The 72,089-nt window shown below is 46.5% G+C and overlaps 1 protein-coding gene across 2 annotated transcripts; it reads right to left on the bottom strand.

Moving 5' to 3' along the window:
* Positions 1–28,659: 28,659 nt before the first annotated feature.
* Positions 28,660–62,763, bottom strand: LOC129851343 (extracellular matrix protein 2-like). 2 transcript variants are annotated; one of them, XM_055917811.1, is made up of 11 exons: positions 62,271–62,763; positions 50,260–50,662; positions 41,158–41,346; positions 39,156–39,839; positions 35,523–35,638; positions 32,577–32,712; positions 32,185–32,342; positions 31,176–31,315; positions 30,885–30,997; positions 30,575–30,788; positions 28,660–29,809 (listed from the first exon to the last, which is right to left on the bottom strand). In XM_055917811.1, exons 2-11 carry the CDS (start codon positions 50,633–50,635, stop codon positions 29,641–29,643), a joined length of 2,295 nt encoding a protein of 764 aa, XP_055773786.1. In that variant the 5' UTR covers positions 50,636–50,662; positions 62,271–62,763; the 3' UTR covers positions 28,660–29,640. The 2 variants fall into 2 exon arrangements, with proteins under 2 accessions (XP_055773786.1, XP_055773785.1); XM_055917810.1 differs by lacking the exons at positions 32,185–32,342; positions 32,577–32,712 and having other exon boundaries at positions 62,271–62,762.
* Positions 62,764–72,089: the final 9,326 nt, after the last annotated feature.

The raw sequence follows: 72,089 nt of genomic DNA, 5'->3' as shown, positions 1-72,089 counted from the left end.
CAAGCCATGAGGTCGAAGGAATTGTCCATAGAGCTCTGAGACAGGATTGTGTCGAGGTACAGATCTGGGGAAGGGTACCAAAAAATGTCTGTAGCGTTGAAGGTCCCCAAGAACACAGTGGTCTCCATCATTCTTAAATGGAAGAAGTTTGGAACCACCAAGACTCTTCCTAGAGCTGGCTGCCCGGCCAAACTGAGCAGTCGAGGGAGAAGGGCCGTGCTTCTACACCTGCATTGCTTGCTGTTTGGGGTTTTAGGCTGGGTTTCTGTACAGCACTTCGAGATATTAGCTGATGTACGAAGGGCTATATAAAACAAACTTGATTTGATTTGATTTGATTTGGTCAGGGAGGTGACCAAGAACCCGATGGTCACTCTGACAGAGCCTTAGAGTTATTCTGTGGATATAGGAGAACCTTCCAGAAGGACAACCATCTCTGCAGCACTCCACCACCAATCAGGCCTTTATGGTAGAGTGGCCAGACGGAAGCCACTCCTCAGTAAAAAGCACATGACAGCCCGCTTGGACTTTGCCAAAAGGCACCTAAAGACTCTCAGATCATGAGAAACAAGATTCTCTGGTCAGATGAAACCAGGATGGAACTCTTTGGCCTGAATGCCAAGCATCACGTCTGGAGGAAACCAGGCACTGCTCATCAACTGGCCAATACCATCACTACGGTGAAGCATGGTGGTGGCAGCATCATGCTGTGGGGATGTTTTTCAGCAGCAGGGACTGGGAGACTAGTCAGGATCGAGGGAAATATGAACTTAGCAATGTACAAAGAGATCTTGATGAAGAACTGCTCCAGGGTGCAAAGGACCTCAGACTGGGGCGAAGGTTCACCGGACAATGACCCTAAACACACAGCCAAGACAATGCAGGAGTGGCTTTGGGACAAGTCTCTGAATGTCCATGAGTGGCCCAGCCAGAGTCCAGACTTGAACCTGATTGAACATCTCTGTAGAGACCTGAAAATAGCTGTGAAGCGACGCTTCCCATCCAACCTGACAGAGCTTGAGAGGATCTGCAGAGAAGAATGGGAGAAACTCCCCAAATACACGTGTGCCAAGCTTGTAGCGTCACACCCAAGAACACTCGAGGCTGTAATCGGTTAAATCTCATTATCTGGTGTAACAATCTACAGCGAAGAGAACTGGTGATCAGCAGATGATGTGAGAGGTGGTCATGATGAAACTGTCATTCCAAAGAAACATACAGAAAGTTCAGGGAATACTTGTAAAGCTGTGGGAGGAGTGTGCTCATGACCAAACTGCCATTCAGCTCCTCGTGAGTCATCAGCTTGAAATTCAGCATAATATCTAATCCCTCAAGAGGGATATAGATCACGGGATACAGTTCTGCTGCAACGACACACGCAGGCAAGTTAATGATGTTTCTCTCCATATAGAATCGTCTCCAGGAAGAAGCCCAGGCACCACACGTTATTGTCTGTAAGACAATTTCTTTTTTACACTCTATTGTACAGTTTGAACAACAGTTGAACCATGCCAGCATAACATCAACATTAGGGTAGACTAGTTCAAATCAAATCACATTTTTATGTTCATATACACATTTTTAGCAGATGTTATTGCGGGTGTAGCGAAATGCATGAACATGCGTATATGTGCACAAGTAGGCAGACAGTATCTAGCTACAGCATGCTTAGGCAAATACCTTTTGTGTCAAACCAGCTTCAGTTTTAGAGATTTAAAACATTAAATTGTTGTATTGTTTTTTCTCCTCACTGTTTTCTAGTAAACTTAGCTAGCTAGCTTGCTGGATATGCAACACTTGTTATTTACGTCTGTTTGGAATCCTATCTTGTGTCATGCATATTATATTGTGAGATTAAAATGCATCCACGGTCATAATCATAACCAATGTGAACCCTACAAAGCTAGCTAGTAAAATGATTTACAGTTGCTTATGTTACATAGCTAGCTAGTAAAATTATTTACAGTTGCTGATGTTACATAGCTGGCTAATAAAATTATTTACAGTCATTTGTTACACATTTGCAAACAAGTTACAAATGTGAGGTGTGGTGCATAACAAGTTAGCAGGTGCCAGGCTAACTAGCTAGCCAACTCCAGTCATGTGCTAATGTTGGCTGGTAAACCTAGCGTTAGGTGGCTGGTTGTACGTTGTAGCTTGCTGTTTAGTAGTCATATCTACGACTAAAAAGAGAAGAGCTTTTACAATCGAGATACAAAAGATCTGATTGTACAACATCTTCTATTTTTAGTCATAGATATGGCTACTAGTAGTTGTTTAGCTAGCTACCTACCTAGCTAGCTACCTACCTAGCTAGCTACCTACCTAGCTAGCTGCATAGTTAGCAAACAGAAAAATGATTGATTACCCCCCACTGTAGTATGTTAGCCACCAATACACAATATGTTTTCAGTAGATAAACTAAAGTTGCCCTCTTGGTGCATCGGCTTTAGCGGAGCTTCTAACGTTAGCTAAATCCAACTCTTTGTTTCAAATCCTCTTCACTATATTCAGGTTTAATGTCACGGTGTAGCTAATAGATGCTCCATCGTCAATGTTGATGAGAGGAATCACTTGAAGCCATTGCGTCTGATCAGTGCTTTCAGTTTTGTCCTCCACCTTCATCCTCTTAAGGATTAGCCCCTTTTTTTTTTCAATTTTCTCCTAAAATGCCATACCCAAATCTAACAGCCTGTAACTCAGGCCCTGAAGCAAGGATATACATACTCTTGGTACCATTTGAAAGGAAACACTTTGAAGTTTATGGAAATGTGAAAGGAATGTAGTAGAATATGACACAATAGATCTGGTAAAAGATAATACAAAGAAGAAGAAACAAAAACATTATTTTGTATGTTTTTTGCACCACCATCTTTGAAATGCAAGAGAAAGGACGTAATGTATTATTCCATCCCAGCTGCAATTTAGATTTTTGGCCACTAGATGGCATCAGTGTATGTGAAAAGTTTTAGACTGATCCAATGAACCATTGCATTTCTGTTCAAAATGTTGTATCAAGACTGCCCAAATGTGCCTAATTTGTTTATTAATAACTTTTCATGTTCAAAACTGTGCACTCTCCTCAAACAATAGTATGGTATTCTTTCACTGTAATAGCTACTGTACATTAGACAGTACAGTTAAGATTAAGAATAATTTAAGATTTCTGCCAATATCAGATATGTCTATGTCCTGGGAAATGTTCTTGTTACTTACAACCTCATGCTAATCGCATTAGCCTATGTTAGCTCAACCGTGGAAGGAACACCGATCCCGAAGTAGATTTATATATAAAACGTCGGACTTTGGGGAGGGGCCGGAGCATGAAGCACCGCCCAACACAAGTTGTAGTCTTTCAGAGAATGGAAAAAAATGTGTCTGCTTGTACATTTAGCAATGAATCCGCCGATAGGATCATCGCTGAAAGACATCCAATGGCTCTATGAAGCAAGGACAACCATATCTCACTCACAAAAACGCAGTGGTATAAAGTACTTAAGTAAAAATACTTGAAAGTACAACCAGTTGTTGAAAAAGTACTAAAATCTCATACTTGAGTAAAAGTAAAGGTACCTTAATTAATAGAAAATGCCTCAAGTAAAAATGAAAGTCACCCAGTAAAATACTACTTGAGTAAAAGTCTAAAAGTAGTTTGTTTTAAATATACTTAATTATCAAAAGTAAATGTAGTTACTAAAATATACTCAAGTATCAAAAGTAAAAGTACGAATAATAAAAAATTCCTTATTAAGTAAACCAGACGGCACAATATTCTTGTTTTTGTTTATTTACAAGAGAGAGAGAGAGAGAGAGAGAGAGAGAGAGAGAGAGAGAGAGAGAGAGAGAGAGAGAGAGAGAGAGAGAGAGAGAGAGAGAGAGAGAGAGAGAGAGAGAGAGAGAGAGAGAGAGAGAGAGAGAGAGAGAGAGAGAGAGAGAGAGAGAGAGAGAGAGAGAGAGAGAGAGAGAGAGAGAGAGAGAGATGTGAGGAGAGAGGGGGAAGGAGAAATGTGAGGAGACTGATGTATTGTTCCCACTCTCCAACTATGCCCCGACTTTTGCCAGAAAGCTTCTCAAGTCATTCTTCAGAGCTTCTCTGTGACAAACTGGCACGTCTCCCTGGTCTCTGGTGACCAGAATGTTCTACAGCTGTATTTCTCCTTTATGTATTGTACTTTTTGTCTATTACTCAAGACAAGTACCCGGCACTTTTGACCGAGGAGGACTCGTTGTTCTTCCTAGATACTTTTTGGCCGATCTGTAAGGTGCTTTTAAGTTAACAAGTCCTAGACACACCAGTTAAATCCTGGTCTATACCACCCAGTGTCATCAGTAGTCCGATGTTTTCAGCCCGTCAGGCCTTTCTTCTACTTAGGAGGTTATATTTTCACCAGATCAACAGGTCAATGTGATTTTTATTTTACAGGAGAGGTTTGTGTGAGATTAAATCTAATGTTATTAGTCACATGCTTTGTAAACAACAGGTGTAGACTAACAGTGAAATTCTTCAAATGTTATTTGCAGTCCATGTGGTTTAAATAGAGAGGTTTGGAATGCGAGGAATGCCTTCATTCCCGTAAAACCCAAACGACTGACTGTTGAGTAAAACCATTACTCTCTCTCCTTTCCCTGTCAGCTGTGTCATTCAGCTCACCTGAGGGACGGGCCCTGAGGGACAGGCCCTGAGAGACGGGCCCTGAGGGACGGGCTGGGGAACACTTCAACGTTCCCCAAGTGTCCACAGTTGTGGCTGTGCTATCTGCAATCGATTAAGTTTTAACACACAGTACTGGATACTGGATGAGTAGTAATTACAAGTAGTAAGTAGTAATTACATGCCAACATGGATTGTTCCAGCCAGCATTAGTCCACATGCAAGTAAAGTAGAGATTATCTGTTTGGGGACGGGAGTGCATTATTCAGGCGAGACAAAGTACCACAGAAATCTGGACAACATGACAAATTATTATTTTGTAGACACACACACAGACACACGCGCAGACCCACACAAATGGCACCCTATTTCCTCCCAAATGGCACCCTATTCCCTACCAAATGGTACCTTATTCCCTACCAAATGACACCCTATTCCCTACCAAATGGCACCCTATTCCCTACCAAATGGTACCCTATTCCCTACCAAATGGCACCCTATTCCCTACCAAATGGTACCCTATTCCCTACCAAATGGCACCCTATTCCCTACCAAATGGCACCCTATTTCCTCCCAAATGGCACCCTATTCCCTACCAAATGGCACCCTATTTCCTACCAAATGGCACCCTATTCCCTACCAAGTGGCACCCTATTCCCTACCAAATGACACCCTATTCCCTACCAAATGGCACCCTATTCCCTACCAAATGGTACCCTATTCCCTACCAAGTGGCACCCTATTCCCTACCAAATGGCACCCTATTCCCTACCAAATGGCACCCTATTTCCTCCCAAATGGCACCCTATTCCCTACATAATGCACCCTATTCCCTACCAAATGGCACCCTATTCCCTACAAAGTGGCACCCTATTCCCTACCAAATGGCACCCTATTCCCTACCAAATGGCACCCTATTCCCTACCAAGTGGCACCCTATTCCCTACCAAATGGCACCCTATTTCCTCCCAAATGGCACCCTATTCCCTACCAAATGGCACCCTATTCCCTACCAAGTGGCACCCTATTCCCTACCAAATGGCACCCTATTCCCTCCCAAGTGGCACCCTATTCCCTACCAAATGGTACCCTATTCCCTACCAAATGACACCCTATTCCCTACCAAATGGCACCCTATTTCCTACCAAATGGTACCCTATTCCCTACCAAATGACACCCTATTCCCTACCAAATGGCACCCTATTTCCTCCCAAATGGCACCCTATTCCCTACCAAGTGGCACCCTATTCCCTACCAAATGGCACCCTATTTCCTCCCAAATGGCACCCTATTCCCTACCAAATGGCACCCTATTCCCTACCAAATGGCACCCTATTCCCTACCAAATGGCACCCTATTCCCTACCAAATGGCACCCTATTTCCTCCCAAATGGCACCCTATTCCCTACCAAATGGCATCCTATTCCCTACCAAATGGCACCCTATTCCCTACCAAATGGCACCCTATTCCCTACCAAATGGCACCATATTCCCTACCAAATGGCACCCTATTCCCTACCAAATGGCACCCTATTTCCTACCAAATGGCACTGGTCAAAAATAGTGTCATAGTCGTATTGCCTGGCGACCCAAACTACTTGCTCCAGCCAAGTACTACTCTTCTCCGCAATGAGTACCTCCCCTATGATCTGAGTACCTCCCCTATGATTTCTAGAATGGAAACACATTCTAGACCGTCTGATTGGTCCCAGAAACCAAGGTGTTGAGCCAGAGCATAGGTAAATAAAGTTTAGAAAATGTGTCATTGGCTTCGTTACTCTGATTGGTTAGAGATGATCCAATCACTAATCACTTTTGTTTTGTACAACAACCCTCTTTATGACGTCACCACAAACGACTTCTACGATGTCAGTCTCAGACAGAAGAACGTAGCGAACGTAGAGCAGAGAGGATGAATTCAGTTCGAGTCGTCAATCAAACAGTCGTAACCCCCCTCAGAATCTCCTGGGGGAGTCCTGCTAGTCTCGGAATCTCCTGGGGGAGTCCTGCTAGTCTCGGAATCTCCTGGGGGAGTCCTGCTAGTCTCGGAATCTCCTGGGGGAGTCCTGCTAGTCTCAGAATCTCCTGGGGGAGTCCTGCTAGTCTCAGAATCTCCAGGGGGAGTCCTGCTAGTCTCAGAATCTCCTGGGGGAGTCCTGCTAGTCTCAGAATCTCCAGGGGGAGTCCTGCTAGTCTCAGAATCTCCAGGGGGAGTCCTGCTAGTCTCAGAATCTCCTGGGGGAGTCCTGCTAGTCTGGAAATCTCCTGGGGGAGTCCTGCTAGTCTCAGAATCTCCTGGGGGAGTCCTGCTAGTCTCAGAATCTCCAGGGGGAGTCCTGCTAGTCTCAGAATCTCCTGGGGGAGTCCTGCTAGTCTCAGAATCTCCAGGGGGAGTCCTGCTAGTCTCAGAATCTCCTGGGGGAGTCCTGCTAGTCTCAGAATCTCCAGGGGGAGTCCTGCTAGTCTCAGAATCTCCAGGGGGAGTCCTGCTAGTCTCAGAATCTCCTGGGGGAGTCCTGCTAGTCTCAGAATCTCCTGGGGGAGTCCTGCTAGTCTCAGAATCTCCTGGGGGAGTCCTGCTAGTCTCAGAATCTCCTGGGGGAGTCCTGCTAGTCTCAGAATCTCCAGGGGGAGTCCTGCTAGTCTCAGAATCTCCAGGGGGAGTCCTGCTAGTCTCAGAATCTCCTGGGGGAGTCCTGCTAGTCTCAGAATCTCCTGGGGAAGTCCTGCTAGTCTCAGAATCTCCAGGGGGAGTCCTGCTAGTCTCAGAATCTCCTGGGGGAGTCCTGCTAGTCCCACCGCAGGATGAAAAACACCAGGGATAATAATAACATGACTGCCTGGTTTTCCAGATGAACTTCTAGGAAGTAATACCGGACTATTAACCCTTTCATAATATTTAGAGGGAAGAGCCTAGCGAGGGAAGTAACATGTCATTAGAAGGGCTTTACTCCTGACTGGCGTGTTAAAGACATCCAGTAAGTTTTACCAGGAGGTTTTACCAGGAGGTTTGTGGCTTTGAAATGTGGAGGTTGAGGGGCAGGTCTACTCGTGACTCCTCAGGTGCAGGGCTGGGGGCGCTGGGAATGAACTCTGGGGTTGGGCCGGACTGAACTGGGCTGAGCTGGGGCTGCTGGGGGCGCTGGGAATGAACTCTGGGGTTGGGCCGGACTGAACTGGGCTGAGCTGGGGCTGCTGGGGGCGCTGGGAATGAGCTCTGGGGTTGGGCTGGACTGAACTGGGCTGAGCTGGGGCTGCTGGGGGGCGCTGGGAATGAACTCTGGGGTTGGGCTGGACTGAACTGGGCTGAGCTGGGGCTGCTGGGGGCGCTGGGAATGAACTCTGGGGTTGGGCTGGACTGAACTGGGCTGAGCTGGGGCTGCTGGGGGCGCTGGGAATGAACTCTGGGGTTGGGCTGGACTGAACTGGGCTGAGCTGGGGCTGCTGGGGGCGCTGGGAATGAACTCTGGGGTTGGGCTGGACTGAACTGGGCTGAGCTGGGGCTGCTGGGGGTGCTGGGATTGAGCTCTGGGGTTGGGCCGGACTGAACTGGGCTGAGCTGGGGCTGCTGGGGGTGCTGGGACTGAGCTCTGGGGTTGGGCCGGACTGAACTGGGCTGTCCTCTCCCTAGGTGTCAGGCTGTGTTGGGTCCTAACCCATACTCAGTGTTTAAAGCTGCACTGCGGAGTGTCTGAGCGGTATGTGAGACGTGGCGGAGCTGTGGAGGCCTGGCCAACCGGTAGATCTGCTCCATATGTTTGTCGAGCTCCACTCTCTGATCAAACACACTGAGACTCAATGTTCCCTATGTTTGTCGAGCTCCACTCTCTGTTCAGACACACTGAGACTCAATGTTCCATATGTTTCTAGAGCTCTCCAATCTCTGCAGAGCAGACAGATCTGAGACCCAAATGGCACCTTATTCCCTATATAGTGCACTACTTTCGACCCTATTCCCTATATAGTGCACTACTTTCGACCCTATTCCCTATATAGTGCACTACTTTCGACCCTATTCCCTATATAGTGCACTACTTTAGACTATAGTGCACTACTTATGGGCACCTGGTCAAAAGTGGTGCACTACATCAAGAATATAGGGTGCCATTTGGGATGCAGCCCGTCTCTCCTCGATCTCCCCTTGGCCTCACACAACCTGCCCCCCTGATCAACAGAAAACAACTTGCAACTTTTCTTTTTTGAGGGAGAAAAAAAAGAACAAAGCATTCACATGCTAAGACTGTGGAAACATGGCTTTAACAAAGCATTCACATGCTAAGACTGTGGAAACATGGCTTTAACAAAGCATTCACATGCTAAGACTGTGGAAACATGGCTTTAACAAAGCATTCACATGCTAAGACTGTGGAAACATGGCTTTAACAAAGCATTCACATGCTAAGACTGTGGAAACATGGCTTTAACAAAGCATTCACATGCTAAGACTGTGGAAACATGGCTTTAACAAAGCATTCACATGCTAAGACTGTGGAAACATGGCTTTAACAAAGCATTCACATGCTAAGACAGTGGAAACATGGCTTTAACAAAGCATTCACATGCTAAGACTGTGGACATATGGCTTTAACAAAGCATTCACATGCTAAGACAGTGGAAACATGGCTTTAACAAAGCATTCACATGCTAAGACAGTGGAAACATGGCTTTAACAAAGCATTCACATGCTAAGACAGTGGAAACATGGCTTTAACAAAGCATTCACATGCTAAGACTGTGGACATATGGCTTTAACAAAGCATTCACATGCTAAGACAGTGGAAACATGGCTTTAACAAAGCATTCACATGCTAAGACAGTGGAAACATGGCTTTAACAAAGCATTCACATGCTAAGACAGTGGAAACATGGCTTTAACAAAGCATTCACATGCTAAGACAGTGGAAACATGGCTTTAACAAAGCATTCACATGCTAAGACAGTGGAAACATGGCTTTAACAAAGCATTCACATGCTAAGACAGTGGACACATGGCTTTAACAAAACATTCACATGCTAAGACAGTGGAAACATGGCTTTAACAAAGCATTCACATGCTAAGACAGTGGAAACATGGCTTTAACAAAGCATTCACATGCTAAGACAGTGGAAACATGGCTTTAACAAAGCATTCACATGCTAAGACAGTGGAAACATGGCTTTAACAAAGCATTCACATGCTAAGACAGTGGACATATGGCTTTAACAAAGCATTCACATGCTAAGACAGTGGACACATGGCTTTAACAAAGCATTCACATGCTAAGACTGTATAAACATGGCTTTAACAAAGGATTCACATGCTAAGACTGAACACATGGCTTTAACAAAGCATTCACATGCTAAGACAGTGGAAACATGGCTTTAACAAAGCATTCACATGCTAAGACAGTGGAAACATGGCTTTAACAAAGCATTCACATGCTAAGACAGTGGAAACATGGCTTTAACAAAGCATTCACATGCTAAGACAGTGGAAACATGGCTTTAACAAAGCATTCACATGCTTTGACAGTGGAAACATGGCTTTAACAAAACATTCACATGCTAAGACAGTGGAAACATGGCTTTAACAAAGCATTCACATGCTAAGACAGTGGACACATGGCTTAAAACAAAGCATTCACATGCTAAGACTGTATAAACATGGCTTTAACAAAGCATTCACATGCTAAGACTGAACACATTGCTTTAACAAAGCATTCACATGCTAAGACAGTGGACATATGGCTTTAACAAAGCATTCACATGCTAAGACAGTGGACATATGGCTTTAACCGAGTATAGCCCACAAAGATCTACGCCACGGCACAACCCAAGGGGGGGCGCCAACCCAGACAGGAAGACCACGTAAGTGACTCAACCCACTCAAGTGACGCACGCCTCCTAGGGACGGCATGGAAGATCACCAGTAAGCCAGTGACTCAGCCCCTGTAATAGGGTTAGAGGCAGAGAATCCCAGTGGAGAGAGGGGAACCAACCAGGCAGAGACAGCAAGGGCGGTTCGTTGCTCCAGAGCCTTTCCGTTCACCTTCACACTCCTGGGCCAGACTACACTCAATCATAGGACCTACTGAAGAGATGAGTCTTCAGTAAAGACTTAAAGGTTGAGACCGAGTCTGCATCTCTCACATGGGTAGGCAGACCATTCCATAAAAATTTAGCTCTATTGGAGAAAGCCCTGCCTCCAGCTGTTCGCTTAGAAATTCTAGGGACAATTAGGAGGCCTGCGTCTTGTGACCGTAGTGTACGTGTAGGTATGTACGGCAGGACCAAATCGGAAAGATAGGTAGGAGCAAGCCCATGTAACGCTTTATAGGTTAACAGTAAAACCTTGAAATCAGCCCTTGACTCTCCTCAGTTTCATCAACAAAATAAAAACAAACGCTCTGGGGGAAAACAGTGCCGGTGTTTCCCTTTACTCAGATTTGAGCTTTCAGGTGAAGAAGGGCAAAGATGGTGTCGACAGAGATGTTCGCCTCGCTTTGAGTCCTTAGGAAACTATGCAGTATTTTGTTTTTTATGTATTATTTCTTACATTGTTACCCCAGGATATCTTAAGTCTTATTACATACAGCCGGGAAGAACTATTGGATATAAGAGCAACGTCAACTCACCAACATTACGACCAGGAATACAACTTTCCCGAACTGATCCTCTGTTTGGACCACCACCGAGGACAAAGGCTCTAATACCAGAAGCCAACCCAAGACAATGGCGAAGTAGAAGGGGCAGACGGAGCGGCCTCCTGGTCAGGCTTCGTAGATGTGCACATCACCCACTGCTCCCGAGTATACTACTCGCCAATGTCCAGTCTCTTGACATCAAGGTAGACAAAATTCGAGCAAGGGTTGCCTTCCAGAGAGACATCAGAGATTGTAACATTCTTTGTTTCATGGAAACATGGGTCTCTCTGGATATGTTGTCGGAATCGGATCAGACACCGGGCCGACAGAGATGAACACATCTCTGGGAAGAGGAAGGGCAGGGGTGTATACTTCATGATTAATGACTCATGGTGTAACCATAACAACATACAGGAACTCAAGTCCTTCTTCTCACCCGACCTAGAATTCCTCACAATCAAATGCCGGCCATATTACCTGCAAGAAAATTATTGTCAGTTATTGTCACAGCTGTGTACATTCCCCCTTCAAGCAGACACCAAGGTGGCCCTCAAGGAACTTCACTGGACTCTATGTAAACTGGAAACTATATACCCTGAGGCTGCATTTATTGTAGCTGGGGATTTTAACAAAGCACATTTGAGAACAAGGCTACCTAAATTCTATCACCCCCTGTCCACCGGACGTGCTACCTGTCCCAGACCTGCTGTTTTCAACTCTCTAGAGACCGCAGGAGCGGTAGAGATACTCTTAATGATCGGCTATGAAAAGCCAACTGACATTTACTCCTGATTATTATTTGACCATGCTGGTCATTTATGAACATTTGAACATCTTGGCCATGTTCTGTTATAATCTCCACCCGGCACAGCCAGAAGAGGACTGGCCACCCCTCATAGCCTGGTTCCTCTCTAGGTTTCTTCCTAGGTTTTGGCCTTTCTAGGGAGTTTTTCCTAGCCGCCGTGCTTCTACACCTGCATTGCTTGCTGTTTGGGGTTTTAGGCTGGGTTTCTGTACAGCACTTTGAGATATTAGCTGATGTACGAAGGGCTATATAAAATAAACTTGATTTGATATCAGCATATTGATTACACTACGCATGGGGGTAATACACTCGACCACTGCTACTCTTACTTCAGCGATGCATACAAGGCCCTCCTCTGCCCTCCCTTCGGCAAATCCGACCACGACGCCATTTTGCTCCAACAGTCCTGGCAGAAACTCAAACAGGATGTCACGAATCCCGCTTCCTGAGTCTGTTTTTGCCTGTGTTCTGTCCTGGAGTGTTTTTTCCGGTGTCCTGGAACGCACCCTGTCTGGTTGCCGGGCGACGTAGCTAGTTGGAAGATCTCTGAGTACCCGCACCTGTATCCCATCAGCTATCTGCACACCTGGTCCTGATCATCACCCCTCCACTTCATAAGCGCTGACCTGACATCCATTCACTGCCGGATCGTTAGCCATGAACAGTATGTTGTGCCAGCGTATCAGCCTCCAGTTTGATAGAGTTTGTTTTGTTGTTTTGTACGTCTTGCTTGCCTTGAACTTACCTCCGTTTGTTCTGTCTACAGTCATTCACCAGGAACACTCACCCCATTCCTGCCTGGTCGTCGGTGGCTTCTGTTACTCCCTTGGATCTGCCTATTCACTCCCATCAACTCACCTCCACTGCCCGCTCCGCCACCTGGATCTTTCTACCGCTACGTTTAAACTTGTAAATAAATACTCACCTTCATCCTACTCTCCTTGTCCTAGTCTGCTTCTGGGTTCAATTGTAGAAGAAGCGTGACACAGGATGTACCAGTGACTAGAACCGAACCATTCAATGCTGGTCTGACCGATCAGAATCCAAGCTTCAAGATTGTTTTACCACGCGGACTGGAATATGTTTCGGTCAGCCTCAGAGAATAAAATCGACTTATTTATTTTTACTTTACTTAAACTTTATTTAACTTGGCAAGTCAGTTAAGAACATATTCTTATTCACAATGACGGCCTAGGAACTGCGGGTTTACTGCCTTGTTCAGGGGCAGAACGACAGATTTTTACCTTGTCAGCTCAGGGATTCGATCTAGCAACCTTTCGGTTACTGGCGCAACACTAACCACTAGGCTACCTGCCGCAAAAAACGCTGACTCGGTGAGTGAATTTATAAGTAAGTGCATTGGAGATGTTGTACCCACTGTACCCACTATTAAAACCTACCCTAACCAGAAACCATGGATAGATGGCGTCATTCGCGCAAAACTGAAAGAGTGAACCAACACATTTAACCATGGAAAGATGTCTGGGAATATGGCTGAATATAACCCGTGTAGTTATTCCCTCCAAGGTAATCAAACAGGCGAAATGCCAGTACATTGACAAAGTGGAGTCGCAATTCAACGGCTCAGACACGAGACGTATGTGACAGGGACTACAGGAAATCACGGATTACAAAAAGAAAACCAACCACGTCACGGACACCGACGGCACGCTTCCAGACAAACTAAACAGCTTCTTGCCCGCTTTGAGGATAATACAGTGCCACCCTCACTGCCCACTAACAAGAACTAGCCCCCCCTTCTCCTTCTCCGTGGCCAACGTGAGTAAAACATTTAAACATGCTAACCCTCGCAAGGCTGCTGGCCCAGACGGCATCCCTAGTCGCGTCCTCAAAGCATGCGCAGACCAGCTGGCTGGTGTGTTTACTGACATATTCAATCAATCCTTATCCCAGTCTGTGGTCCCCACATGCTTCAAGATGGCCACCATTTTTCCTGTACCCAAGAAGGCAAAGTTAACCAAACTAAATGACTACCACCACGTAGCACTCACTTCTGTCATCATGAAGTGCTTTGAGAGACTAGTCAAGGATCATATCACCTCCACCTTAGTGGCCACCCTAGACCCACTTCAGTTGGCATACCGCCCCAACAGGTCCACAGACAATGAAATCGCCATCACACTGCCCCATCCCCCATCTAAGAATGCTGTTCATTGACAACAGCTCAGCATTCAACATCATGGTACCCTCCAAGCGCATAATTAAGCTGAAGACCCTGGACCTCAACCACGCCCTGTGCAATTTGGTCCTGGACTTTGATGGGCCGCCCCCCCAGGTGGTGAAGGTAGGAAACAACATCTCCACCTTGCTGACCTTCAACACAAGGGTGTGTGCTCAGTCCCCTCCTGTACTCCCTGTTCACCCACGACTGCGTGGCCATGCACGCCTCCAACTCAATCATCAAGTTTGCAGACACAACAACAGTAGTGGGCCTGATTACCAACAACGACGAGACGGCCTACAGGGAGGAGGTGAGGGCTCTGGGAGTGTGGTGTCAGGAAAACAACTTCTCACTCAACGTCAACAAAACAAAGGAGATGATCGTGCACTTCAGGAAACAGCAGAGGGTGCACCCCCCTATCCACATCGACGGGACCGCAGTGGAGAAGCTTCAAGTTCCTTGGCGTTCACATCACTGACAAACTGAAATGGTCCACCCACACAGACAGTGTGGTGAAGAAGGCGCAACAGCAACAAGAGGCTGAAGAAACTTGGCTTGTCACCCAAAACCCTCACAAACTTTTACAGATCCACAATCGAGAGCATCCTGTCGAGCTGTATCACAGCCTGGTACGGCAACTGCTCCGCCCTCAACCGCAAGGCTCTCCAGAGGGTGGTGCGGTCTACACAAAACATCACCGGGGGCAGACTACCTGCCCTCCATGACACCTACAGCACCCAATGTCACAGGAAGGCCAAAAAGATCATCAAGGACAACAACCACCTGAGCCACTGCCTGTTCACGCCGTTACCATCCAGAAGGCGAGGTCAGTAATGGTGCATCAAAGCTGGGACCGAGAGACTGAAGAACAGCTTCTATCTCAAGGCCATCAGACTGCTGAACAGCCATCACTAACTCAGAGAGGCTGTTTCCCATATTGAGACCCAATCACTGGACACTAATAAATGGATCACTAGTCACTTTAAACAAAGCCACCTTAAATAATGCCACTTTAATAATGTTTACATGTCTTACATTACTCATATCACATGTATATACCCTATTTTATACCATCTATTGCACCTTGCCTATGCCGCTCGGCCATTGCTCATCCATATAGTTATATGTACATATTCTCATTTACCCCATTTAGATATGTGTGTATTAGGTAGTTGTTGTGGAATTGTTAGATATTACTGCACCTTTCGGGAACCAGAACCACAAGCATTTCACTACACTCACATTAACATCTGCTTTCCATGTGTATGTGACCAATAACATTTGATTTGATTTGAAATAAAAGGTGACATGTAAATGACAGAAAAGTAAAAGTTGAAGTTTATTTAGTCTTCATAAACAAAGCGTAGCATTAGAACACTGTCGTTTTACAACAGCGAATCATATTCATATGAAGGTATGAATATGAATAGTGTTGAGGAGGTGTTTATTACTGGAGTCCACCACCAGGAGGCGCTATAGGATGCTTGTGATGGTGATAGTCCAGTCCCTACCCCTTTAGATCTGACAGGATATAGGATATCAGCAATATGGTCCAATCTTCCCCTTTGCCATCTGATTCTAGCCCAAGCCTATCTGTCATGTTGTTTCCCCCCAGTCCTTAGAAATGGGCCACAGTGCCAGGAAACAGACCGCTCAACTTCCCTGATAGTGGAACATACAACAGATGTGGTGCAACAATACAAGACAATGAAACAGATTGTCACTCAGTCTGTCGTTCAGCCTCTCAGCTGTGATGAGACCACCCTATGGTGTCAGGGTGGATATTGGACAGACACGTGTGCGTGTGCGTGTGCGTGTGTGTGTGTGTTTACGTATATTTGTGTGCTTGATCATGCATGTGGATGTTACTTCCTCCTGTTACCCAGCTGTACCCCTGGTGTCCAGACACACTGTTACTTCCTGCTGTTGTTACCCAGCTGTACCCCCCGTGTCCAGACACACTGTTACTTCCTGCTGTTGTTACCCAGCTGTACCCCCCGTGTCCAGACACACTGTTACTTCCTGCTGTTGTTACCCAGCTGTACCCCGTGTGTCCAGACACACTGTTACTTCCTGCTGTTGTTACCCAGCTGTACCCCCCGTGTCCAGACACACTGTTACTTCCTGCTGTTGTTACCCAGCTGTACCCCGTGTGGAACACATATGGAATCATGTAGTAACCAAAAAAGTATTTTAGATTTTAGATTCTCCGGGACAAGTCTCTGAATGTCCATGAGTGGCCCAGCCAGACCCCGGACTTGAACCCAATCGAACATCTCCGGAGAGACCTGAGAATTGCAGTTCAGTGACGCTCCCCATCCAACCTGACAGAGCTTGAGAGGATCTGCAGAGAAGAATGGGAGAAACTCCCCAAATACAGGTGTGCCAAGCTTGTAGCGTCATACCCAAGAAGACTCAAGGCTGTAATCGCTGCCAAAGGTGCTTTAACAAAGTACTGAGTAAATGGCCTTAATACTCATGTAAATGTTTTTATAAATTTGCAAAAATGTATAAAAACCTTTTTTCGCTTTGTCATTATTATTGTGTTTTAAATTAATGAGGGAGGAAAAAACGATTTAATCCATTTTAGAATAAGGCTGTAACCTAAAAGGCACTGCATATTGTGAATCACCCATAAGGCCATATCGCCCAGCCATAGAACCACACCATATACTGTAGCGTGTCACTTCCGAGAGACTCTAGCCTATCACGTTGGTCTCTGTCACTAGACCAGGAGTCACCAGGGATCACTAGCTTGTGGACCGTACCCAGAACATGCAGTGGAGTCACCAGGGATCACTAGCTTGTGGACCGTACCCAGAACATGCAGTGGAGTCACCAGGGATCACTAGCTTGTGGACCGTACCCAGAACATGCAGTGGAGTCACCAGGGATCACTAGCTTGTGGACCGTACCCAGAACATGCAGTGGAGTCACCAGGGATCACTAGCTTGTGGACCGTACCCAGAACATGCAGTGGAGTCACCAGGGATCACTAGCTTGTGGACCGTACCCAGAACATGCAGTGGAGTCACCAGGGATCACTAGCTTGTGGACCGTACCCAGAACATGCAGTGGAGTCACCAGGGATCACTAGCTTGTGGACCGTACCCAGAACATGCAGTGGAGTCACCAGGGATCATTAGCTTGTGGACCGTACCCAGAACGTGCAGGGATTTGATCCCTTTGAAGGCCTCCTTCTGGACCTTTGCTGATCTTGTTGTCATGGATGTTCCGGGGCAGGTTGGCAGGTAGCTGGGTCAGCTGGTTGTAGGACAGGCAACAGATTTAACATGATCCATGTTAAAGAAGGTCTTGGGATGGATTTTTAGAGATCTTGTTGTTTACCAGGAACAGGGAAAGGGAAGATATTCAGCAACCCTTGGAGGACAACGGAGGTTGTTTAGGAAAAAACATTGGCCTAAGATAAACTAAAAGGGGCCGTCTTTATTTTCAAGGCCGGGTGAAGCTAAGGACCCCAAAAGCAACATCCAGAGTCATATTTTTTCTCGTAGGCAACATTGCTTGGCATTGCTTGGCAAGGTGGTCTGACCTACCTATACAATTACAGTTTAATCATATAGCCTTCTACAGGGTGTTTTACAGAGCCTGTATAGACCGATGGATCTACAGGTAAACGCTGGTTCAGTTTTTCATTCCGTCCGGAAGGAGACTGCGATAAAGCACTACTTGGCTCAGGTATTCCTTCATTTTTGGTTAATCGCAAGCTGTGACCTCAAAGCACAATCAAAGGTCTCCGTTTGAAGAACAGATGTTAGTGGTTTGTTTTCTCTGTTGTCCACACAGCCAATCTCTCCCTCAGCTGTTACAGTGTTAGAGTGGGTCATGTAGTACGGTGTCCATATCAGGACCGAATCACACGACCGTGGACATTCTGATTCTGTCCTAATATGGACACCGTGTTTCATAGAGGCCTATGGGGGATATGGGTGTCTGAAGGTGATTCTGTCCTAATATGGACACCGTGTTTCATAGAGGCCTATGGGGGATATGGGTGTCTGAAGGTGATTCTGTCCTAATATGGACACCGTGTTTCATAGAGGCCTATGGGGGATATGGGTGTCTGAAGGTGATTCTGTCCTAATATGGACACCGTGTTTCATAGAGGCCTATGGGGGATATGGGTGTCTGAAGGTGATTCTGTCCTAATATGGACACCGTGTTTCATAGAGGCCTATGGGGGATATGGGTGTCTGAAGGTGATTCTGTCCTAATATGGACACCGTGTTTCATAGAGGCCTATGGGGGATATGGGTGTCTGAAGGTGATTCTGTCCTAATATGGACACCGTGTTTCATAGAGGCCTATGGGGGATATGGGTGTCTGAAGGTGATTCGGACTCGGGTGAAAAAGTCTGCGTTTACACAGGCAGCCCCATTCTGATCATTTATTGGCAAAGAGATCTGGGCCAGGTTCACTAAAATTATTCTAACGATGAACTTTGCTTTAAGATGCTTTTGGGAAAAGCAAATTGGGCTGCCTGTGTAACCGATCGCTGCCCGTATCTCTACTCAGCAAATTGGATGCAGTCTATCACAGTTTTGTCACCAAAGCCCCATATACTACCCACCACTGCGACCTGTACGCTCACTTTGGCTGGCCCTCGCTTCATACTCGTCGCCAAACCCATTGGCTCCAGGTCATCTATAAGTCTTCGCTAGGTAAAGCCCCGCCTTATCTCAGCTCACTGGTCACCATAGCAGCACCCACCTGTAGCACGCGCTCCAGCAGGTATATCTCACTGGTCACCCCCAAAGCCAATTCCTCCTTTGGCCGCCTTTCCTTCCAGTTCTCTGCTGCAAATGGCTGGAAGGAATTGCAAAAATCGCTGGAGACCCATGTCTCCCTCACTAACTTCAAGCACCAGCTGTCAGAGCAGCTCACAGATCACTGCACCTGTACATAGCCCACCTGTTAATTACCCATCCAACTACCTCATCCCCATTTATTTATTCATCTTGATCCTTTGCACCCCAGTATCTCTACTTGCACATTCATCTTCTGCACATCTACCATTCCAGTGTTTAATTGCTAAATTGTAATCATTTCACCACCATGGCCTATTTATTGCCTTACCTCCCTAATCTTACCTCATTTGCACACACTGTACATAGACTTTTCTATGTGTTATTGACTGTATGTTTGTTTTACTCCATGTGTAACTCTGTTGTTTGTGTCGCTCTGCTCTGCTTTATCTTGGCCAGGTCGCAGTTGTAAATGAGAACTTGTTCTCAACTGGCCTACCTGGTTAAATAAAGGTGAAATAAAAATAAATATTTAAAAAATGGTTACAGTTTGAAGCTTTTCCTTGAGTGAATAGCTTGATGAAAGCAAGTCAATAGACTTGAGAAAATATACCTCTCCATTGATATCACATACATTATCAAGCATTTCACACATATTATCCAGATAATGACAGACAGAAAGCCAAAGGGTTTGACTTATCCCACCCAGATCACAGGTATTTTACCTACAGTCAGTTACTCCACTACGACCTGATGTCTCCCTACTCCCTCCATTAGAGAGGAAATAGTGACCAGTAGGTTAACTACAGTCAGTTACTCCACTGTGACCTGATGTCTCCCTACTCCCTCCATTAGAGAGGAAATAATGAGTCATTTTTACTGTAGCAACCAGAAAATAACACTAAGTCAGCAGAGAATGTAACATAGCGATAGCGTGATCCAAGAACACATTTTAAGCAGTATGTAGTTCTGGAATAAATGTGACAAGATACATATGCAGTCGAAGAAACAATGTTCATGAAATCAATAACTTGTACTAGTAACCGATAACGTTAATGTACTGAAATGCACTTATATAATATCTTTGATGATACAGTGGTAGCAATACATGGTTTTAACATCTTCACAAGATACGGGAATGCCAATGGTGGAGGTGTTGCCTTTTATGCTGAGAGTCATATTCCTGTAAATCTACGAGAGGACCTCGTGTTAATGGCTGTTGAAGTAATATGACTAAAGCCCAGTATTGTGGGAAGCTGCTATACACCACTACGTGCTAACAGTCTGCTTGCCTGTCTGGTCCAGTCTTAGGTCGCTATGATGACAAATTGGGTCTATCCATGATTATGTGCCCCTGTGGCCTATTTGTGGTTGGGAAGACATATTTGAGCATGATAGCCTATTTGAAGTATAATGCATTTGCCAGACAGATTTCTGTGTGCTGTTTTGCTGGAATATTTTTTTTTAATGGAAGCACGGATGTATTCTGTTATTTTAATCATTAGCCTCTACAAATCGGTGTCCTCCCCGCTGGACGGTTGAGCTAACGTAGGCTAATGTGATTAGCATGAGGTTGTAAGTGACAAGAATATTTCCCAGGACATAGACATATCTGATATGGGCAGAAAGCTTAAATTCTTGTTGATCTAACTGCACTGTCCAATTTACAGTAGCTATTACAACGTACTAGTAGTAGTAGTAGTACAGCGAAATAATACCATGCTATTGTTTGAGGAGAGTGTACAGCTTTGAACATGAAAAGTTATGAATAAACAAATTAGGCACATTTGGGCAGTCTTGATACAACATTTTGAACAGACATGAAATGGTTCATTGGATCAGTCTACAACTTTGTACATGCACTGCCGCCATCTAGTGGCCACATTCAGAATAGCAACTGGGCTTAAATAATATATTATGGCCTTTCTCTTGCATTTCCAAGATGGTACAAAAAAAAATACAAATACAATTTATTTTTATTATATTTTACCAGATCTAATGTGTTATATTCTCCTTCATTCATTGCACATTTCCACAAACTTCAAAGTGTTTCCTTTAAAAATGGTATGAAGAATTTGCATGTCCTTGCTTCAGGTCATGAGTTACAGGCAGTTAGATTTGGGTTTGTTATTTTAGTCTAAAAAAAGTTTTTTTAAAGAGGCGGATTCTTAAGAGGTTTTTAAGTGCTCAAACTAAGTTTCTAACTATTAGGCTACTATATAATGAGGAGTGCCGATGGGAACGCTTCTGTCTCAACTGTGTAGCTTAAATGGTCACATAACTAAGCTAGTTAATGCATCTCTAAAATGGCGCCATAACTAAGCTAGTTAATGAGTAATGAGTCTCTAAAATGGCCCCATAACTAAGCTAGTTAATGCATCTCTAAAATGGCCCCATAACTAAGCTAGTTAATGCATCTCTAAAATGGCTCCATAACTGAGCTAGTTAATGCATCTCTAAAATGGCTCCATAACTGAGCTAGTTAATGCATCTCTAAAATGGCCCCATAACTAAGCTAGTCAATGCATCTCTAAAATGGCCCCATAACTAAGCTAGTTAATGCATCTCTAAAATGGCCCCATAACTAAGCTAGTTAATGTGTCTCTCATTCATACTCTTTAGCAGCAGCTGGGATTCTCACTTCCCAGTTCCACTTTTGAGTTCTGTTTTAGGAATGAGTCATGGCCAAAATAACCATTGAAATAGGTTGGAATTACCAGAAATGTCACTAACTCATACTCAACAAAAAACACAAAATAGGTCTAAGTGTATGTTTCCTTCAGTGCTTCAAAGCTTTGTGGCATCTGATATTTGCTTGCCACAGCACAAACTGCTCTCTGAAGTGTATATTATGTGAAACTCAGAGGGGGTTTTGGCTGAAACATCCAGCTATAATGGAAAGAGGGTTTTTACTCATGTTTCAGTATCGTCTCGTATTGAGTTGGCGTGTAATATTGTCCTACAGAAGATCAGTCGGTAGACTGAGATCTTGTGCTAACATCATAGCTTAGTAATGTGTACATTAAAGCCGGCTTCACTCTCTATCAATCAAAGTCTTTCAAGAATCAGTACGAATCCTTTTCAGTTGATTTGTCTGCATGGTTCAGATTCATTAGACTATAGGGCTATCATTTTTAAAACAAATTTGTTCTTAACTGACCTGCATGAATAAATAAAGGTTAAATATAATAGATTCAAAATATGCATCTTCCACAACACAACCAGATGACTCGGTATCAAGCATAGAGCCTGCTTCACTCTCCTCTCACATTCTGCACGCTTAAATATCGAAAGGATTAAAATCTTTCAAGAATCAATACTATCATATTTACTATATTGAAACATGAATAAAGAGCCCTCTCCATTCTATTCTATGGCCATGATGTCAATTAGTTATGTCTGTGCTCATGAGATCGATAGATAGTCGACCTTTTCATATGAGTTCCATTCAGTGTAAACAGGATATCCTGTACCCTTTATTATGTCCAATTAGCTTAGCACCAGACACAGAGAGTTTACAGTTGTTTCCATGGACACCAATAAACTGTGTATGTCCTCCAGAGCTGAGTTCAAATACATTAGCTGAGCTTGCCTGGCATAAATTAAACCAATAAAATAGTCCCAAAAACTGTAAACCCAGCCCATTTGGCACCCCAGGCAGGATGAAGTAAACACTCAAATGACTTGAAAGTTTTCAAATAGTATTTGAACCCAGGGATGATGTTCTCATTTAAATTAGGGGAAAATATGACTCGGCAGTTTACGGAAAGTGAATTTTCATATCTACTTACTGCATCATCAGAACAGAAGTCATGTGACAGGAAGAGATGTGATGAGTGGTTCATGGCTGATTCCTGGTGACTTTCTACAATGCCACCCCGAATAATGCCACTTTAATAATGTATACATATCTTACATTACTCATATCACATGTACTCTACCGTTCAAAAGTTTGGGGTCACATAGACATTTTCTTGCTTTTGAAAGAAAAGCACATTTTTTGTCCATTAAAATTACATCAAATTGATCAGAAATACAGTGTAGACATTGTTATTGTTGTAAATGACAATTGTAGCAGGAAACGGCAGATTTTTTAATGGAATATCTACATAGGCGTATAGAGGCCCATTATCAGCAACCATCACTCCTGTGTTCCAATGGCACGTTGTGTTAGCTAATCCAAGTTTGTAATTTTAAAAGGCTAATTGTTATTAGAAAACCCTTTTGCAATTATGTTAGCCCAGCTGAAAACTGTTGTTCTGATTAAAGAAACAATAAAACTGGCTTTCTTTACACCAGTTGAGTATCTGGAGCATCAGCATTTGTGGGTTCGATTACAGGCTCAAAATGGCCAGAAACAAATATCTTTCTTCTGAAACTCGTCAGTCTATTCTTGTTCTGAGAAATGAAGGCTATTCCATGTGAGAAATTGACAAGAAACTGAAGATCTCGTACAACGCTGTGTGCTACTCCCTTCACAGGACAGCGCAAACTGTTTCTAACCAGAATAGAAAGAGTGGGAGGCCCCGGTGCACAACTGAGCAAGAGGACAAGTACATTAGAGTGTCTAGTTTGAGAAACAGATGCCACACAAGTCCTCAACTGGCAGCTTCATTAAATAGTACCTGCAAAACACCAGTCTCAACGTCAACAGTGAAGAGGCGACTCCAGGATGCTGGCCTTCTAGGCAGAGTTCCTTTGTCCAGTGTCTGTGTTCTTTTGTGTCTGTGTTCTTTTCTTTTTATTGGCCAGTCTGAGATGTTGCTATTTCTTTCCAATCTAATTAAATATTCTGTTAGATGTTTAAAATATCACTTTACCAATCTTTATTTTGTCAAAATAATAGGCATTTTGGTGTCAAGTGTTTATCAAAATCTGTCCTTTTTGGTTCCAACCACCGGGTCTTCGTGAGATGCAGAGTAGAACGGATGATCGATGTCGTTCCCACCATGAAGCATGGAGGAGGAGGTGTGATGGTGTGGGGGTGCTTTGCTGGTGACACTGTCTGATTTATTTAGAATTCAAGTCACACTTAACCAACATGGCTACCACAGCATTCTGCAGGAATATGCAATCCCATCTGGTTTGTGCTTAGTGGGACTATCAATTGTTTTTCAACAGGACAATGACCCAACACACCTCTAGACTGTGTAAAGGCTATTTGACCAAGAAGGAGAGGGATGGAGTCTGCATCAGATGACCTGGCCTCCACAATCACCCGACCTCAACCCAATTGAGATGGTTTGGGATGAGTTGGACCGCAGAGTGAATTAAAAGCAGCCAACAAGTGCTCAGCATATGTGGGAACTCTATCAAGACGATTGGAAAAGCATTCCTCTTGAAGAATGCCAAGAGTGTGCTAAGTAGTGGCTACACTTTGAAGAATCTATAATATATTTTGATTTGTTTAACACATTTAAGGTTACTACATGATTCCATATGTGTTATTTCATAGTGTTGATGTCTTCACTATTATTCTACAATGTTGAAAACAGTAAAAATAAAGAAAAACCCTTGAATGGGTGTCTGATCAGAAAGAAATAATCAGCCAAACTTTTGACTGGCACTGTATATATACACAAAAGTATGTGGACACAACTTCTAATTAGTGGATTTGTCCACACCCGTTGCTGAAAGGTGCATAAAATCGAGCACACAGCCATGTAATCTCCATAGAAAAAACATTGGCAGAAGAATAGCCTTACTGAAGAGCTCAGTGACTTTCAATAAGTCAGTTCGTCAAATTTCTGCCTTGCTAGAGTCTAAGTCAAATCAAACTTTATTTGCCACATGCGCCTAATACAACAGGTGTAGACCTTACAACAGGTTGACCTTACAACAGGTAGACCTTACCGTGAAATGCTGACTTACAAGCCCTTAATTAACCAACAATGCAGTTCAAGAAATACAGTTAAGAAAATATTTATCAAATAAACTAATGTAAAAAATAATAAAAAGTAACACATTAAAATAACGAGGCTATATACAGGGGGTACCGGTACCGAGTCAATGTGCGGGGGTACAAGTTAGTCGAGTAGGTAAAGTGACTATGCATAGGTAATAAACAGCGAGTAGCAGCAGTGTAAAAACAAATAGGGGGGGTCAATGTAAATAGTCCAGGTAGCCATTTGATTAATTGTGCAGCAGTTTTATGGCTTGGGGGTAGAAGCTGTTAAGGAGCCTTTTGGTCCTAGACTTGGCGTGCCGGTACCACTTGTCGTGCGGTAGCAGAGAGAAGAGTCTATGACTTGGGTGACTAGAGTCTTTAACCATTTTTAGGGCCTTCCTCTGACACCGCCTAGTATATAGGTCCTGGATGTCAGGAAGCTTGACACCAGTGATGTACTGGACTGTACGCACTACCCTCTGTAGTGCCTTACGGTTGGATTCCGAGCAGTTGCATACCAGGCAGTGATGCAACCGGTCAGGATGCTCTCGATGGTGCAGCTATATACATTTTTGAGTATCTGGGGACCCGTGCCAAATCTTTTCAGTCTCCTGAGGGGGAAAGGGTTTTGTCATACCCTCTTCACGACTGTCTTGGTGTGTTTGGACCATGGTAGTTCGTTGGTGATGTGGACACCAAGGAACTTGAAAACTCTCGACCCGCTCCACTACAGCCCCATCGTTGTTAATGGGGGCCTGTTCGGCCCGCCTTTTCCTGTAGTCCACGATCAGCTCCTTTGTCTTGATCACGTTGAGGGAGAGGTTGTTGTCCTGACACCACTCTGTCAGGTCTCTGACCTCCTCCCTATAGGCCGTCTCATTGTTGTCGGTGATCAGGCCTACCACTGTTGGCCTATCACTGTTGTGCCACTTAATATAATGTTTACATACCCTACATTACTCATCTCATATTTATATGTATAGACTGTACTGTATACCACCTACTGCATCTTGCCATGTTTATGTAATACATGTATCACTAGCCACTTTAAACTATGCCACTTTATGTTTACATACCCTATATTACTCATCTCATATGTATATACTGTACTCTATACCATCTACTGCATCTTGCCTATGCCGTTCTGTACCACCACTCATTCATATATCTTTATGTACATATTCTTTATCCCTTTACACTTGTGTGTATAAGGTAGTAGTTGTGGAATTGTTAGGTTAGATTACTTGTTGTTATTACTGCATTGTCGGAACTAGAAGCACAAGCATTTCGCTACACTCGCATTAACATCTGCTAACCATGTGTATGTGACAAATAACATTTGATTTGATTTGTGTCGTCAGCAAACTTAATGATGGTGTTGGAGTCGTGTTTGGCCACGCAGTCGTGGGTAAACAGGGAGTACAGGAGGGGACTAAAGTACACACCCCTGTGGGGCCCCAGTATTGAGGATCAGTGTGGCAGACGTGTTGTTGCCTGCCCTTACCACCTGGGGTGGCGGCCCGTCAGGAAGTCCAGGATCCAGTTGCAGAGGGAGGTGTTTAGTCCCAGGGTAACTTAGCTTAGTGATGAGCGTTGTGGGCACTATGGTGTTGAACGCTGAGCTGTAGTCAATGGAACAGCATTCTCACATAGTTCCTGTAGCGTAGCATCTGTGTCATCTGACCACTTCTGTATTGACCGAGTCACTGGTACTTCCTGCTTTGGTTTTTGCTTGTAAGCAGGAATCAGGAGGATAGAATTATGGTCAGATTTTCCAAAATGGAGGGCGAGGGAGAGCTTTGTATGCATCTCTGTGTGTGGAGTAAAGGTGGTCTAGAGGTTTTTTTTCTCCTCTGGTTGCACATTTGACATGCTGGTAAAAAAGTACATCTCTGGGGTCAAGCTTCCTGACATCCATGATATATACTATGCGGTGTTGGAGGAAAGCTCCAAAACTTGTCAAAGACTCTAGTCAGACTGTTCTCTCTGCTACCGCATAGCAAGTGGTACCGGCACGCCAAGTCTAGGACCAAAAGGCTCCTTAACAGCTTCTACCCCCAAGCCATAAGACTGCTGAACAACTAATCAAATCGCCACCAGACTATTTACAATAACGGCAGGTAGGTAGGTCCCCCAATGTTTGTACACTGCTGCTACTCACTGTATATTATCTATGCATAGTCACTTCCCCCCTACCTTTATGTACAAATTACCTCAACTAACCTGTACCCCCGCACACTGACTCGGTACCAGTTCCCCCTGTATATAGTCTCATTACTAACCTGTACTCCTGCACACTGACTCGGTACCAGTTCCCCCTGTATATAGTCTCATTACTAACCTGTACTCCTGCACACTGACTCGGTACCAGTTCCCCCTGTATATAGTCTCATTACTAACCTGTACTCCTGCACACTGACTCGGTATCGGTTCCCCCTGTATATAGTCTCATTACTAACCTGTACTCCTGCACACTGACTCGGTACCAGTTCCCCCTGTATATAGTCTCATTACTAACCTGTACTCCTGTATATAGTCTCATTACTAACCTGTACTCCTGTATATAGCCTCATTACTAACCTGTACCCCTGCACACTGACTCAGTACCTGTACCCCCTGTATATAGCCTCATTACTAACCTGTACCCCTGCACACTGACTCGGTAACGGTACCCCCTGTATATAGTCTCGTTATTCTTATTGTGTTACTTTTTATTATTATTTTTTCTTTAGTTTATTTGGTAAATATTTTCTTATTTCTTTCTTGAACTGCACTGTTGGTTAAGGGCTTATAAGTAAGCATTTCACGTTATGGTCTACACTTTTTGTATTCGGCGCATGTGACAAATACAGTTTGATTTGATCTCTGGACATGTTACAGCCTTATTGTAACCCTGCGTCACCAGGACCTCGTCTCACGTGGCACCCTATTCCCTATGGGCCCTGGTCTAAACTAGTACACTATATAGGGAATAGGGCCCTGGTCTAAACTAGTACACTATATAGGGAATAGGGCCCTGGTCTAAACTAGTGCACTACATAGGGAATAGGGCCCTGGTCTAAACTAGTACACTATATAGGGAATAGGGCCCTGGTCTAAACTAGTACACTATATAGGGAATAGGGCCCTGGTCTAAACTAGTACACTATATAGGGAATAGGGCTCTGGTCTATAGTAGTACCACTATATAGGGAATAGGGCTCTGGTCTATAGTAGTACCACTATATAGGGAATAGGGCCCTGGTCTAAACTAGTACACTATATAGGGAATAGGGCTCTGGTCTAAACTAGTGCACTACATAGGGAATAGGGCCCTGGTCTAAACTAGTACACTATATAGGGAATAGGGCCCTGGTCTAAACTAGTACACTATATAGGGAATAGGGCCCTGGTCTAAACTAGTACACTATATAGGGAATAGGGCCCTGGTCTAAACTAGTACACTATATAGGGAATAGGGCCCTGGTCTAAACTAGTACACTATATAGGGAATAGGGCCCTGGTCTAAACTAGTACACTATATAGGGAATAGGGCCCTGGTCTAAACTAGTACACTATATAGGGAATAGGGCCCTGGTCTAAACTAGTACACTATATAGGGAATAGGGTGCCATTTCAAAAGCAGAACAGATCCAGCCTCAGTGCTTTTGATTGAATGAGGTTTCTCTACAATGGATGAAACTCTTCAATCTTTAAATTAAAGGTTTCAGGAAAAAGTCCAAGAAGTTGTGCCTCAAATCCCCAAGACAGTTTCCATCCATGGTAAAACAGTTTAATTAATAATAAAATATGAATAAGAAATGGAAGGTACATAAAGTGCGTTTACATAGCAGAATGTTTCCCTCAGACCTTTTACTTGTCAGTACATTAACATGTGGTGTAACAGGCTGTAAGCATCAGACCTTTTACTTGACAGTATACTAACATGTGTAACAGGCTGTAAGCATCAGACCTTTTACTTGACAGTATATTAACATGTGTAACAGGCTGTAAGCATCAGACCTTTTACTTGACAGTATATTAACATGTAACAGGCTGTAAGCATCAGACCTTTTACATGACAGTATATTAACATGTAGCAGGCTGTAAGCATCAGACCTTTTACTTGACAGTATATTAACATGTAACAGGCTGTAAGCATCAGACCTTTTACTTGACAGTATATTAACATGTAACAGGCTGTAAGCATCAGACCTTTTACTTTAACAGTATATTAACATGTGTAACAGGCTGTAAGCATCAGACCTTTTACATGACAGTATATTAACATGTGTAACAGGCTGTAAGCATCAGACCTTTTACATGACAGTACATTAACATGTGTAACAGGTTGTAAGCATCACTCAGTAATATTGAGACACAGTCGGAGGCTGGTGATGGTGATTTTAGTGACATTTTCCTGATATACTGTAACAATCCGTACTTGACAGATTTCTGGACACGGCCGTTGACAGTTTTTGTTTTTTTACCAGAATAACAGACAGAATACACCGGCCGAATTCCACGTGGACTTCCTGTTGATCTGAGAGGATCATCGCAATTTATTCTTCTTATTCTTCTTCGTTTGTGATTGGCTGAACCAATATGGTAATTACTTGATCTTTCCTTCTGATTGGCTGTGTGGAAAATGTAGCCATATTGTTTCCACCTTTCAGATCTACAGGAGTGCCTAAAGAGAAGTGGCTAAGGGGTCTGTTTGGAATTCAGCCACAATGTCAGAGGCATGTTACTTGGTCCACTGAGGTTTCAAGACGATGCTGGAGTAGGAGCGTACGCAAGAGAAGGCGGTGGATGAAATCTTCCTGGGGTCGATGTAGTTGTTCTCCAGACGCAGCGTCAATATGTTAGCGTCTTCGTCGTTCTGGGGGTCACAGATAGCGTCCTCTGCAAACGTCCTGTAAGATGTTGAAAAGTTAATTGGTTGTACAGCATGAAGTGATTACTCTGTACTGGACTGGTTGTCGAGAAGAAAGTCAATACTCTTGAATTGATCAATCTTATGTGTTCTGTGAAGGCCTTTTCAAATCATGCTCCTCTCCCAAAACTACAAACTGATCAGAAAGGGTTAACAGCCCTGTCACTTGGTTATTACAGCCCTGCCACTTGGTTATTACAGCCCTGCCACTTGGTTATTACAGCCCTGCCACTTGGTTATTACAGCCCTGCCACTTGGTTATTACAGCCCTGCCACTTGGTTATTACAGCCCTGCCACTTGGTTATTACAGCCCTGCCACTTGGTTATTACAGCCCTGCCACTTGGTTATTACAGCCCTGCCACTTGGTTATTACAGCCCTGCCACTTGGTTATTACAGCCCTGCCACTTGGTTATTACAGCCCTGCCACTTGGTTATTACAGCCCTGCCACTTGGTTATTACAGCCCTGCCACTTGGTTATTACAGCCCTGCCACTTGGTTATTACAGCCCTGCCACTTGGTTATTACAGCCCTGCCACTTGGTTATTACAGCCCTGCCACTTGGTTATTACAGCCCAATGATCAATCACTTGAATTTCCTTACTTCATCATCTTGGGATAAATAACTTTAGTTTGTTATACTGCAGTCAGTGTACTGTAGCTAGTGTATCTATTGACAAAAAGCACATGGTGAAATGGTGCATCTGTAAACATTTACGTCAATGTACAGTAACAATCCAATACCTGATTTTGTTGTTATTGAGGCGTAGGAAGTGCAGGGTGCTCATCTGGTTGATACCAGGGGGAACCGTAACCAGCTGGTTGTGGTCTAAACACAGCTCTGTCATGGAGGTATAGGTGCCCAAGAAGGACTGTGGCTCTACTCCCTCCCCATCCAGCTTGTTGTAGGACAGGTACAGGTACTCTATGCCCGGCTCCATGTGGGCAAACACAAACCCTGAATTTTAAAACATAGAACAAGATGAACATTGTATTCCCAGAAGATAGCACTTAAAAAGTATGGATTAAAACACTTGTCCTCGACGGTAAATACCTGGGATCCTCTCGATCTGGTTCCCTACCAAGACCAGGTGAACTAGAACTCTGGGTAGGTAGGAAGGGACCAGGTACAGGCGGTTGTAGGCCAGGTCAATGGACTCCAGGTTCCTGATGGATGAACGGGAGTGTGAGTGAGTGAGTGAGTGAGTGAGTGACTGAGTGAGTGAGTGAGTGAGTGAGTGAGTGAGTGAGTGAGCCAACACATGAAAGAGACAGGAATATGTTATTCCCTGTAAGATTTATTGATAAGAAAAAGAAGACTTGTGAAATATTACTGTTTTCTTACTTGTGATTGATCCACGCTAGAGGTGCAATCCTGGACTCCTCCAGTCTGTTGTGTCTCAGAGAGATCACGTTCAGGTTAGTGGTTTGGTTGAAGACAGAGTCAGATATCTCCTCTATCAGGTTGTTCTCAAGATAAATCTCCTGCAAAGAAACAGAACGATACAATGAAGAATGGAGATGCTCTGATGAGACTCTTTGTTCCTCTGGGAGAGACGCTCTGATGACACTGTTACTCTGGGAGATATTTCTCTGATGACACTCTTTGTTCCTCTGGGAGAGACGCTCTGATGACACTCTTTGTTCCTCTGGGAGAGACGCTCTGATGACACTCTTTGTTCCTCTGGGAGAGACGCTCTGATGACACTCTTTGTTCCTCTGGGAGAGACGCTCTGATGACACTCTTTGTTCCTCTGGGAGAGACGCTCTGATGACACTCTTTGTTCCTCTGGGAGATATTTCTCTGATGACACTCTTTGTTCCTCTGGGAGATATTTCTCTGATGACACTCTTTGTTCCTCTGGGAGATATTTCTCTGATGACACCCTTAGTTTCTCTAGTGTAAACTCAACATACATAGCTGTTGTTATTGAACATGTTATACTGGATGTTAATTGAAGCAGGCCTCCATGTCTGTGGTCAGCCTGACTGTTTGGATTAGCCATCGTTGGTATGTTTGTTCAGATTGTTTCCCCGCAGGTAGACCTCAGTGGTAGTTTTAAGGAGAAAATGTCTGACAGAGCTACTCCTTCCTGGACTGACACGGCGCCTTGCCTTTAACCAGAGCATGAGAGTCGTGGATAAGACTTTTTAATCACGAAAAGGGTTGCAGTTGCTTCACCATGTTTTATCGAAATGTGTATCGTCCCCTTAGCAGTGTACACTGTGTCTATGTCTAAAATTGCAGAGAGGTATCAAAATAAACGTAGTGGTCAAAAACAGAGCCTTGAGGAACTATAAAAATGTACCTTAGATTTATCCAAGGTTTTTCTATAAAATGTATAAAAGCTCACCAGTAGAGATGGGGGCAAGCCCTGGGGGACGGTCCTGAAGTGGTTTCTGCCCAGACGGAGGTAGGAGAGCTGGGAGAGAGGTCTGAAAGCTAGAGGATCAACGTTCCCTTCACTCAGGAGATTCCCCTCCAACTCCAAGGTCAACAGGTCGCTCAGACCTTCGAGAAATTACACCGAAAATTGAAATATTTTCCTATAAAAGTCAAACGGTCTCCCTGAGTTTGTTTACACTTTCAGACTCTTCCAATAACAATTATGTATGTTTCTGCTGTCAAAGTGTTTTAGATTGAAGCCTTAGATGGCCTGAAACGCCCCCAAAAGAAGTTTGAAAAGTAATTTGTATTTTTGTCCAGTAAGTAGCAGCAAGCAGATGAGTTATTTCTTTGTATTGCCTTGGAAGCTGTTCTCTTCGATCCCTTTGAGGTGATTCTCGTTGATCTTCAGCTCCTGTAGTGTTGATGGGAAGTCTGGTAGGACCGTCTCTAGGAGGTTGTTGTCCAGGTAAAGACGGCTCAGGAACTTCAGGCCCTGAACAACAAACATTAACAACGTCTGTGTGTGTGTGTGTGTGTGTTGGGGTGTTGCGAAAAGCTAGAAGATAAATGTCAGTTGTTTCGTTGATATGTAATAGTAATGGACAATAAAGTTACCCTCTAGGACGGTTGAGCTAACATGCACTAATGTGATTAGCTTAATGTTGTTACTTACAAGAACATTTCCCAGGACATAGACATATCTGGGCAGAACGCTTAAATTCGTGTTAACTGCACTGTCCAATTTACAGTAGCTATTACAGTGAAATAATACCATGCTATTGTTTGAGGAGAGTGCAGTTATGAACTTGAAAAGTTATTAATAAACCAATTAGGCACATTTGGGCAGACATGATACAACATTTTGAACAGAAATACAATGGTTCATTGGATCAGTTGAAAACGTTGCACATACACTGCTGCCATCTAGTGGCCAACGACTAAATTGCACCTGGGCTGGAATAATACATTATGGCCTCTCTCTTGCATTTCAAAGATGGTACAGAAAAAAATACAAAACAAGGCATGTTTTTTTTCTTTTTATTATCTTTTACCAGATCTAATGTGTTATATTATCCTACATTCATTTCACATTTCCACAAACTTCAAAGTGTTTCCTTTCAAATGGTACCAAGAAAAGGCATATCCTTGCTTCAGGGCCTGAGTTAGAGGCAGTTAGATTTGGGTTTGTTATTTTAGGAGAAAATTGAAAAAAAGGGTCCGATCCTTCAATAAACATGTGTCATTGACATGTAATAGTATTGGCTCATAAAGTAGATCAATAAACATGTGTCATTGACATGTAATAGTATTGGCTCATAAAGTAGATCAATAAACATGTGTCATTGACATGTAATAGTATTGGCTCATAAAGTAGATCAATAAACATGTATCATTGACATGTAATCGTAATGGATAATAATCTGTCATTCTGTCAAAGTGGAAACAGTTAAATATTGTACATCGAAATAGCAGGCCTATTTATTTTTCTTTGAAATACTTTAGGTGGGTGTGCTTGAACCGTAGCAGTGGGTGGGTGTGCTTGAACCGTAGCAGTGGGTGGGTGGCGTTTGGAAAGAAAACTGTCGATGCTAGCAAACCTGTCACGATAGGGAGTTTCTTGTTAATAACAAAATCAAGCTTTATTTTTGTTATAGAAAAGTCCTGACTGTCTCTAGATTCTCACCTTAAGGGACCTTGGAAATAGAGAAGAAAAACATATCCCTGAACTTGGATTAAAACAGAGACAAAAACCTGGCTGCCTCTGCCGGGAGGCTGGAACTTGGCCACAAGTGGATCTTCCAGCAAGATAATAACCCATAAGCAAACATCAGAATCCACAAGGAAATGTTTAGTTGACCACAAAATCAACAGTCTCCGGATTTTAATCACATTGAACTTCAGTACTTTGAATTGAAGAGGGCGGTCCAGAAACGCAGACGAAGGATATCAAGCATCTGGAAAGATTCTGTATGGAGGAATGGTCTAAGATCCCTCCCAATGTGTTCTCCAATCAGATTCTGTATGGAGGAATGGTCTAAGATCCCTCCCAATGTGTTCTCCAATCAGATTATGTATGGAGGAATGGTCTAAGATCCCTCCCAATGTGTTCTCCAATCAGATTCTGTATGGAGGAATATGCCTTGCAAAGAAGAGCACAGATTGGTAGATGGGTGAAAATACAAAAAGCAGACATTGAATATCCATTTGAGCATGGTGAAGTTATTAACAACACACCCAGTCACTAGATACAGGCGTCCTTCCTAACTCAGTTGCCAGAGAGGAAGGAAACTGCTCAGGGATTTCACCATGAGACTAATGGTGACAAACAGTGAGAGTTTAATGGCAGTGGATAGGAGAAAAATTAAGATGGATCAACAACATTGTAGTTACTCCACAATACTAACTTAAATAACAGAGCGAAAAGCAGGAAGCCTGTACAGAATAAAAATATTCCAAAACATGCATCCTGTTTGCAACAAGGTACCAACGCAAAAAATGTGGCAAAAGCAATTAACTTTTAATACAATATGTACATGTAGGTGACTCAACGTACACTCAATGGACTCTAAACACACACACACACACACACACACACACACACACACAATACAATATGTACATGTAGATAAAATGACTTGGACAAGAAACAAAGAGGAGCAGCAGTGTTTGCGTGTCTGGCGTCAATGTGTGTGTGTGTGTGTGTGTGTTGGAGATTCAGTGTAGCATGTGTGTGTGTGGTTAGAGACCAGTGAGTGTACGTTGAGTCTGTTCAGTGCAAAACATATGAATAAATAGTAATAAAATAAGTGTGGGGGGGGGGGGGGGGGGTCAATGCAAATAGTCCAGGTAGCCATTTTGTTATCTATTTAGCAGACTTACGGATTTGGGATAGAAGCTGTTCAGGAGCCTGCTGGTGTTCCAGACTTGATGCTCTGGTACCGCTTGCCGTGTGGAAGCAGAGAGAACATTCTATGGCTTGGGTGGTTTGGAGTCTTTAATTATTTTCCAGGCCTTCCTTTCACACAGCCTGATATTGATGTCCTGGATGGCAGGGAGCTCGGTTCCAGTGATGTACTGCGCGGTCCGCACCACCCTCTGTAGCACCATGCGATCGAGGGTGGTGCTATTAACAATACCTAGCATTGATGCAGCCGGTGTGACTCTAACTTTGAAAGCGTGCGGGCCGATGCCAGAAGAGAAAGACTTGAATTATGAAGGTGAGACTCTTACTTTGAAAGCGTGTGGAACTGCTTGTTTTTCATAGGAATGAATATACTCTTATTTTGAAGGTGAGACTCTTACTTTGAAGGTGTGTGGGGCGATGCCAGCAGTTGTCAACCTATTCTTTCCCAGGTTGATGGACTCCAGGTTGGGGATGCCGTTGAACGCCCCCACCGGGATGATTGTGATGGAGTTACCTGGTGGTTCAGCACAAACATATTATTCACATTATTATCCTCAATGCTTAGATAGTCTAGATCAGGGGTGTCCAACTCTCTTACTGGAGATCTACAGTCCTGCGGGTTTTATCTGCTCAACAAGACCTTAAAGATGAACTGCCCCTAAAAAAATTTAAAAAAATCCTGAAAACGGTCAGAAACATTTATTGTAGTGTCAACAGAGATGTTCGCCTCGCTTTGAGTCCTTAGGAAACTATGCAGTATTTTGTTTTTTATGTATTATTTCTTACATTGTTACCCCAGGAAATCTTAAGTCTTATTACATACAGCCGGGAAGAACTATAGGATATAAGAGCAACGTCAACTCACCAACATTACGACCAGGAATACGACTTTCCAGAAGCGGATCCTCTGTTTGGACCATCACCTAAGACAATGGATCTGATACCTGTAGCCCGACCCAAAACAACGGCTCCGCAGAAGGGGCAGATAGAGCGGCAGGCCCCTTTCCTCTTTTCAACATGACAATGCCCCCGTGCACAAAGCGAGGTCCATACAGAAATGTTTTTTTGCGATCAGTGTGGAAGAAATTGACTGGCCTGCACAGAGTCCTGATCTCGACCTCATCGAACACCTTTGGGATGAATTTGAACGCCGACTGCGAGCCAGGCCTAATCACCCAACATCAGTGCCTGACCTCACTAATGCTCTTGTGGCTGAATGGAAGCAAGGCCCTGCAGCGATGTTCCAACATCCTACTGAAAGCCTTCCCAGAAGAGTGGAGGCTGTTATAGCAGCAATGTTCCAACATCTAGTGGAAAGCCTTCCCAGAAGAGTGGAGGCTGTTATAGCAGCAAAGGGGGGACCAACTCCATATTAATGCCCATGATTTTGTAATGAGATGTTCAACAAGGTGTCCACATACTTTTGGTCATGTAGTGTATGTTTAGCAGAGGTCTTCTGTGTATAAAAGGACACGGAAGGGTAAAAAAGCCACTAGCGACACACTTAGAGGTTCCTCCAACACACTTAGAGGTTCATCCAACACACTGAGAGGTTCATCCAACGACACACTTAGAGGTTCCTCCAACAACACACTTAGAGGTTCCTCCAACACACTTAGAGGTTCATCCAACAACACACTTAGAGGTTCATCCAACACACTTAGAGGTTCATCCAACAACACACTTAGAGGTTCCTCCAACAACACACTTAGAGGTTCCTCCAACAACACACTTAGAGGTTCCTCCAACAACACACTTAGAGGTTCCTCCAACAACACACTTAGAGGTTCCTCCAACAACACACTTAGAGGTTCATCCGACACACTTAGAGGTTCATCCGACACACTTAGAGGTTCCTCCGACAACACACTTAGAGGTTCCTCCAACAACACACTTAGAGGTTCCTCCAACAACACACTTAGAGGTTCCTCCAACAACACACTTAGAGGTTCCTCCAACAACACACTTAGAGGTTCCTCCAACAACACACTTAGAGGTTCCTCCAACAACACACTTAGAGGTTCCTCCAACAACACACTTAGAGGTTCATCCGACACACTTAGAGGTTCATCCGACACACTTAGAGGTTCCTCCGACAACACACTTAGAGGTTCCTCCAACAACACACTTAGAGGTTCCTCCAACAACACACTTAGAGGTTCCTCCGACAACACACTTAGAGGTTCCTCCGACAACACACTTAGAGGTTCCTCCGACAACACACTTAGAGGTTCCTCCGACAACACACTTAGAGGTTCCTCCAACAACACACTTAGAGGTTCCTCCAACAACACACTTAGAGGTTCCTCCAACAACACACTTAGAGGTTCCTCCAACAACACACTTAGAGGTTCCTCCAACACACTTAGAGGTTCCTCCAACACACTTAGAGGTTCCTCCAACACACTTAGAGGTTCCTCCAACACACTTAGAGGTTCCTCCAACACACTTAGAGGTTCCGACAACACACTTAGAGGTTCCTCCGACAACACACTTAGAGGTTCCTCCAACACACTTAGAGGTTCCTCCAACACACTTAGAGGTTCCTCCAACAACACACTTAGAGGTTCCTCCAACAACACACTTAGAGGTTCATCCAACAACACACTTAGAGGTTCCTCCAACAACACACTTAGAGGTTCATCCAACACACTTAGAGGTTCATCCAACACACTTAGAGGTTCATCCAACAACACACTTAGAGGTTCATCCAACAACACACTTAGAGGTTCATCCAACAACACACTTAGAGGTTCCTCCAACAACACACTTAGAGGTTCCTCCAACAACACACTTAGAGATTCATCCGACACACTTAGAGGTTCCTCCAACAACACACTTAGAGGTTCCTCCAACAACACACTTAGAGGTTCATCCAACACACTTAGAGGTTCATCCGACACACTTAGAGGTTCATCCGACACACTTAGAGGTTCTACGAGTGGTCTGAGGCAGTAGGCAAATAACACGCGATTTTCAAGTGCAACTTCATATAATATTTTGGGAAACTCAGCTTTAAAACTGCAACATAAAAAAAATATATATATATTATTTTGTATTATTTTACCCCCTTTTTCTCCCCAATTTTATGGTATCCAATTGGTAGTAGTTACTGTCTTGTCTCATTGCTGCAACTCCCGTACGGACTCGGGAGAGGCGAAGGTCGAGAGACATGCGTCCCCCGAAACACAACCCAACCACTGCTTCTTGACAACGCACATCCAACCCTGAAGCCAGCCGCACCAATGTGGTGGAGGAAACACCGTACACCTGGCGACATTGGTCAGCGTGTACTGTGCCCGGCCCGCCACAGGAGTCGCTAGTGCGCGATGAGACAAGGACATCCCTGCTGGCCAAACCTTCCCCTAACCCGGACAACGCTGGGCCAATTGTGCGCCGCCCCATGGGCCTCCCGGTCGCAGCCGGCTGCGACAGAGCCTGGGCTCGAACCCAGAATCTCTGGTGGCACAGCTGGCACTGCGATGCAGTACCTTAGACCACTGCGCCACCCGGGAAACCCCCCCCAAAAAACTGCAACATTTTCTCTCAGCCTCTCAGGTGAAATGTGTAGAATTGCAGGAAGTTAACTGTTTTCCCCCCAACAAAAATGGGGCCTTGTGAAACTACGGTATGCCACTGCTTGTGTTTAGAATAACTGTTGTACTCTGCAGGACTACGTGTCCTTAAAGTTAAAACTCCAAAAGGCTCAGCTCTCATAGCTTGCCTTTATTGCCTAGTTACGCAAAGCCTCCATTACTGGCATAAGCCAATAAGCATGGGAAACTGAGAAGTCTATCCTCAGGTCCCCCCCTCGGTTTTTACACCTGTTAACTTTAGTCCCTGTGGCCATATTAGGTATTACTAAACACACTACTCAATAAAGGAATTGTTTAAGTTGCGTTTAGAGTGGTTGTGAATGTAATTCCTTTCTGCACACAGAGACAAAATAGAAGTGGATGACCTATAATCTCTTACTGTATTGGTCTATGCCTGTAACAACGTTCAGGGAAGGGTAACATACACAGACTTACCCTCCAGACTTAGGGACTTGAGCTCAGGGATGTTGAGAGGAGGGAAGTTGGTCAGTTTAGCGTTCTCACACGTCACAGTGACATCAGAGATGTCACAACCTAGCGGGAGGGTGATCCCAGGTCTACGTACCACCACTCCTTTCCCATCCTCCTCTTCTCTGTCAGTGGGCGTGGCTAGGGGAGGAGGAAGGAGGTCCTCTTCGGTCGGCTCATCTGGAAACATTTGGAAAACATCTCCTCTCAGCAGCCACTCCATCTCCTCCTCTTCCTCCTCCTCTTCTTCCTCTTCCAGCTCTGCTAGTTCCCTCAGTTTCTCCTTCAGCTCCTCCTCATGTCTTCTCCTCTCCTCCTCCAGCTTCCTCTCCCGCTCCTTCATGGCCACCTCCTCCTTGAGTCTCCTTGCCTCCTCCTGCCTCCTCTCTTCCTTCTCCATTCGCAGCCTCTCCTCCTCGTGCCTCCTCTCCTCCTGCCGCCTCCGCTGTCTCTCCGCCTCCTCCTTCTGTTTCTTCCTCCTCTTTTCCTTCTTGAGGAGACGCTCCTCCTCCTCTCTATTCAGGAGCTCAATCTCGGCCTTGGTGCGGGTCACCACGGGGTCAAGGATTGGGTCAAGGTCAGGGGTCACAGAGTCAGGGTCGTAGGCTACTGGGGAATCGCCAGAGAAGTCAAGGACATCACCATGGGAAGCTGGCCCAGCCAATCAGAACCACACAGTGTTCGAGAGGAGGACGGAGAATGGAGGGAGGGGAAAGAGGGAAGCAGAAATGGCCCAGTGAGAATTCATGTCTCCATCAATGATCATTTCAAAGGTATTAACTGCTATTTCAGATGAGTTCTTGTTTTAATTAGTCATATGTACAGGATATGCATAGTATGCGTCGTCCAATGAAATGCTCACTTGGAGGTTCCTTCTGGACAATGAAACAACAATAAGAAATAGTAAAAGATAAGAATACGACGTCAAGTCAAATGTCTCAGCAGAATAAACATCATAGCATCAGTGTAATACAGGAAGGTACAATTTATAGTTCAATATTTACACGCGTATTGGGGAAGGGGGGGGATGGGGGGTTGTGTATAAACTGAGCAGTTTAATAAGAGTCTGGAAGCAGCAGTTGTGATGTGTGGAGAGAGGTGGGGGGGGGGGGGGGGGGGGGGTGTAGCATGAATGTGTGTGTGTGTGTGCATGTAGCATGAATGTATATGTGTATCTGTCTATGCATGTGTACTAAGGTGCAGAGAGTCAGTGCAGATGTCCAGTTCAAGTGTTCAGCAGTCTAATGGCTAACAGTCTGAATAATACTGTGAACATTATGTTAATGCCCTTTTAGTGTAAAAGCTGTTTGAAAAGTCTGCCTGAAACTTCAGCCTGTTTTGGTGGGATGGAGTTTCGGCCTTCCATGGTGTTTTGGCCTGTCTGGTGTTTTGGCCTGTCTGGTGTTTTGGCCTGTCTGGTGTTTTGGCCTGTCTGGTGTTTTGGCCTGTCTGGTGTTTTGGCCTGTCTGGTGTTTTGGCCTGCCTGGTGTTTTGGCCTGCCTGGTGTTTTGGCCTGCCTGGTGTTTTGGCCTGCCTGGTGTTTTGGCCTGCCTGGTGTTTTGGCCTGCCTGGTGTTTTGGCCTGCCTGGTGTTTTGGCCTGTCTGGTGTTTGTCTGGTGTTTTGGCCTGCCTGGTGTTTTGGCCTGTCTGGTGTTTGTAAAAAAAAGAATGAGTTCCCAACTGACTTGCCTAGTTAAAGAAAAAAATACACGTTTTCAGTTTTCCCCTCCCCCACTCAGAAAGTCCTAGAAAAATTATTTTTTGAGAAATTGTTCTTTGCGAAGAAGCAATTTTTATTTATTTTTGACTTTTTAATTTAAAACAATCACAATAAGGTACTTAATTGTTACCTAGAAATGATTGGATTTTGAGATTTAAAAGAATAACTGCATTGGACCTTTAAACTAAGTTAAGCTAGATAATGATACTCTTTAACCCAACCACATCATTAAGACAAAACACCACCTACCTGTGTCCATGCAGACAGGGCAGCACTCGCCAGAGGGGGTGTAGGGGAAGTGACATCGTTGACGAGGACATGTGACCTCGTCACACAGCACCTGCCCTCCGCTACACAGACAGGTAACACACGGCTTGGGGGACCAGACGGCCTGCTCAAACATGGTGATGCCCTGGTAAACACACTGGCCCTTTTTACCTGGATGGAGAGACGGGGAAGGGCAGGTTTGTTAGGAGATGCTAGGCGACACATGGCTTGGGGGACCGGCGGCCTGCTCCTACCATAGAGATGTATAGGATAAAGCAATCCTTCTGACCCCCCCCCCCCCCCCCCCCCCTTAAAAGATTTAGATGCACTATTGTAAAGTGGTTGTTCCACTGGATGTCATAAGGTGAATGCACCAATTTGTAAGTCGCTCTGGATAAGAGCGTCTGCTAAATGACTTAAATGTAATGTAAATGTATAGAGATCTCTACTTGGAAATAAAAACAATTTGCATGAATATTGCCATCAAAGATATTAATAACTAACACAAGATAATTCATATGTGTCGTTTCCAATGGGAGCAAATGAAGCACAGTGGGCAAAACAATGAAGTCGGTTAGGGAATGCCTTCTCTGTGCACGTGTGCAATAACTATAGGTCGCTTTTGAACTCCTTGTAAACAATGCTATTTTTTTTAAACTTTGGCAATGGGTCAATTCTACAAAACTTTGTGCACTTTGTGTGTAACAGATCCTAGTTTTTGGGAACAGAAAACTGTGAGAAAAATCGTCAGAATGTCGCCCCAATTCCATCTCGCTCCATACTCTCCCACGGCCGGCCACTGGGCTTCCTCTCCTCACCATATTTGGTGGGGAATAAAAAATCCAACCAGATGTTTCAGATTTATACATCCGTTGAAACATCTGGCTCCTTGTTCTGTCTGTGTTGCCATTGAGGGCTTCCACCATTTTAAAGTAGTTAACTGGGTGGGGATTCCTATTGGTTGGGAGGCGTCAGCCAACGATCAGAGCATTGTCTTCTGTAAGTAAGCGTGACAAAAAAAACATTTGATTTGATTCTAATTGGTTTGCCAAGTTTGGAAATGGCTTTAAACTATATCCCGCCATCTAGTGGTCACAATAAATACATTACAAAAGACCTGGTTCAATATATCCTCAATGGAGCTGCCCATACGGTCACACATGCCATAATGGCACAGATACAAATGTTGAGACCTCTTTCCTTCTCTACGACTCCAACATGCTGAAGCCTTGGCATACATATGCCCTTCTTAGCTGGGGGAGGGAAAGAGAGAAGGGGGGAAACGGGAGAGACAAAGAGAGGAGAGAGAAACATGGTGATGCTCCGGTACACACTTTGGCCCTTAGTTCTTACCTGGAGGGAGAGACTGGGCAGAGGGGTTGATACCTGGAGGGAGAGACGGGGCAGAGGGGTTGATACCTGGAGGGAGAGACGGGGCAGAGGGGTTGATACCTGGAGGGAGAGACGGGGCAGAGGGGTTGATACCTGGAGGGAGAGACGGGGCAGAGGGGTTGATACCTGGAGGGAGAGACGGGGCAGAGGGGTTGATACCTGGAGGGAGAGACTGGGCAAGGCAGAGGGGTTGATACCTGGAGGGAGAGACGGGGCAAGGCAGAGGGGTTGATACCTGGAGGGAGAGACGGGGCAAGGCAGAGGGGTTGATACCTGGAGGGAGAGACGGGGCAAGGCAGAGGGGTTGATACCTGGAGGGAGAGACGGGGCAAGGCAGAGGGGTTGATACCTGGAGGGAGAGACGGGGCAAGGCAGAGGGGTTGATACCTGGAGGGAGAGACGGGGCAAGGCAGAGGGGTTGATACCTGGAGGGAGAGACGGGGCAAGGCAGAGGGGTTGATACCTGGAGGGAGAGACGGGGCAAGGCAGAGGGGTTGATACCTGGAGGGAGAGACGGGGCAGAGGGGTTGATACCTGGAGGGAGAGACGGGGCAGAGAGGTTGATACCTGGAGGGAGAGACGGGGCAGAGGGGTTGATACCTGGAGGGAGAGACGGGGCAGAGGGGTTGATACCTGGAGGGAGAGACGGGGCAAGGCAGAGGGGTTGATACCTGGAGGGAGAGACGGGGCAGAGGGGTTGATACCTGGAGGGAGAGACTGGGCAGAGGGGTTGATACCTGGAGGGAGAGACGGGGCAGAGGGGTTGATACCTGGAGGGAGAGACGGGGCAGAGGAGTTGATACCTGGAGGGAGAGACGGGGCAGAGGGGTTGATACCTGGAGGGAGAGACGGGGCAAGGCAGAGGGGTTGATACCTGGAGGGAGAGACTGGGCAGAGGGGTTGATACCTGGAGGGAGAGACGGGGCAGAGGGGTTGATACCTGGAGGGAGAGACGGGGCAGAGGGGTTGATACCTGGAGGGAGAGACTGGGCAGAGGGGTTGATACCTGGAGGGAGAGACGGGGCAGAGGGGTTGATACCTGGAGGGAGAGACGGGGCAGAGGGGTTGATACCTGGAGGGAGAGACGGGGCAGAGGGGTTGATACCTGGAGGGAGAGACGGGGCAGAGGGGTTGATACCTGGAGGGAGAGACGGGGCAGAGGGGTTGATACCTGGAGGGAGAGACTGGGCAAGGCAGAGGGGTTGATACCTGGAGGGAGAGACGGGGCAAGGCAGAGGGGTTGATACCTGGAGGGAGAGACGGGGCAAGGCAGAGGGGTTGATACCTGGAGGGAGAGACGGGGCAAGGCAGAGGGGCTGATACCTGGAGGGAGAGACGGGGCAAGGCAGAGGGGTTGATACCTGGAGGGAGAGACGGGGCAGAGGGGTTGATACCTGGAGGGAGAGACGGGGCAGAGAGGTTGATACCTGGAGGGAGAGACGGGGCAGAGGGGTTGATACCTGGAGGGAGAGACGGGGCAGAGGGGTTGATACCTGGAGGGAGAGACGGGGCAAGGCAGAGGGGTTGATACCTGGAGGGAGAGACGGGGCAGAGGGGTTGATACCTGGAGGGAGAGACTGGGCAGAGGGGTTGATACCTGGAGGGAGAGACTGGGCAGAGGGGTTGATACCTGGAGGGAGAGACGGGGCAGAGGGGTTGATACCTGGAGGGAGAGACGGGGCAGAGGGGTTGATACCTGGAGGGAGAGACGGGGCAGAGGGGTTGATACCTGGAGGGAGAGACGGGGCAGAGGGGTTGATACCTGGAGGGAGAGACGGGGCAGAGGGGTTGATACCTGGAGGGAGAGACGGGGCAGAGGGGTTGATACCTGGAGGGAGAGACGGGGCAGAGGGGTTGATACCTGGAGGGAGAGACGGGGCAGAGGGGTTGATACCTGGAGGGAGAGACGGGGCAGAGGGGTTGATACCTGGAGGGAGAGACGGGGCAAGGCAGAGGGGTTGATACCTGGAGGGAGAGACGGGGCAGAGGGGTTGATACCTGGAGGGAGAGACTGGGCAGAGGGGTTGATACCTGGAGGGAGAGACTGGGCAGAGGGGTTGATACCTGGAGGGAGAGACGGGGCAGAGGGGTTGATACCTGGAGGGAGAGACGGGGCAGAGGGGTTGATACCTGGAGGGAGAGACGGGGCAGAGGGGTTGATACCTGGAGGGAGAGACTGGGCAGAGGGGTTGATACCTGGAGGGAGAGACGGGGCAGAGGGGTTGATACCTGGAGGGAGAGACGGGGCAAGGCAGAGGGGTTGATACCTGGAGGGAGAGACTGGGCAAGGCAGAGGGGTTGATACCTGGAGGGAGAGACTGGGCAAGGCAGAGGGGTTGATACCTGGAGGGAGAGACGGGGCAGAGGGGTTGATACCTGGAGGGAGAGACGGGGCAGAGGGGTTGATACCTGGAGGGAGAGACTGGGCAAGGCAGAGGGGTTGATACCTGGAGGGAGAGACGGGGCAGAGGGGTTGATACCTGGAGGGAGAGACTGGGCAAGGCAGAGGGGTTGATACCTGGAGGGAGAGACGTGGCAGAGGGGTTGATACCTGGAGGGAGAGACTGGGCAGAGGGGTTGATACCTGGAGGGAGAGACTGGGCAAGGCAGAGGGGTTGATACCTGGAGGGAGAGACTGGGCAGAGGGGTTGATACCTGGAGGGAGAGACGGGGCAGAGGAGCTGATACCTGGAGGGAGAGACGGGGCAAGGCAGAGGGGTTGATACCTGGAGGGAGAGATGGGGCAAGGCAGAGGGGTTGATACCTGGAGGGAGAGACTGGGCAGAGGGGTTGATACCTGGAGGGAGAGACGGGGCAGAGGGGTTGATACCTGGAGGGAGAGACTGGGCAGAGGGGTTGATACCTGGAGGGAGAGACTGGGCAAGGCAGAGGGGTTGATACCTGGAGGGAGAGACTGGGCAAGGCAGAGGGGCTGATACCTGGAGGGAGAGACGGGGCAGAGGGGCTGATACCTGGAGGGAGAGACGGGGCAGAGGGGTTGATACCTGGAGGGAGAGACTGGGCAGAGGGGTTGATACCTGGAGGGAGAGACGGGGCAGAGGGGTTGATACCTGGAGGGAGAGACTGGGCAGAGGGGTTGATACCTGGAGGGAGAGACTGGGCAGAGGGGTTGATACCTGGAGGGAGAGACTGGGCAAGGCAGAGGGGCTGATACCTGGAGGGAGAGACGGGGCAGAGGGGTTGATACCTGGAGGGAGAGACGGGGCAAGGCAGAGGGGTTGATACCTGGAGGGAGAGACGGGGCAAGGCAGAGGGGTTGATACCTGGAGGGAGAGACGGGGCAGAGGGGTTGATACCTGGAGGGAGAGACTGGGCAGAGGGGTTGATACCTGGAGGGAGAGACGGGGCAAGGCAGAGGGGCTGATACCTGGAGGGAGAGACTGGGCAGAGGGGTTGATACCTGGAGGGAGAGACGGGGCAGAGGGGTTGATACCTGGAGGGAGAGACTGGGCAGAGGGGTTGATACCTGGAGGGAGAGACTGGGCAGAGGGGTTGATACCTGGAGGGAGAGACGGGGCAGAGGGGTTGATACCTGGAGGGAGAGACGGGGCAGAGGGGTTGATACCTGGAGGGAGAGACGGGGCAAGGCAGAGGGGCTGATACCTGGAGGGAGAGACGGGGCAGAGGGGTTGATACCTGGAGGGAGAGACGGGGCAGAGGGGTTGATACCTGGAGGGAGAGACGGGGCAGAGGGGTTGATACCTGGAGGGAGAGACTGGGCAAGGCAGAGGGGTTGATACCTGGAGGGAGAGACTGGGCAGAGGGGTTGATACCTGGAGGGAGAGACTGGGCAGAGGGGCTGATACCTGGAGGGAGAGACTGGGCAAGGCAGAGGGGTTGATACCTGGAGGGAGAGACGGGGCAAGGCAGAGGGGTTGATACCTGGAGGGAGAGACTGGGCAGAGGGGCTGATACCTGGAGGGAGAGACTGGGCAGAGGGGTTGATACCTGGAGGGAGAGACGGGGCAGAGGGGTTGATACCTGGAGGGAGAGACTGGGCAGAGGGGTTGATACCTGGAGGGAGAGACTGGGCAAGGCAGAGGGGTTGATACCTGGAGGGAGAGACGGGGCAGAGGGGTTGATACCTGGAGGGAGAGACTGGGCAGAGGGGCTGATACCTGGAGGGAGAGACTGGGCAGAGGGGCTGATACCTGGAGGGAGAGACGGGGCAGAGGGGTTGATACCTGGAGGGAGAGACGGGGCAGAGGGGTTGATACCTGGAGGGAGAGACGGGCAAGGCAGAGGGGTTGATACCTGGAGGGAGAGACGGGGCAGAGGGGTTGATACCTGGAGGGAGAGACGGGGCAGAGGGGTTGATACCTGGAGGGAGAGACTGGGCAGAGGGGTTGATACCTGGAGGGAGAGACTGGGCAGAGGGGTTGATACCTGGAGGGAGAGACTGGGCAGAGGGGTTGATACCTGGAGGGAGAGACTGGGCAAGGCAGAGGGGCTGATACCTGGAGGGAGAGACTGGGCAGAGGGGTTGATACCTGGAGGGAGAGACTGGGCAAGGCAGAGGGGTTGATACCTGGAGGGAGAGACTGGGCAAGGCAGAGGGGTTGATACCTGGAGGGAGAGACTGGGCAGAGGGGTTGATACCTGGAGGGAGAGACGGGGCAGAGGGGTTGATACCTGGAGGGAGAGACGGGGCAGAGGGGTTGATACCTGGAGGGAGAGACTGGGCAGAGGGGTTGATACCTGGAGGGAGAGACTGGGCAAGGCAGAGGGGTTGATACCTGGAGGGAGAGACGGGGCAGAGGGGTTGATACCTGGAGGGAGAGACGGGGCAGAGGGGTTGATACCTGGAGGGAGAGACGGGGCAGAGGGGTTGATACCTGGAGGGAGAGACGGGGCAGAGGGGTTGATACCTGGAGGGAGAGACGGGGCAGAGGGGTTGATACCTGGAGGGAGAGACGGGGCAGAGGGGTTGATACCTGGAGGGAGAGACTGGGCAAGGCAGAGGGGCTGATACCTGGAGGGAGAGACTGGGCAGAGGGGTTGATACCTGGAGGGAGAGACTGGGCAGAGGGGTTGATACCTGGAGGGAGAGACTGGGCAGAGGGGTTGATACCTGGAGGGAGAGACGGGGCAGAGGGGTTGATACCTGGAGGGAGAGACGGAGCAGAGGGGTTGATACCTGGAGGGAGAGACTGGGCAGAGGGGTTGATACCTGGAGGGAGAGACTGGGCAAGGCAGAGGGGTTGATACCTGGAGGGAGAGACGGGGCAAGGCAGAGGGGTTGATACCTGGAGGGAGAGACTGGGCAGAGGGGTTGATACCTGGAGGGAGAGACTGGGCAGAGGGGTTGATACCTGGAGGGAGAGACTGGGCAGAGGGGTTGATACCTGGAGGGAGAGACTGGGCAGAGGGGTTGATACCTGGAGGGAGAGACTGGGCAGAGGGGTTGATACCTGGAGGGAGAGACTGGGCAAGGCAGAGGGGTTGATACCTGGAGGGAGAGACGGGGCAGAGGGGTTGATACCTGGAGGGAGAGACGGGGCAAGGCAGAGGGGTTGATACCTGGAGGGAGAGACTGGGCAAGGCAGAGGGGTTGATACCTGGAGGGAGAGACGGGGCAGAGGGGTTGATACCTGGAGGGAGAGACTGGGCAAGGCAGAGGGGTTGATACCTGGAGGGAGAGACGGGGCAGAGGGGTTGATACCTGGAGGGAGAGACGGGGCAAGGCAGAGGGGTTGATACCTGGAGGGAGAGACTGGGCAAGGCAGAGGGGTTGATACCTGGAGGGAGAGACTGGGCAGAGGGGTTGATACCTGGAGGGAGAGACTGGGCAAGGCAGAGGGGTTGATACCTGGAGGGAGAGACGGGGCAGAGGGGTTGATACCTGGAGGGAGAGACGGGGCAGAGGGGTTGATACCTGGAGGGAGAGACTGGGCAAGGCAGAGGGGTTGATACCTGGAGGGAGAGACGGGGCAGAGGAGTTGATACCTGGAGGGAGAGACGGGGCAGAGGGGTTGATACCTGGAGGGGGAGACGGGGCAGAGGGGTTGATACCTGGAGGGAGAGACTGGGCAGAGGGGCTGATACCTGGAGGGAGAGACTGGGCAGAGGGGTTGATACCTGGAGGGAGAGACAGGGCAGAGGGGTTGATACCTGGAGGGAGAGACGGGGCAGAGGGGTTGATACCTGGAGGGAGAGACTGGGCAAGGCAGAGGGGTTGATACCTGGAGGGAGAGACGGGGCAGAGGGGTTGATACCTGGCGGGAGAGACGGGGCAGAGGGGCTGATACCTGGAGGGAGAGACTGGGCAGAGGAGTTGATACCTGGAGGGAGAGACTGGGCAAGGCAGAGGGGTTGATACCTGGAGGGAGAGACGGGGCAGAGGGGTTGATACCTGGAGGGAGAGACTGGGCAAGGCAGAGGGGTTGATACCTGGAGGGAGAGACGGGGCAGAGGGGCTGATACCTGGAGGGAGAGACGGGGCAGAGGGGTTGATACCTGGAGGGAGAGACTGGGCAAGGCAGAGGGGTTGATACCTGGAGGGAGAGACTGGGCAAGGCAGAGGGGTTGATACCTGGAGGGAGAGACGGGGCAGAGGGGTTGATACCTGGAGGGAGAGACTGGGCAAGGCAGAGGGGTTGATACCTGGAGGGAGAGACTGGGCAAGGCAGAGGGGTTGATACCTGGAGGGAGAGACTGGGCAAGGCAGAGGGGTTGATACCTGGAGGGAGAGACGGGGCAGAGGGGTTGATACCTGGAGGGAGAGACTGGGCAGAGGGGTTGATACCTGGAGGGAGAGACGGGGCAGAGGGGTTGATACCTGGAGGGAGAGACTGGGCAGAGGGGTTGATACCTGGAGGGAGAGACGGGGCAGAGGAGTTGATACCTGGAGGGAGAGACTGGGCAGAGGGGCTGATACCTGGAGGGAGAGACTGGGCAGAGGGGTTGATACCTGGAGGGAGAGACGGGGCAGAGGGGTTGATACCTGGAGGGAGAGACTGGGCAAGGCAGAGGGGTTGATACCTGGAGGGAGAGACGGGGCAGAGGGGCTGATACCTGGAGGGAGAGACGGGGCAGAGGGGTTGATACCTGGAGGGAGAGACTGGGCAGAGGGGCTGATACCTGGAGGGAGAGACTGGGCAGAGGGGCTGATACCTGGAGGGAGAGACTGGGCAGAGGGGTTGATACCTGGAGGGAGAGACGGGGCAGAGGGGCTGATACCTGGAGGGAGAGACGGGGCAGAGGGGCTGATACCTGGAGGGAGAGACTGGGCAGAGGGGTTGATACCTGGAGGGAGAGACTGGGCAGAGGGGTTGATACCTGGAGGGAGAGACGGGGCAGAGGAGTTGATACCTGGAGGGAGAGACGGGGCAAGGCAGAGGGGTTGATACCTGGAGGGAGAGACGGGGCAGAGGGGTTGATACCTGGAGGGAGAGACGGGGCAGAGGGGTTGATACCTGGAGGGAGAGACGGGGCAAGGCAGAGGGGTTGATACCTGGAGGGAGAGACTGGGCAAGGCAGAGGGGCTGATACCTGGAGGGAGAGAGGGCCAGAGAGAGGCAGAGAGAGAGGCAGAGAGAGAGAGAGGGCCAGAGAGAGAGAGAGAGAGGACCAGAGAGGGCCAGAATTAAAGAGGGGGAGAGAGGGCCAGAGAGTGAGAGAGAGAGGGCCAGGGAGAGGAAGACAGAGAGAGAGGTGTGGTGGTGAACCAACCCGGGATGACATTGTAGTTAGACTGTCTCTCGTCAACACTCTTGTATGACTCAATGAAAATAGACGCTCCATCGTCTCCTCCGGCGTTGGCCGGAAGGCTCCCCAGCCTCGTCAGACCCAGGGGGGTTTGAGATCGCTGATTGTCCCTGTTCCCCCTGGCTCTCCCCTGCCCTCCTGCCTTCCTCCTCTTCCCCCATTCTAGCTCTCCTCGCTGGCGCTGGTTGAACTCCGGGCCCCCTGGTTCCCCTGGCCCTCTCCTCCTCCTCCTCCCCTGGCCAGCCAGCACTCTCTGGTCCTGGGCCCCATCTTCAGCTCCAGACACCTCCAAATACAGGTAGACCAGGAGTGATAGAGAGAACAGAACCCAGGGCTCCATAGAGGCTCGGGAGAAAGTCAGGCTAGTCTGTAGAGTAGAGAGAGTAGAGTGTTACTTTATTAAGCCCAACTTGGGAAATTGTTTTATCCCAGCATGCATCGTCAATGAATTACAAAATGACAAGACATGCAACAATGACCAACACATGCACCATAGTATCCCTAAAAGTCTGTATCCCTACTCTGAGGAAAACAGGCAACATCTTCCAATGAAGACACATGCACCATAGTATCCCTAAAAGTCTGTATCCCTACTCTGAGGAAAACAGGCAACATCTTCCAATGAAGACACATGCACCATAGTATCCCTAAAAGTCTGTATCCCTACTCTGAGGAAAACAGGCAACATCTTCCAATAGGAAGATCTCATAAAACAGTTAATCAATTACACTCATTAAAAAGCTTCATGGCTGTAAAACGTTGGAACGAGGGGTTTAGATGCCGGTGAAGCCCCTTGATATAGAGAGCTGTCAGACACTGCATACCAAATGGCACCCTATTCCCTATATACAGTGGGGAGAACAAGTATGTGATACCGATTTTAAGAACAGGAGGGCTTCTTCAAGAAAAACTAACAGGTCTGTGAGAGCCGGAATTCTTACTGGTTGGTAGGTGATCAAATACTTATGTCATGCAATCAATAAAATGCAAATTAATTACTTAAAAATCATACAATGTGATTTTCTGGATTTTTAGTTTTAGATTCCGTCTCTCACAGTTGAAGTGTACCTATGATAAAAAATTACAGACCTCTACATGCTTTGTAAGTAGGAAAACCTGCAAAATCGGCAGTGTTTCAAATACTTGTTCTCCCCACTGTAGTCCTATTCCCCATAGGGATCTGGTCTAAAGTAGTGCACTATATAGGGAATAGGGCTCTGGTCAAAAGTAGTGCACTATATAGGGAATAGGGCTCTGGTCTAAAGTAGTGTACTATATAGGGAATAGGGCTCTGGTCAAAAGTAGTGCACTATATAGGGAATAGGGCTCTGGTCAGTAGTGCACTATATAGGGCTCTGGTCAGTAGTGCACTATATAGGGAAAAGGGCTCTGGTCTAAAGTAGTGCACTATATAGGGAATAGGGCCCTGGTCTAAAGTAGTGCACTATATAGGGAATAGGGCTCTGGTCTATAGTAGTGTTCTATATAGGGAATAGTGTGCCATTTGGGATGCTCCCCATAATGTGCAGGTTCCACATGCTATACCTCCATAATAACAAGCCTCTGGTCTCTAGTCCCAGTCAGACAGACAGTAGAATATGTGGACAACTACAAATACTTAGGTGTCTGGTTAGACTGTAAACTCTCCTTCCAGACTTACGTTAAGCATCTACAATCCAAAATTAAATCTAGAATTGTCTTCCTATTTCGCAGCAAAGCATCCTTCACTCATGCTACCAAACAGACCCTCGTAAAACTGACCATCCTACCGATCATTGACTTTGGCGATGTCATTTACAAAATAGCCTCCAATACCCTACTCAGCAAATAGGATGCAGTCTATCACAGTGCCATCCGTTTTGTCACCAAAGCCCCATATACTACCCACCACTGTGACCTGTATGCTCTAGTCGGCTGGCCCTCGCTACATATTCGTCGACAAACCCACTGGCTCCTGGTCATCTATAAATCTATGCTAGGTAAAGCCCCGCCTTATCTCAGCTCACTGGTCACCATAGCAGCACCCACCCGTAGCACGCGCTCCAGCAGGTTTATTTCACTGGCCATCCCCAAAGCCAACACCTCATTTGGCCGCCTTTCCTTCCAGTTCTCTGCTGCCAATGACTGGAACGAATTGCAAAAATCGCTGAAGTTGGAGACTCATATCTCCCTCTCTAACTTTAAGTGTCAGCTGTCAGAGCAGCTTACCGATCATTGCACCTGTACACAGTCCATCTGTAAATAGCCCACCCAACTACCTCATCCCCATATTGTATTTTTTTTTTTGTTGCTCCTTTGCACCCCAGTATCTCTACTTGCACATTCATCTTCTGCACATCTATGTTAATGCTAAATTGTAATTATTTCGCTACTATTGCCCATTTTTTGCCTTACCTTCCTTATCTTACTACATTTGCACACACTGCATATAGATTTTTCTATTGTGTTATTGACTGTATGTTTGTTTATCCCATGTGTAACTCTGTGTTGTTTGTTTGTGTTGCACTGCTTTGCTTTATCTTGGCCAGGTCGCAGTTGTAAATTATTACTTGTTCTCAACTGGCCTACCTGGTTAAATAAAGGTGAAATAAATAAACAATTAGGGAGAGCACGTCATCAAAGCGAGACGTTTGTTGTTGAACGCTGAAACCTGAACTAAAGACCTCGGTTTAAAAGCTGACAGTGTTTTTATATACTTTTATTTTATTTTGAATCCTGCGGCTCTGTTGGGCTAAATTACCGTGAGCGCTGCTATCTGTCCCGGGATCCTGACAGATTCCGCATAGGGGGAGAGACATGAAAGCCCAGCTAGCCTAGCTGGCTCAGAGGTCTCACATGAAGGTCACTATTGAACGGTGGAGAGACACGAAAGCCCAGCTAGCCTAGCTGGCTCGAAGGTCGCTATTGAACGGGGGAGAGACACGAAAGCCCAGCTATCCTAGCTGGCTCGGCGGTCTCAAATGGAGGACGCTATTGAACGGGGGAGAGACGTGAAAGCCCAGCTATCCTAGCTGGCTCGGAGGTCTCAAATGGAGGTCACTATTGAACGGGGGAGAGACGTGAAAGCCCAGCTAGCCTAGCTGGCTCGGAGGTCTCAAATGGAGGTCACTATTGAACGATGGAGAGACACGAAAGCCCAGCTAGCCTAGCTGGCTCGGAGGTCTCAAATGGAGGACGCTATTGAACAGGGGAGAGACACGAAAGCCCAGCTAGCCTAGCTGGCTCGAAGGTCTCAAATGGAGGACGCTATTGAACGATGGAGAGACGTGAAAGCCCAGCTAGCCTAGCTGGCTCGGAGGTCTCAAATGGAGGTCACTATTGAATGATGGAGAGACACGAAAGCCCAGCTAGCCTAGCTGGCTCGGAGGTCTCAAATGGAGGTCACTATTGAATGATGGAGAGACACGAAAGCCCAGCTAGCCTAGCTGGCTCGGAGGTCTCAAATGGAGGACGCTATTGAACGGGGGAGAGACACGAAAGCCCAGCTAGCCTAGCTGGCTCGGCGGTCTCAAATGGAGGTCACTATTGAACGATGGAGAGGCACGAAATCTCCTGGACTCTGTCCATGCGTTTCAACTGTTCTGCCTGCGGTTATGGAACCGCCACCTGTCCCAGACCTGCTGTTTTCAACTCTTAATGATCGGCTATGAAAAGCCAACTGAAAATTATTCATGATTATTATTTGACCATGCTTGTCACTTATGAACATTTTGAACATCTTGGCATAGTTCTGTTATAATCTCCACCCGGCACAGCCAGAAGAGGACTGGCCACCCCTCATAGCCTGGTTCCTCTCTCGGTTTCTTCCTAGGTTTTGGCCTTTCTAGGGAGTTTTTCCTAGCCACCGTGCTTCTACACCTGCATTGCTTGCTGTTTGGGGTTTTAGGCTGGGTTTCTGTACAGCACTTCGAGATATTAGCTGATGTACGAAGGGCTATATAAAATAAACTTGATTTGATTTGATTTGTTTACTTTGCTTGGTTCCGGGACGATGTGGACCTCGCTGACTTTAAATGTAGCAATTGCTTACTTGCAGAGGACTACGTGAGAGAAGTGGCTACTCTTAGCAAGCAAGTAGCAAACCTACACAATCTATTGGGGAACCCACGCCCACCTACTTTTTCTTCCACCCCAGTTGCCGGACGGCGCTCTGATCTGGTGGTAGTTTAGCTGCAGTGTCGGCTCTCCACAGCCGACTGGCCGGTGCTCAGCAGGGTTCCTTCCCCGAAGGGGTCTCTCCCTTCCCTGGAGAACGGAGCTGTTCTCGACCCAACCAACCAGCCATGGAGGAACGTCACTCGCCGTGGAAGTCGAAGAAGGCGTCCTCTGGCAACGGGGGTCTCCATGGGGATGTTGAGCCCGGAACTGACACAGACCAGAAACAGCTTTGCTGCCCTGGATCCAGAGGTTCCAGCGCCATCTTCCTTGGGGGCTTCCCATTCAAGATCGGATCCAGAGGTTCCAGCGCCATCTTCCTTGGGGGCTTCCCATTCAAGATCGGATCCGGAGGTTCCAGCGCCATCTTCCTTGGGGGCTTCCCATTCAAGATCGGATCCAGAGGTTCCAGCGCCATCTTCCTTGGGGGCTTCCCATTCAAGATCGGATCCAGAGGTTCCAGCGCCATCTTCCTTGGGGGCTTCCCATTCAAGATCGGATCCAGAGGTTCCAGCGCCATCTTCCTTGGGGGCTTCCCATTCAAGATCGGATCCAGAGGTTCCAGCGCCATCTTCCTTGGGGGCTTCCCATTCAAGATCGGATCCAGAGGTTCCAGCGCCATCTTCCTTGGGAGCTTCCCATTCAAGATCGGATCCGGAGGTACCTGCGTCTTCGTCCTCTTTTCGGTCTCTCCCACCGGTGGCTTCTACCTCGGGTTCAGATCCTCGGAGATCCCACCCTCATCAGACCATGAGGCTGCCCGAGAGACCGGCCCATTCAACATCACCAGCTGTCATCATAGGCAGCTCAATGGTGAAAAACATCTCGGTTCCCAAGGCAAAAACCTTGTGCTACTCAGGAGCACGAGTACAGAATATCACAAGGCTGATTCTGATGCCGGGAGCTGACACTGTCGTAGTTCATGTGAGGTCAAACGACATCAGGAGGGCTACTAGCCTATACTCTATACTATATACAATAATTTCAGGTCTGGTGCCATCGTTGGGCCGTGGGAGTGAAAGATTCAGCAGACTGCTGGCATTACACACCTGGCTAAAAGACTTCTGTAGCTCTGCTGGAGTCACTTTTATTGATAACCTTGACACCTTCTGGAAACAGAAGATACTCTACAGGAATGACGGAGTCCATCCAAATCATCTTGGCTCCTGGACTCTGTCCACGCATTTCAAGGCTGCGTTGAAACAATGACAGTTCGATGATCCAAGACCAGCTCAGTTAATCCCTACCATTGTGACAATGAGTTGTCATAATGCTGCATCAAATGTACCTGATCTTAGGAGCATTGGCAAACACAATGTAACTAACTTCATTTATGTGCCCCTAAATGCCCTGAATACCTCTGTTAATCCTACAGCTATATGCAGTAATCATGAGCCTATAAACCAGAGTTACTGTTAGCACTGAGGCGGTGTGCACTAGTAGGAAGACCACTTTATGCAGCTCACCCTGCAGTATCAGCTCCAATGTAAATAACATGAGTAAGTCTACCTCTGATAAGCTTCCCAGTAAAGCATTAAAAACAATCAACAACCAAGAAAAGTGCTAAAAATAGCCCACATTAACATATGCAGCCTAAGAAACAAGGTCCATGAAGTCAATACCTTGCTGGTAACAGATGACATTCATACTCTGACTACCTCTGAAACAGTGGTAGCAATAGATGGTTATAACATCTACAGAAAAGACAGAAATGCCAACGGAGGCTATGTTGCGGTCTATATTCAGAACCCCATTCCTGTAAAGCTTAGAGACAATCTCATGTTAAATACTGTTGAAGTAATATGGCTACAGGTTCATCTGCCTCACCTGAAGCCCATTCTGGTGGGAAGCTGCTATAGACCACCAAGTGAAAACAGTCAGTATCTGGATAATATGTGTGAAATGCTTGATAATATCTGTGATATCAACAGAGAAGTATATTTTCTGGGTGATTTAAATACTGACTGACTATCATCAATCATTCAGTCTGTAACCAGTGTTCAGGTTGTCAGTCAACCTACCAGGGTAGTTACAAACAGTACAGGAATTAAATCAACAACATGTATTGATCATATCTTTGTGATCAGACAAATTATGCTACCCTCTGCCTATTGGCTACTTAGCTTTAAGCCTGTCTCAAAATACAACACTGCCTCTTTAAGACAAAATAAAAAGCTTTTTACCTGACTTGCTTTTTTTTTCTTCTTACAAGAGCATGTTTTGTGCTCTCGTAAGAAACAGTCACTCTCCTATTGCTGACTACAAATGATCTATAACTGGGCTAATAACTCACTAACTAGCAAAGGATATGAACAACATGTGCACACATGGCTACATGTAGCTCTCGCTTTGACCTCAAAACAAGCTCATCTAATCACGACCGCTCATGCTGTAAACACAGTCCAGTTCAAAGTAAATGGCACAGATCCATACATAGCAATGGCCTATTTGCATATAGGTCTACTGCAGCTCTGATTGGTTATACGGCACTGGTCTCTGTAGAGTACGGGCTGAGTCATGCATGTCAATGAAATATAATCCTACTCCGATGCGTTCTGCCTACAACAAAATCTCTTGCATAGTTCGTTTTGTTTCGTTATGTTGCATTGAAAGTGGCTAATATTGTATTGATTCGATTACAATTGCCGCAGTAAAGGGAAACATTGATAGAGTTAACAGAGAAAACTCTAGAACAACCTTTTCTGAGTCAAGATGATGTTTTGAGCTGAGATCAACCGTTCAGATGATTGTTTTTACATGATTTAGAAAACGGAAGCCTACTGCAACAAAATCAGTACTGTGGCAATGAGGTTTGAGCAGTAAGCTATAGGCCCAATACATTATCACTGCATATTGGCTTTGCTTGAATTGCCCTGCCTATACATTGTTGTTCAGGCCAAATGTTTTAATTATATTTCAAAATTTGAGGTAGGCTATATGATCACACCGGTAATAGATTCGTTGGTGTATTACTTGTGAAGCACGGCTGAGTGAGAATACATTTAAATATTAAAAAAGACCCTAGCCATTAATAAAAACAACATCCATCCCATCAACAGCTGTTAATACAGGATCTACATCCATCCTGTCACCTAGACAACAGCTGTTAATACAGGATCTACATCCATCCTGTCACCTAGACAACAGCTGTTAATACAGAATCTACATCCATCCCGTCACCTAGACAACAGCTGTTAATACAGGATCTACATCCATCCTGTCACCTAGACAACAGCTGTTAATACAGGATCTACATCCATCCTGTCACCTAGACAACAGCTGTTAATACAGGATCTACATCCATCCCGTCACCTAGACAACAGCTGTTAATACAGGATCTACATCCATCCCGTCACCTAGACAACAGCTGTTAATACATGATCTACATCCATCCTGTCACCTAGACAACAGCTGTTAATACAGGATCTACATCCATCCTGTCACCTAGACAACAGCTGTTAATACAGGATCTACATCCATCCTGTCACCTAGACAACAGCTGTTAATACAGGATCTACATCCATCCTGTCACCTAGACAACAGCTGTTAATACAGGATCTACATCCATCCTGTCACCTAGACAACAGCAGTTAATACAGGATCTACATCCATCCTGTCACCTAGACAACAGCTGTTAATACAGGATCTACATCCATCCTGTCACCTAGACAACAGCTGTTAATACAGGATCTACATCCATCCTGTCACCTAGACAACAGCTGTTAATACAGGATCTACATCCATCCTGTCACCTAGACAACAGCTGTTAATACATGATCTACATCCATCCTATCACCTAGACAACAGCTGTTAATACAGGATCTACATCCATCCTGTCACCTAGACAACAGCTGTTAATACAGGATCTACATCCATCCTATCACCTAGACAACAGCTGTTAGTTAATACAGGATCTACATCCATCCTGTCACCTAGACACCAGCTGTTAATACAGGATCTACATCCATCCTGTCACCTAGACAACAGCTGTTAATACAGGATCTACATCCATCCTGTCACCTAGACAACAGCTGTTAATACAGGATCTACATCCATCCTGTCACCTAGACAACAGCTGTTAATACAGGATCTACATCCATCCCGTCACCTAGACAACAGCTGTTAATACAGGATCTACATCCATCCCGTCACCTAGACAACAGCTGTTAATACAGGATCTACATCCATCCTATCACCTAGACAACAGCTGTTAATACAGGATCTACATCCATCCTGTCACCTAGACACCAGCTGTTAGTTAATACAGGATCTACATCCATCCTGTCACCTAGACAACAGCTGTTAATACAGGATCTACATCCATCCTGTCACCTAGACAACAGCTGTTAATACAGGATCTACATCCATCCTGTCACCTAGACAACAGCTGTTAATACAGGATCTACATCCATCCTGTCACCTAGACAACAGCTGTTAATACAGGATCTACATCCATCCTGTCACCTAGACAACAGCTGTTAATACAGGATCTACATCCATCCTGTCACCTAGACAACAGCTGTTAATACAGGATCTACATCCATCCTGTCACCTAGACAACAGCTGTTAATACAGGATCTACATCCATCCTGTCACCTAGACAACAGCTGTTAATACATGATCTACATCCATCCTGTCACCTAGACAACAGCTGTTAATACAGGATCTACATCCATCCCATCACCTAGACAACAACTGTTAATACAGGATCTACATCCATCCCGTCACCTAGACAACAGCTGTTAATACAGGATCTACATCCATCCCGTCACCTAGAAAACAGCTGTTAATACATGATCTACATCCATCCTGTCACCTAGACAACAGCTGTTAATACAGGATCTACATCCATCCTGTCACATAGACAACAGCTGTTAATACAGGATCTACATCCATCCTGTCACCTAGACAACAGCTGTTAATACAGGATCTACATCCATCCTGTCACCTAGACAACAGCTGTTAATACAGGATCTACATCCATCCTGTCACCTAGACAACAGCTGTTAATACAGGATCTACATCCATCCTGTCACCTAGACAACAGCTGTTAATACAGGATCTACATCCATCCTGTCACCTAGACAACAGCAGTTAATACAGGATCTACATCCATCCTGTCACCTAGACAACAGCTGTTAATACAGGATCTACATCCATCCTGTCACCTAGACAACAGCTGTTAATACAGGATCTACATCCATCCTGTCACCTAGACACCAGCTGTTAGTTAATACAGGATCTACATCCATCCTGTCACCTAGACAACAGCTGTTAATACAGGATCTACATCCATCCTGTCACCTAGACAACAGCTGTTAATACAGGATCTACATCCATCCTGTCACCTAGACAACAGCTGTTAATACAGGATCTACATCCATCCCGTCACCTAGACAACAGCTGTTAATACAGGATCTACATCCATCCCGTCACCTAGACAACAGCTGTTAATACAGGATCTACATCCATCCTATCACCTAGACAACAGCTGTTAATACAGGATCTACATCCATCCTGTCACCTAGACAACAGCTGTTAATACAGGATCTACATCCATCCTGTCACCTAGACAACAGCTGTTAATACAGGATCTACATCCATCCTGTCACCTAGACAACAGCTGTTAATACAGGATCTACATCCATCCTGTCACCTAGACAACAGCTGTTAATACAGGATCTACATCCATCCTATCACCTAGACAACAGCTGTTAATACAGGATCTACATCCATCCTGTCACCTAGACAACAGCTGTTAATACAGGATCTACATCCATCCTGTCACCTAGACAACAGCTGTTAGTTAATACAGGATCTACATCCATCCCGTCACCTAGACAACAGCTGTTAATACATGATCTACATCCATCCTGTCACCTAGACAACAGCTGTTAATACAGGATCTACATCCATCCTGTCACCTAGACAACAGCTGTTAGTTAATACAGGATCTACATCCATCCTGTCACCTAGACAACAGCTGTTAATACAGGATCTACATCCATCCTGTCACCTAGACAACAGCTGTTAATACAGGATCTACATCCATCCTATCACCTAGACAACAGCTGTTAATACAGGATCTACATCCATCCTGTCACCTAGACAACAGCTGTTAATACAGGATCTACATCCATCCTGTCACCTAGACAACAGCTGTTAATACAGGATCTACATCCATCCTGTCACCTAGACAACAGCTGTTAGTTAATACAGGATCTACATCCATCCCGTCACCTAGACAACAGCTGTTAATACATGATCTACATCCATCCTGTCACCTAGACAACAGCTGTTAATACAGGATCTACATCCATCCTGTCACCTAGACAACAGCTGTTAATACAGGATCTACATCCATCCTGTCACCTAGACAACAGCTGTTAGTTAATACAGGATCTACATCCATCCTGTCACCTAGACAACAGCTGTTAATACAGGATCTACATCCATCCCGTCACCTAGACAACAGCTGTTAGTTAATACAGGATCTAAAATTATCCTGCATTTGAAAACAGCTTCTACAACAAAGACCTGTATTCCTTGAACAAGCAGTATGGTTTCAGCTGTTAATACAGGATCTACATCCTTCCTGTCACCTAGACAACAGCTTCGAGAGACAACAAAGACCTGTATTCCTTGAACAAGCAGTATGGTTTCAGCTGTTTAATGTACTTGTTTGATTTCGTCAGCTCTTGCTTCAATGAAGCGGTGGTCTCTGCAAAAAAGCTGTGTTGAGCTTTAGCTCTGAGGCAGAGGAGAATCAGTCCTGTTGAGGATTGGGCTTTATTTACTCCAAGCTAGTTTGTATTGTAAACATATACTGGGATATTTCGACTGTTTCCTCAACCTTCCCAGGAGACCATCCTTCAACAGAATACCAGAACTGTTAACTCAGTGTTTAGTCATAAATAGTCCCTGGCATTGAAACATTAAAACCCCCTTCTTTGTCCAAAATGCCACCATATTCCTTATATAGTGTACTACTGTTGAAGGGAATAGGGTGCCCTTCGGGACACAAAAACCTCCTTCCATCCACTCAGAGGGGAAAGAGAGGGAGAAAAGAGGAGGGGAAAGAGATGGAGAAGGGAGGAGAGGAAAGAGGGGAAAGAGAGGGAGAAGGGTGGAGGGGAAAGAGAGGGAGAAAAGAGGAGTGGAAAGAGGAGGGGAAAGAGAGGGAGAAGAGAGGAGGGGAAAGAGAGGAAAACATTGTGATTAACATGACCCTCTGGATGACTAGGCTCACATGGAGGAACTCTATACAAACAGGGGAGGGAGGGAGGAGGGAGGGAGGGAGGGAGGGAGGGAGAAATACAGAGCTGACTAAAATAGAAAATAACCTAGAGGAGAGGATGATACACTGAATGAGGCCATTTTTAGACTGTAATAATGAAATCCATGACATAGTTGTCCTCTGGAACAGTCTTTTTCAAGGCTGTAACAACTATCTTTTAAAAAACGATTTACTTATAAATATTTTAGTTAAGTCTTACGAAATAGTTGGATATGATGTAATGCTGACAGGATTTGTTGACAACATCAGAAGGAAAAAGACTTGAAGTTATTTGATTAATAAAACAGCTTCTAACAGAAAGAAACAGGAAGTGACTTTTAAAGCTGTTTTACTAACATTGCAGGGAACTAAAAGTTGATGCTCATCGCTTACATGAAAACAGAATACGCTCCAGACAGGACACGGATCAATAGGAGCCTCACAAGACAGTACACACCCCTCACTGCAGCCACATCAAAACTCCAACACAGTAAACTTAATGACTAGCGACAACCAGAAAGCAAAATAACTCAGTATACTTTACCGGAGGTTCACAGGCAGGCTGTCTGTACGGTGCAAGGCCAAGTAATTCCTTCCCTCTCCCAAGACAGATGTAGGACAGTGTGCTCTACTCTGCCAAGCAGATAAAAGTTTTAAAAACAGACGGAGAGACAGAGAGGGAGAGGAGCCTGCTCTGCTACGCTCCGCTCATAGAAGCCTGGGGAAGCCAGCCTAGCGGCAGTCAGAGTCTGTAAGCTAAAAGCAGGGAGAGCTTACAAGACAGTGTAATGGGTTAGAGAGAGAGAGAGAGGTTACTTACTAGACAGTGTAATGAGATCAAGAGAGAGATTACTTACAAAACAAGACAGTGTAATGAGTGAGAGAGAGAGAGGTTACTTACTAGACAGTGTAATGAGATCAAGAGAGGTTACTTACAAAACAAGACAGTGTAATGGGTTAGAGAGAGAGGTTACTTACTAGACAGTGTAATGGGTTAGAGAGAGAGGTTACTTACTAGACAGTGTAATGGGTTAGAGAGAGAGAGATTGCTTACTAGACAGTGTAATGGGTTAGAGAGAGAGAGATTGCTTACTAGACAGTGTAATGGGTTAGAGAGAGAGGTTACTTACTAGACAGTGTAATGGGTTAGAGAGAGAGAGGTTACTTACTAGACAGTGTAATGGGTTAGAGAGAGGTTACTTACTAGACAGTGTAATGGGTTAGAGAGAGAGGTTACTTACTAGACAGTGTAATGGGTTAGAGAGAGAGAGATTGCTTACTAGACAGTGTAATGGGTTAGAGAGAGAGGTTACTTACTAGACAGTGTAATGGGTTAGAGAGAGAGAGGTTACTTACTAGACAGTGTAATGGGTTAGAGAGAGAGAGGTTACTTACTAGACAGTGTAATGGGTTAGAGAGAGAGAGGTTACTTACTAGACAGTGTAATGGGTTAGAGAGAGAGAGGTTACTTACTAGACAGTGTAATGGGTTAGAGAGAGAGAGGTTACTTACCAGACAGTGTAATGAGTTCGAGAGAGAGATGAATTACTAGACAGTGTAATGGGTTAGAGAGAGAGAGGTTACTTACTAGACAGTGTAATGGGTTAGAGAGAGATTACTTACTAGACAGTGTAATGGGTTAGAGAGAGAGAGGTTACTTACTAGACAGTGTAATGGGTTAGAGAGAGAGAGGTTACTTACTAGACAGCGTAATGGGTTAGAGAGAGAGAGGTTACTTACTAGACAGCGTAATGGGTTAGAGAGAGAGAGGTTACTTACTAGACAGTGTAATGGGTTAGAGAGAGAGAGGTTACTTACTAGACAGTGTAATGGGTTAGAGAGAGAGAGGTTACTTACTAGACAGTGTAATGGGTTAGAGAGAGAGAGGTTACTTACCAGACAGTGTAATGAGTTCGAGAGAGAGATGAATTACTAGACAGTGTAATGGGTTAGAGAGAGAGAGGTTACTTACTAGACAGTGTAATGGGTTAGAGAGAGATTACTTACTAGACAGTGTAATGGGTTAGAGAGAGAGGTTACTTACTAGACAGTGTAATGGGTTAGAGAGAGAGAGAGAGAGAGAGGTTACTTAGACAGTGTAATGGGTTAGAGAGAGAGAGGTTACTTACTAGACAGTGTAATGAGTTAGAGAGAGAGAGAGATTACTTACTAGACAGTGTAATGAGTTAGAGAGAGAGAGAGATTACTTACTAGACAGTGTAATGGGTTAGAGAGAGAGGTTACTTACTAGACAGTGTAATGGGTTAGAGAGAGAGAGGTTACTTACTACAGTGTAATGGGTTAGAGAGAGAGAGATTACTTACTAGACAGTGTAATGGGTTAGAGAGAGAGAGGTTACACCAGACATCCTCTATGTGACTGATGACTGGGATGAATGTAGGAGCAGGACCAGACACCCTCTATGTGACTGATGACTGGGATGAATGTAGGAGCAGGACCAGGCATCCTCTATGTGACTGGGATGAATGTAGGAGCAGGACTAGACACCCTCTATGTGACTGGGATGAATGTAGGAGCAGGACCAGACACCCTCTATGTGACTGATGACTGGGATGAATGTAGGAGCAGGACCAGGCATCCTCTATGTGACTGGGATGAATGTAGGAGCAGGACTAGACACCCTCTATGTGACTGGGATGAACGTAGGAGCAGGACCAGACACCCTCTATGTGACTGGGATGAATGTAGGAGCAGGACTAGACACCCTCTATGTGACTGATGACTGGGATGAATGTAGGAGCAGGACTAGACATCCTCTATGTGACTGATGACTGGGATGAATGTAGGAGCAGGACCAGACACCCTCTATGTGACTGATGACTGGGATGAATGTAGGAGCAGGACCAGACACCCTCTATGTGACTGGGATGAATGTAGGAGCAGGACCAGACATCCTCTATGTGACTGATGACTGGGATGAATGTAGGAGCAGGACTAGACACCCTCTATGTGACTGATGACTGGGATGAATGTAGGAGCAGGACCAGACACCCTCTATGTGACTGGGATGAATGTAGGAGCAGGACCAGACACCCTCTATGTGACTGGGATGAATGTAGGAGCAGGACCAGACACCCTCTATGTGACTGGGATGAATGTAGGAGCAGGACTAGACACCCTCTATGTGACTGATGACTGGGATGAATGTAGGAGCAGGACTAGACACCCTCTATGTAACTGATGACTGGGATGAATGTAGGAGCAGGACCAGACACCCTCTATGTGACTGGGATGAATGTAGGAGCAGGACCAGACATCCTCTATGTGACTGGGATGAATGTTGGAGCAGGACTAGACACCCTCTATGTGACTGATGACTGGGATGAATGTAGGAGCAGGACTAGACACCCTCTATGTGACTGATGACTGGGATGAATGTAGGAGCAGGACTAGACACCCTCTATGTGACTGATGACTGGGATGAATGTAGGAGCAGGACCAGACACCCTCTATGTGACTGATGACTGGGATGAATGTAGGAGCAGGACCAGACTGTGTGACTGATGACTGACATAAGGACTTGTACGTGATAGTCCTGTCTGGCTAATATAAGTATGTCATAATGCTTCATGACAATGTTATAAAGTGTATTTTCTGCAAGTTATTTAAAATCAGAAAAATCATATGACGAAAGAACCCATTACAACAAAGGACTTAACAAACTTTCAAACGAAAGGAAACTTCTTGGCAGGGGAAAACACATTTTAATAAAATGTTGGTTTGGACACTTATGCAGGTGTCATAACCAGCCATAAACTAACAAAATGTCACAACATGTGTGAATATACATCGAGTGTTATGACAAGTTATGTCAACAGTTATGAGATGGTTATGACAGTGTCATATATGACGCTGGGTGTCTAGTGTTACCGAAATATCTGTTAATGCCACATGTACACATTTATATATGCATGTCAATATAGCATTAGTACGATATCTAAAAAAATAAATAATTTAAATACAAAATGCTAGACAGCAATGTCCTATGTATTTTAAAATAGTTTTCTATTTTTTGTATTTATACTGTACACACAACTGTTATATCTTAGGTTTCAAAGGGCGCATCGAAAATCGCTCCCTATTCCCTAGATAAGGCACTACAGCATCAAAAGCAGGACACTACATAGGGAATAGGGTTCCATAGGGCTCTGGTCTAAAGTAGTGCACTATATAGGGAATAGGGTTCCATAGGGCTCTGGTCTAAAGTAGTACACTATATAGGGAATAGGGTTCCATAGGGCTCTGGTCTAAAGTAGTGCACTATATAGGGAATAGGGTTCCATAGGGCTCTGGTCTAAAGTAGTACACTATAAAGGGAATAGGGTTCCATAGGGTTCTGGTCTAAAGTAGTACACTATATAGGGAATAGGGTTCTATAGGGTTCTGGTCTAAAGTAGTACACTATATAGGGAATAGGGCTCTGGTCGAAAGTAGTGCACTATATAGGGAATAGGGTTCCATAGGGCTCTGGTCTAAAGTAGTGCACTATATAGGGAATAAGGTTCCATAGGGCTCTGGTCTAAAGTAGTACACTATATAGGGAATAGGGTGCCATAGGGCTCTGGTCTAAAGTAGTACACTATATAGGGAATAGGGTGCCATAGGGCTCTGGTCTAAAGTAGTACACTATATAGGGAATAGGGTGCCATAGGGCTCTGGTCTAAAGTAGTACACTATATAGGGAATAAGGTTCCATAGGGCTCTGGTCTAAAGTAGTACCCTATATAGGGAATAAGGTTCCATAGGGCTCTGGTCTAAAGTAGTACCCTATATAGGGAATAGGGTTCCATAGGGCTCTGGTCTAAAGTAGTACACTATATAGGGAATAGGGTTCCATAGGGCTCTGGTCTAAAGTAGTACCCTATATAGGGAATAGGGTTCCATAGGGCTCTGGTCTAAAGTAGTACACTATATAGGGAATAGGGTTCCATAGGGCTCTGGTCTAAAGTAGTACACTATATAGGGAATAGGGTTCCATAGGGCTCTGGTCTAAAGTAGTACACTATATAGGGAATAGGGCTCTATAGGGTTCTGGTCTAAAGTAGTACACTATATAGGGAATAGGGCTCTGGTCGAAAGTAGTGCACTATATAGGGAGTAGGGTTACATAGGGCTCTGGTCTAAAGTAGTGCACTATATAGGGAATAGGGTTCTATAGGGCTCTGGTCTAAAGTAGTGCACTATAATAGGGAATAGGGTTCCATAGGGCTCTGGTCTAAAGTAGTACACTATTTGGGAATAGGGTTACATAGGGCTCTGGTCTAAAGTAGTGCACTATATAGGGAATAGGGTTCCATAGGGCTCTGGTCTAAAGTAGTGCACTATATAGGGAATAGGGTTCCATAGGCCTCTGGTCTAAAGTAGTACACTATATAGGGAATAGGGTTCCATAGGGCTCTGGTATAAAGTAGTACACTATATAGGGAATAGGGTTACATAGGGCTCTGGTCTAAAGTAGTACACTATATAGGGAATAAGGTTCCATAGGGCTCTGGTCTAAAGTAGTACCCTATATAGGGAATAGGGTTCTATAGGGCTCTGGTCTAAAGTAGTACACTATATAGGGAATAGGGTTACATAGGGCTCTGGTCTAAAGTAGTACACTATATAGGGAATAGGGTTACATAGGGCTCTGGTCTAAAGTAGTGCACTATATAGGGAATAGGGTTCTATAGGGCTCTGGTCTAAAGTAGTACACTATATAGGGAATAGGGTTCCATAGGGCTCTGGTCTAAAGTAGTACACTATATAGGGAATAGGGTTCTATAGGGCTCTGGTCTAAAGTAGTACACTATATAGGGAATAGGGTTCAGAGGGCTCTGGTCTAAAGTAGTACACTATATAGGGAATAGGGTTCAGAGGGCTCTGGTCTAAAGTAGTGCACTATTTAGGGAATAGGGTTCCATAGGGCTCTGGTCTAAAGTAGTACACTATATAGGGAATAGGGTTACATAGGGCTCTGGTCTAAAGTAGTACACTATATAGGGAATAGGGTTCCATAGGGCTCTGGTCTAAAGTAGTACCCTATATAGGGAATAAGGTTCCATAGGGCTCTGGTCTAAAGTAGTACCCTATATAGGGAATAGGGTTCCATAGGGCTCTGGTCTAAAGTAGTACACTATATAGGGAATAGGGTTCCATTTCAGAGCCAAATGTTGGTTAATCCAGTCATTCTGACAAAGTTACTAATCAGATCAGTGGTTAGTTTCTCCATCCGCTTGTTCCAGTGTTACTGGGTCCTGAAACGGTCTATCTAGTGCTCTATGTGCCCTGGTCACTGGTGTCCTGGAGTGAATAGGGTGCCATTGAAGTAGGGTCCTGTAGTGAATAGGGGGCCATTCAAGACAGTTCTGCTGTTACAGACCCCGCACAGGCAAACCCAGGGACCCCCGTCCAGACAAACCCATTACCCAGAGACCCCCGTCCAGACAAACCCATTACCCAGACACCCCCCGTCCAGACAAACCCATTACCCAGACACCCCCGTCCAGACAAACCCATTACCCAGACACCCCCGTCCAGACAAACCCATTACCCAGACAAACCCATTACCCAGAGACCCCCGTCCAGACAAACCCATTACCCAGAGACCCCCGTCCAGACAAACCCATTACCCAGACACCCCGGTCCAGGAAAGCCATTACCCAGATACCCCCGTCCAGGAAACCCATTACCCAGAGACCCCCGTCCAGGAAACCCATTACCCAGGGACCCCCGTCCAGGAAACCCATTACCCAGAGACCCCCGTCCAGGAAACCCATTACCCAGAGACCCCAGTCCAGGAAACCCATTACCCAGGGACCCCAGTCCAGGAAACCCATTACCCAGGGACCCCCGTCCAGGAAACCCATTACCCAGGGACCCCCGTCCAGACAAACCGGCGACAGAGGGACCCCCATCATATGTTAGCAAAAAAAAATGGAACCCCCTGTCCTAAAGCCCAGCGTGATGACCCGTCCTAAAGCACAGTGGGATTAGGTGTCAGGCGTTTTGTATTAGGAGATACAGTGCGTTTTAAATGGCACATTATTAGTGCACTGCTTTCGACCAGGGACCATTGGAAGTCCACTAAATAGGGAAAAGAGTGCCATTTGGGATGAAGGCCATGTAACGTCACAGGACCAGTACTTCTCTCTGAAACCTCATGTAACAGGACCAGTACTTCTCTCTGAAACCTCATGTAACAGGACCAGTACTTCTCTCTGACACCTCATGTAACAGGACCAGTACTTCTCTCTGACACCTCATGTAACAGGACCAGTACTTCTCTTTGAAACCTAATGTAACGTCACAGGACCAGTACTTATCTCTGAAACCTCATGTCATGTCACAGGACCAGTACTTCTCTCTGAAACCTCATGTAACAGGACCAGTACTTCTCTGACACCTCATGTAACAGGACCAGTACTTGTCTCTGACACCTCATGTAACATCACAGGACCAGTACTTCTCTCTGAAACCTCATGTCATGTCACAGGACCAGTAATTCTCTCTGAAACATCATGTCATGTAACAGGACCAGTACTTCTCTGAAACCTCATGTCACAGAACCAGTACTTCTCTCTGAAACCTCATGTAATGTCACAGGACCAGTACTTCTCTCTGAAACCTCATGTAACAGGACCAGTACTTCTCTGACACCTCATGTAACAGGACCAGTACTTGTCTCTGACACCTCATGTAACGTCACAGGACCAGTACTTCTCTCTGACACCTCATGTAACGTCACAGGACCAGTATTTCTCTCCGAAAGCTCATGTCATGTCACAGGACCAGTACTTCTCTCTGAAACGTCATGTCATGTAACAGGACCAGTACTTCTCTGAAACCTCATGTCACAGAACCAGTACTTCTCTCTGAAACCTCATGTAATGTCACAGGACCAGTACTTCTCTCTGAAACCTCATGTAACAGGACCAGTACTTCTCTGACACCTCATGTAACAGGACCAGTACTTGTCTCTGACACCTCATGTAACGTCACAGGACCAGTATTTCTCTCCGAAACCTCATGTCATGTCACAGGACCAGTACTTCTCTCTGAAACCTCATGTAACGTCACAGGACCAGTACTTCTCTCTGAAACCTCATGTCATGTTACAGGACCAGTATTTCTCTCTGAAACCTCATGTAACGTCACAGGACCAGTACTTGTCTCTGACACCTCATGTAACAGGACCAGTACTTCTCTTTGAAACCTCATGTAACGTCACAGGACCAGTACTTCTCTCTGAAACCTCATGTCATGTCACAGGACCAGTACTTCTCTCAGAAACCTCATGTAACAGGACCAGTACTTCTCTCTGACACCTCATGTAACAGGACCAGTACTTCTCTGACACCTCATGTAACAGGACCAGTACTTGTCTCTGACACCTCATGTAACGTCACAGGACCCGTACTTCTCTCTGAAACATCATGTCATGTAACAGGACCAGGACTTCTCTGAAACCTCATGTCATGTCACAGGACCAGTACTTCTCTCTGAAACGTCATGTCATGTAACAGGACCAGTACTTCTCTGAAACCTCATGTCACAGAACCAGTACTTCTCTCTGAAACCTCATGTAATGTCACAGGACCAGTACTTCTCTCTGAAACCTCATGTAACAGGACCAGTACTTCTCTGACACCTCATGTAACAGGACCAGTACTTGTCTCTGACACCTCATGTAACGTCACAGGACCAGTACTTCTCTCTGACACCTCATGTAACGTCACAGGACCAGTACTTCTCTCGGAAACTTCATGTAACAGGACCAGTACTTCTCTCTGAAACCTCATGTAACGTCACAGGACCAGTACTTCTCTCTGAAACCTCATGTAACAGGACCAGTACTTCTCTGACACCTCATGTAACGTCACAGGACCAGTATTTCTCTCCGAAACCTCATGTCATGTCACAGGACCAGTACTTCTCTCTGAAACCTCATGTAACGTCACAGGACCAGTACTTCTCTCGGAAACCTCATGTAACGTCACAGGACCAGTACTTCTCTCTGAAACCTCATGTAACGTCACAGGACCAGTACTTCTCTCGGAAACTTCATGTAACAGGACCAGTACTTCTCTCGGAAACCTCATGTAACGTCACAGGACCAGTACTTCTCTCTGAAACCTCATGTCACAGGACCAGTACTTCTCTCTGAAACCTCATGTCACAGGACCAGTACTTCTCTCGGAAACCTCATGTAACAGGACCAGTACTTCTCTCGGAAACCTCATGTAACAGGACCAGTACATCTCTGAAACCTCAAAAGCATCTTAATTTCTTCAGGTCAGTCACAACAGATACAGTCAAGTCAGAGACATTTTAGCGTTAGGCCCCCCCCCTCAGCAGAATAGACACCATTCAGATACTAGCCCCCCCCTCACCGGAATAGACACTCCCTTCAGATACTAGCCCCCCCCCCCCCCCCCCCCTCACTGGAATAGACACCCTTTAGATACTAGCCCCCCCCCCCCTCAGCGGAATAGACACCCTTTAGATACTAGCCCCCCCCTCAGCAGAATAGACACCCTTTAGATACTAGCCCCCCCCTCAGCAGAATAGACACCCTTTAGATACTAGCCCCCCCCTCAGCAGAATAGACACCCTTTAGATACTAGCCCCCCCCTCAGCAGAATAGACACCCTTTAGATACTAGCCCCCCCCTCAGCAGAATAGACACCCTTCAGATACAAGCCCCCCCCCCCCCCCCACTGGAATAGACACCCTTCAGGTACTAGCCCCCCCCCCCCCCCCCACTGGAATAGACACCCTTCAGATACAAGCCCCCCCCCCCCCACTGGAATAGACACCCTTCAGATACTAGCCCCCCCCTCGCTGGAAGACACCCTTTAGATACTAGCCCCCCCTCACTGGAATAGACACCCTTCAGATACTAGCCCCCCCCCCCACTGGAATAGACACCCTTTAGATACTAGCCCCCCCTCACTGGAATAGACACCCTTCAGATACTAGCCCCCCCCCTCACTGGAATAGACACCCTTCAGATACTAGCCCCCCCCCCTCACTGGAATAGACACCCTTCAGATACTAGCCCCCCCCTCACTGGAATAGACACCCTTCAGATACTAGCCCCAACCCCTCACTGGAATAGACACCCTTCAGATACTAGCCCCAACCCCTCACTGGAATAGACACCCTTCAGATACTAGCCCCCCCCCCTCACTGGAATAGACACCCTTCAGATACTAGCCCCCCCCTCACTGGAATAGACACCCTTCAGATACTAGCCCCAACCCCTCACTGGAATAGACACCCTTCAGATACTAGCCCCAACCCCTCACTGGAATAGACACCCTTTAGATACTAGCCCCCCCCCCCCTCAGCGGAATAG

Source organism: Salvelinus fontinalis, chromosome 3, assembly GCF_029448725.1.
Source record: "Salvelinus fontinalis isolate EN_2023a chromosome 3, ASM2944872v1, whole genome shotgun sequence".
In the NCBI taxonomy this organism is placed as follows: Eukaryota; Metazoa; Chordata; class Actinopteri; order Salmoniformes; family Salmonidae; genus Salvelinus; species Salvelinus fontinalis.
The sequence above is the reverse complement of the archived record's forward strand: the minus strand, read 5'-3'. Positions and strand labels throughout refer to the sequence as shown.

What these genes read in the sequence shown, in the direction of transcription:
- LOC129851343 (XM_055917811.1), bottom strand. Translation starts at nt 50,635, where the DNA reads ATGGAGCCCTGGGTTCTGTTCTCTCTATCACTCCTGGTCTACCTGTAT. An exon ending in TCGCCCCACACACCTTCAAA is followed by an intron (nt 32,713 to 35,522) that starts GTAAGAGTCTCA and finishes TTTGTTGTTCAG; the next exon opens with GGCCTGAAGTTCCTGAGCCG. An exon ending in CTCAATAACAACAAAATCAG is followed by an intron (nt 29,810 to 30,574) that starts GTATTGGATTGT and finishes AACATCTTACAG; the next exon opens with GACGTTTGCAGAGGACGCTA.